The sequence below is a fragment of the Ochotona curzoniae genome, unplaced genomic scaffold (genome assembly GCF_017591425.1).
Source record: "Ochotona curzoniae isolate NIBS_2020 unplaced genomic scaffold, NIBS_Ocur_1.0 contig_4751, whole genome shotgun sequence".
Classification (NCBI taxonomy): Eukaryota; Metazoa; Chordata; class Mammalia; order Lagomorpha; family Ochotonidae; genus Ochotona; species Ochotona curzoniae.
Genome location: NW_024466377.1, coordinates 134318 through 201119, shown reverse-complemented (window position 1 = coordinate 201119; position 66802 = coordinate 134318). Strand labels below are relative to the sequence as shown.

The window sequence follows — 66802 nt, the reverse complement described above, 5'->3', positions numbered from 1 at the left end:
TCCCTTCTCAGTGTTCTGTGTCCTGACTCCACTTCCAACCCAGAGTCTGCCCCGTGCATACCATGGGAGGCAGCACCTGATATAGCAGGACACCTGGACTTAGTTCTGGGCTCTGGGCTTTGTCCCTCTCCCAGCTGCGTGAACATTTAGAAAGTGAGCCTGGGGAAGTGGGAGCACTCTCCTTTTCATAAAAATGAAAACATATCCAAATAAATAAAAATAATGATTTGACCCTTCCTGCATCTTGTGGTGCTCTTTGCTCATGGGCCTGGGGTTCCCAGGGTGGGTAACAGCAGGGTTGACCGCGGGGCTCTCAGAAAATGCAGGTGCTATTTACCATTGCTCTGCTAGGTCCACATGTGAACACTGGGAGCTGAAACATCACAAACTGAGACTGTTGTGACTGCCCCTCCCCCCGACATCCCAACTAAACAGGAGGGTGCCCAGCAGTGAGTGTGGGGCCTCCTTGGAGATCATACAGCTGACTTGGACTTGACACTCCCTGCCCTATCCAGCACCTTGTTACAGTCCTGCCCAGCACAGCAGCCTGGGGACAGTCAGAGGGGGAGCTCTGGCTCAGAACTGGGTGCCTATATTTCCCACCTCGTGAGCCTAGAGCATCATAAGTAAAACTGCTGTTAGCTGGGTCACCTGCACTCAGGTTTCTGCCAGAGTGCCCCCTTATCATGTGCAGCCAGGGCCCAGGTGTGCTCACGTGACCATCCTTCAGGGGAGGCTAAGGCCTGGGTGGGCGTTGTCTCCCCTCCTATGGCCAGAATGTGACCTGGGGCGGTAGTGTCAGCACCCACCTGAGCCATATGCAGATGTTCTGCCCACTCTAGACTGTCCCAACCCTCCCTGTGCCCAAGGGCTCCCCTAGCACATCTGTGGTCCTTGGTTCCCACAGTGACCCTAGCGCTGCAACTGCTCAAGCTGTGGGCTCGGTTCCCCCACTTAGCCCTGCTGGTCCAGGGCTCAATCCTGCACCCTCTCACCATTGCCACTTACTTCCTGGGTGCCCTATCTCCATTCCAGACTGCAAAGGTGGTCCATGTGGAGCTACGTCTCCACTTGTCTCCAGCTCAGAGACTTACCCTCATCCCCCGACTCATGGTCAAAGCCAGCCCCACAGTGTCACTTCTCACTGACATCCTGGCTCCCCCTGCTCCTGCACTGAATGCCTGGGCAACCTCCTTGGGATCTACCCTCCCATGTCAACCCTCTCTCACCCATCCCCACTGCCACAGCCTGAAGCCCTGGGTGTCCTCCTTGCCCCCTCCTTCTCATTCCCTTGATGCCGTCCAGGGGAAGTGCTGTGCATCCATCTCCAGAAGGATCCAGAACCTCTTCTCTCCCACCCTGCCCATGCCCAAACCCATAACAGTGACTGGCATCCCTGCCTGGACACAGCAGGAGCCCCTAGAGCTTTGTCCCCCACCTTGTAGTCTCTCAGTCCCGTCCTGACACAGCAGCCAGGGTGGTCCCTGGACAGTAGATGGTGCACACATCCCTTCTCTGCTCAGAGCTGTCTCATGATCCCACCTCATTCAGAGTCAGGGCTGAGCATTACAGTTAAGTGGATGGCAGTGTCCTGACCAGCCTTCCTGATGGCTCCCTGCTCTGTGTGCAGCCTAGCTCCTGCCCAGGGCATTTGCACTGGCCGTCCCATTCCCACACAGCACCTGCCCAGACACCTTTGCTGGTGACTCATTTTGTCCTTCCAACCTTCCTCAGGATCACCCCCTTAGGGCAGTGTACGCTGACCATGGTGGTGAGACAGCCACTGCCCCAGCCCTCACAACCACTATGGACCAACTTGCCCAGCACTGGGTCTGGCCCACAGTAATGAGAGTTTAGTGATGAGTGTGTAGCACCTGCCCCTTCTAGAACTGGTGGCTTCATTAGTGTAGCTGAGACAGAGGCTACTTGTGTCTGCTGCAGAGTGCTGTTCTCTCCTGCTGGTGTCCAAGAGGCCTGTGCTTTCTCACAAGTGTCTACTGCCCTCCTGCCTCTCTCCCTCCCACACTGCCTCCTGCACACACAGAGGTGAAGGCCACCAGAGCTCACACAGAGGAAGAGCAGGTGCAATCAGCCAACAACACTAAGGAACAGAATGAATACAGGAAGACAGGAGCAAGTGCTGAATGTAAGCCTGAGTTTTGACTGTCCTGGCCTCGTGCAGCATCCACATACTTGGTTCCATGAGATAGGACAGCATGGCCACAGCTGGGTCCTGTGATGGCAGGTGTTGGTGGGCACATTCTACCAGAGAGACCAGGACACTGAGGCAGTTGAGCCAGGTTGGCAGTGACCACAACAAAGACTGTTGGGCTTGGGATACCGGGGCAAAAACCTGTCCTCACCCAGAGCCTCCCAGCCTCTCCTGTCTGACCTGCAGGTGATCAACACAGCAAACACATGGCTTGTAGCAGGTTCTTGGTACTTCTGTTTATTTTCTCTGTCCAATTTTTGAAATTTTTGAAATATCCTTTTAATTTTCTCATGAACCACTCATGACTGGAGTTGGATAAAATTGTTTGATGTTCAGATTTGCACAAGGAAGAATGAAGCTGCAGCAGGGGCACCTGCCTTGAGACAGAGATGGAGGTGCCCACGCTGCCCTGGGAGGGCCAGGCTCCCACCTCACACTGTGCCCACAGGAACACACTCAGATGTCTTTACAGGAAGGGAGGGCAGGGCTTTTTGAAGACACCAGGATGAGGACTTGAGCAAGATTCTATCCCTCTGTCCCAAACAAGGCAATTTTCTCACACTACAGAAACAAGGTGACAAATTCAGGTCACTACACATGGATCAGGAACAGCACAGCACACATGAAAATGTGCAAATGCAAGGAATTCCCCAGGACCTCTGTGTCTCCTCACCCTGCCCCCCTCCCTTCCAGGTTTCACCTTTCAAGCTGTGAGAGAGCAGTCAGAGCCCCGGGCACTGTATCAACCTGGGAGAACCAATCAGGACTTGGTGAGACCCCTGGTGATATGGCTGAGGGAGGAGCTACAGGGTGGGTGGGGCAGCTTCCCCATGCGTATCTGGCTATGGCAAGGGTCTTGGGGACTCCCACACCCCCAAACACACCCCAGTGCTTACCTGCAGCCCTAGTGTAATTCCCTCCTTCCCCACCTGGGAGAGAAAACAAGTAGTGAGAGTCAGGGAGAAAGCAGGGCCTGAGGACCTGCCTAGAGGGAGCCCAGAGGATACTAGCATGTGGCTACAGACCCAGGAAAGGATCAGAAGGCACCTCTCCTGGAGGTGTGTCCTCAGCTGGGACCTCCCCCTGGCCTGGGGCTGCTGGAGCTCAGGTTCTCATGAGCAGAGTCATCCCTGTGGAGTGTTCATGGTGCACCTTCATTTGGGCATCACACCAGAACCAGTGTGAGCACTTGGGGCCCAGCTGGGGATGTAGGTGTGTGTGCATGTTGCTTCCCAGGAACGGGGTAGGGGGACCTTCTCCTTAGGGAACAGCAGACTCAGACCCAGCCCTCACCCTGCCCTACCTGAGCGCTTCCTCTTTATCATCACAACAGTGACCACAGCTCCAATGAGCACAGCTGCCACGAGGACCAGGCCAGCGATGACTCCCCACATGGGCACAGTGGGCTGAGGAGGCTCTGAGAGGGGAAGAGAGGGTGAGGGGCTCTGACCCCAGGTCTCAGCCCCGCCCCTGCTGAAGACTCCATCCGTCCCTCCCTCCTTACCCCATCTCAGGGTGAGGGGCTCAGGCAGCCCCTCATGCTCTATGTGGCATGTGTATCTCTGTTCTTCTCCAGAAGGCACCAGCACAGCTGCCCACTTCTGGAAGTTTCCATCCCCTGCAGGCCTGGTCTCCACCAGCTCCATGTCCTGGGTCAGGTCCTCCCCATCTCGCTGCCAGGTCAGTGTGATGTCCTTGGGGTAGAAGCCCAGGGCCCAGCACCTCAGGGTGGCCTTCTGGTCATAGACTGGGTGCTGTGTTACATGTACTGTGGGTGGGTCTGAGGGAAAATTTGGACAATTCAGGCCTTTCATGTTTTTCACCAGACACCAAAGCTGCACTCAGTGACCCTCCTGAGAGTGGACAGGAGGACAGGGATGGGGGAGCAGTGCTAACTCAGACCTGGCCTGGATAAAGACAATGGGATCATCTGTTGTTGCAAAGATGTAGATAAAGAATCAGGTATGGTTCAGGCTGGGAGGACCCGGGTCTTTGACAGGATGGAAAGGATTTGGTGTTGTCCTGAGTGGAGGCTGAGAGACTGAGAAACCCTGGCGTGAATCTTCCCAGTGCATTGGCCTGAGGCTGAGGACAGGCCTGGGAGGGGTCACAGCTCACAGGACCAGTGGGAGTCCAGGGCACCAAGAGGATTCCTTTCAGAACCGTCTACGCCTGTACAACCCAGGTCCCTCTTCTATACTGAGGGAAGGGAGGACATCCATGCTGTGATCATGAGGAGAGGGGGACACAGTCTTGGGTTCCACTTTCCTCCCATCCTGCACACCCCCAGCCCTAAGCTTAGGAGGTGGATGAGGGCTACCCCTACCTGCCCTGCACACCTGTGCGCTGTAGTTTCTCCTTTCCCAACTCCAGGAATCTGCTCAGCCACTTCACACAGTGCCCCTCCATGTATGCTCTGTGCTGCTCAGCCGCAGCTGCTTCTTCCCACTTGCGCTTGGTGATCTGAGCTTCCTTGTCAGCAGCAGTCCAGGTGTGCAGGTCCTCATTCAGGACGATGTAGTCCTTGCCATCATAGGCAAACTTCCTGTACCCGCGGAGGAAGAGCCCATCTGCCCCGACCTCGCAGCCGAAGAGATGCTGGAGCGTGTGAGAGACTGTCCCCGCCCGCGGTCAGCCCTGGCCAGGCAGCTGCGCCCCCGCCCTCACCGACCCGCGAGGATTTCAGCGGAAACCGAAAACAAAACCCGCGGGCTCCTCCCGCCGAGGGTCTCCGCGGGGCGCGCAGTCTCGGGGTGGGGGACCTCGGCCCCAGGGACCCGGAGCGCCCAGGGCGCACGTGTGGAGGGCTCGGGTCACTCACCGGCCTCGCTCTGGTTGTAGTAGCTACGCAGGTCACTCATGTAGCCGCGGAAATCCTGTGTGTGCTTCTCAGCGAGCTGTGTGAGGCTGTCCACGTACTCCTGCTCCACCTGCTGCATCCACGGTAGTTCTACCCTCGGGTTCTCGGCGTCGCTGTCGAAGCGTCCGAACTGCGTGTCGTCCACGTAGCCCACGGCGAAGAAGCGGGGCTCCCCGAGGCCGGGCCGGGACACTCCGGTGATGAAATACATCAGGGAGTGGGAGCCTGGGGGAGAGAGGGGCTGAGACCAGGGCCGAGCCCTGCCCTGAGTCGTATGCCGAGTTCGCAGTTCCCTGGAGTGGCCAGGGAGGAATGATCCGTGGGGTTACGAGACGGATGGACAAGGGGAAGGGTCTGGGTGTTTGTGGGCAGGACGCCAGGCGCGATGTGAGGAAGTCTGCTCCGGGTCGGGGAGTCCGGCGTCCGCGGTTCCTGTGTCCCTTCCACGCGCTCCCCTCGCTCCTGCCCCGCAGAGCCCGTCTCCCTCCCGACCCGCACTCACCCGCCCGGGTCTCGGTCAGGGCCAGGGCCCCCGCCAGCAGCAGGAGGAGGGTCCAGGGCGCCATGGACTCCATCCTGGGAGTCTGGGGAGACACGGATCCCTGACGCGCCCGGTAGACTTTATACCCGGGAAGGCTCTGCGCTGACTTATCCTCCCGGAAGCCGGCTGCCCTAGGGGAGTGCGACCTAGGTTTGTGCCTCTAGTCCCGTCGGAGGTTATCAGCCACTTCTTATGTTTTTCGGAATTAGTGATGACCCCAAAGAGAAAAGGAACTTGGGCTAAATGTACCAATAACCTCAAATGAATGAAAACTTTAAATGAATACCGTTTTTAAGAGAAATAACTATTTCGAAAATAAACAGGATAGTGAGAATTCATTTTCACACTGTCTCTTTGCAGCTCCTTTTGTCTGTTTAGGTAGAAGATTACTGGATTTTCACTTTTGCTCTACATTTAACCTCTACCTCCCCGTTGTAGTATATGAAGAAAGAAACTCAGCATCAAACATGTAGGAAGAATACCTTAATAATGTATTCAAATAATTGTGACTATTCATCTTTGATCATACACTAAAGTGATCAAGTGCCAGCTTTTAAGGTTATTTGTAAGGGAGAAGCTGAAGCCCTACTGTGGGATATTTGATTTTCTGGTGTGTTAAAACTCACGGGTTCATCCTGCACACTGAATGGGTTTTACTAATGCATGACTTCAGAAAGTACTGTAACACACTGTGTGATCATATTACTTAGGTTTTCTCCTGTTGACACTTAATTTGAAAATTAGTTATGTTTTGTAATATCACAAATTCTAAGAGAAAAGGTTGCAAGTATTTGGAAACTGTAAAATTTATGATGGTGGATACAAGTTTTCAAAACTTCTGTTTTCCTTTTTTAGAGCTTACATGGTATATTTGAAAAAAAAAACAGAAAAAACAGTGAGTTACACTGTGGAGAGATACTCAGCATTGTGTACATTTCAAAGTGCCTTGTTTCTGCACTTGCTCAGACACAGTTAGATACTACTCTGGTATTTTCTCACTTCACTTTCTTTTTTCTTCTCTCCTTTGTTTCTTTGGAGACAGGGCAGGGGGAGGCATGCCAGCCAGCTGGGCTGGGGGTGGCAGTGAGCCCTACTCCATGGACTGGGGTCTGAGGTTGCTGCCTGGCTCTGCTGTGTGGCCTGGATCAGCTGTGAGCTGTGGCTGTGGGACGAAGCTGGGGTGTTGCTGCCCGTGTTCTCTCCATGATCAAGAGGCTGTTCACATGATCAAGAGGCCTCTTTAGCATTGTACCTGATCTCACAGATGGCCTTGGCATTGACAAGCAAACGGTGATTTCACATTCTGATGGTTCAAAGACGCATCAGGGCCTCAGATGTCAGGGACCAGAGCTGGTGGCTGCTTGTCCTGGTCGTGACTCACTTGTACCCTGTTAGGCTGCTCCCTTTTCTGACTTAACACAAACAAAAGGACCAAAAAAAAAAAAAGGGGGGGGGGCGGGGGCAGAACAAAGCTGGATCTGGGGAAAGGTTAGGCTGGGCAGGTCTACAACACCCATAGGTCTGCATGTGAACTGGGTTAGGAGGAGAGTCAGGCTGGGCTAAGCAACCACATTCGTTGGTACATGTATGAGGCAGAGTAAGTGCAGGCTGATTGGGCTTTAAGGCAGCATCAGCTGGCAAGTACTGGGACTGGGGGTAAGTCCTGTCAGGCTATACTGCAGAACTACCTGGAAAGTTCAAGATCCAAGGCTGAGAGTGGGCCTAGCAGGGAAACTGTGGGCACCGTTCTGATGGATTGTAGCTCCCACCAGTGAGCATGAGAATGAGGTCTGGGGGTGGGTCTGACTGGACAAGCAGTAGCACCTGACAGTGTTAGTATGGGCTGGTAGCAGGGTCGACCTGGCTGAAGAAGGCTGCAACACCCATGGCTGTGTATGAGAACTGAATGGGATGTGGGTGGGATGACTGGACCAGTCTGGTACACATACCAGCATGCACAGGAATCAGGGCAGGGGGTGGACATGGTCAGAGTTATAGGGGTCACTCTGATTAGGCTGCAGTTCCTGATGATATGTGTGAGGGCTGAGTGTGTGTTGAGCAAGTTTAGTTGGGGTCATAGCATCCATTGGCTCCTATATGAGATGGGGCTGCAGAAAGAATTGATTGGGTAACTGCAACCACCAGTGTATGTGTTCATGCTGATGTGGGTGACAGACTGAGCCAGATCCCCATACCTATGACTTTGGAATTTCTCAAGTAATATCCTACAGAAGCTGAAGAATCTGTTCTTTCCTAACTTTGGATTTGCAATTTCCAAGCATCACTTTGCTCTTTTTTGTTCAGTTTAGCAGCCATATGAACACCATCCATCTATAAGACAGCATTATTCTCAAAGGTATGATTCAAATTAGGAAGTGGTTGTACCAAAAAATGGGCAAAATAACTGATGGTTGATATTTAAGATAGAAATTTGTTCAATGTGAAAAACATGCATTTATTGTGAAATCAAAACTGTGAAGTGAATTTACTAGTCATTCAAAAAAAATCCCTAAGAATTACATATTCTGATGAGATGCAAGATGAGAAAATGACAGAAAAGAAGTCATTGGGTTGAACCGGCACATTTCATTTTCTCACCAAGTTGCGCATACAGTTATTTGCAAAAATGACCATCACAGCAAAGGAACAACACAACAACACAAAATAAAACCCCTCTTAAAAAAAGGACCTAAAAACATCCTTCCAAAGAGACCAAAATCGACATGCATATGTGTGTATAAATTGTTACCATTCAATACAAATGCTATCCTGTAGAAGGATTAAAATACAGAGGTCAAAGAAAACCAAAACAAAACAAAAACTGTGCAACATTTTAAGCCATTAAAGCACCAAAACAAACACACAAACTAACAACTCCATCCAAAATCACTACTTTGAACAACATACACAAAAAACATTGATCAAACTCAAGATGTAAAACATCTGGACTAATACATTGTTCTCTGCTTGGCAGACTTTTTCTTCAACTTAAATGTCTCTTCTTATCCCTAAAAAGAAAAATCTTCAAGTGTTAACTATAAAGCAGGCACATTCTTCAAGCAATTTGCTGTTAAGGAAGCCAATCTCTATAGGACTGAACAAGGAACTAAAAATGAAGTCAAATAGGGAGATAGCTGCAGAGATAAAACTGACAAACTGCAGTTGGACAAAGTAATGAAACTGCTACCCTAGCTCCGTGGTCTTTTATTGTTTTACAGGCAGAAGCCAATACACCGAGGCATTTGCTGCTTTAGCACTCCCTTTGATATGCTAAAATTGACATAGCCAGCAACAGGCATACATAGAATTCCAAGGGAAAAAAGAAACACTTAGAAATCGACACTGGACGCTAGTTAAAGCAATCTTTTAAAAAGTGTCTACCACTATCAGTGAATCATTTTTAAAATGGTTATAAAATATAATCATTCTTGTAAGCTAAGCACTGAAACTTTGTCCAAAGTTTAGTTACTCCTGTCCTTTAGCTGCTTTTGCAAGGAAGTCTATATTCACCAAGTGGTGACTGACGTGTTTACTATAATCTTTTTCCTTTCTTAAAGAATAATCACAAAAGATACAAAATTTCCCCAGATCCTTTGGTGGCCAAAGCTTCCTTCATGTCATTTTTTTTTTCCCAGTGTGTAAAGTAAAATTTATTTGAGAGAGAGTGGTCTCCTGTCATAGTGACAGTAGGATTTATGTATTTATTGGAAAGGCTAGAAGATAGAAACATCTTCTGTCCACTGGTTCACTCCCCAAGTAACTGCAATGGCCAGAGCTGAGCCAATTCAAAGCCAGGAGCCAGGAGCTTCTTCCAGGTCTCCCATGTGGGTGCAGGGTCCCCAAGGCTTTGGGCCATCTCTGCTGCTTTCCCAGGTCACAGGCAGGCAGCTGCTGGAAGTGGAGCAGCTGGAATAAAAACCTACAACCATATTGGATGCCAAGCTTACAGGTAGAGAATCAGCCCGTTGAGCCACCATGCTTGCCCCGACAATTAGGGCTATTTTGATTTAACCCTTATGTATCATATACGGTAAGGATCAAGCTTCATTCTGAGAAATCTCAGAATCAGAATCCCATTGCCAGCTACAATATAATCTGCTTCTGTGACTCTTACTTTGTTTGGCTAAAGAAACTGAGCTTGCAAGCTAAAAGTCTAAGTAACCTTTAGCCTCAATTCTCATGAATCAAGGTCCAAGTCTGGTTATCTCACAGAAGGCTCCAAGTAATTAAGCAGGTAGTTACCTTAATTGCTGGACCGGAAAAGAGCCAGGCATGGGCTGTCCAGCCGAGATTGGTAGGGAATGTGTGGCACATCCCCCCTCACCTTGTAGGATATTATGGATTGAGTTGTTGCTGTCATTGCTGATCCAGGTACAACAATTTCTATTTCAGGATGTACTGAAAACTGTCTTTTCTCCATTGAATTATCTTGAAACTTTTACCAAAAGCTGATTGAAAAAGAAGTGTGGCGCCATAGCGGGATTCTCTTCTGCTAGAGCAATCTATGTATCTAACCTTAAACTACCATCGTGTTCTACTGATTAGTTCCTTGATAATAGGTTTTGAAATAAGTCTTCCGATTTTGTTCTACTTTCTTCAAAACTATCTATTCTTGGTCTTATATTTTTTTCTGAAAATATAGAAGTCAACGTGTCAATTAAAAATTGAGCCACAGGGCCCCGGAGCAGTGGCGCAAGTGGTTAAGGTCCTCACCTTGCATGCCCAGGATCCCATATGGGCGCTGGTTCTATCCCAGCAGCCCCGCTTCCCTTCCAGCTCCCTGCCTGTGGCCTGGGAAAGCAGTTGAGGACGGCCCAAAGCTTTGGGACCCTGCACCCACGCGGGAGGCCCGGAAGAGGCTCCTGGCTTCAGACCGGCATAGTATCGATCTTGGGGAGTGAATCATCGGATGGAAGATCTTCCTCTCTGTCTCTCCTCTCTGTATATCCGCCTTTCCAATAAAAACATAATAAAAATAAATCTTTAAAAAAAATTGAGCCACAAAAGGTTTCATTTGGATTACATTAAATTTAGAGATGATTTTCATTATAATGAATTTTCCGATTCATACATGATACAATCCCCAGTGTTTGTCTTTTGTTACTTCTTTTTGCACCATTTTGTAGTTTTGAGGATAGATTTGCGCCTTTTTTATTGAAGAGAAACAATTTAAAAAAATTTTTGTTTTTGATAAATTTTATTTAGATAATTAGGATGCAAAGGGTCAAGGGCTATAGGAAAATGGGGAGAACATTGTTTCCACATTCTCTTTTTTTTTCCTTCCTGCCACTGGGGGAATGGAGGCACAAGGGGAGAAGCCACATCCAGCCTCCCAAATGCCTCTGTATGCTGGGATGGAGGACAGCCACCTGACACCATCCCAGAATCCCTGCTGTCGGGTGAGCTCAAAGGGTCCAGCTCAAGAAGTTTTGATAGTTCCACAATTCTGAATTATTGGTGATCTTGCCACTCCAAGCACGACGAAATCTTTCCAGAATCCATTGATTGACACAGAGTCTCCATTTGCCCAGATATTTACAGCCAACATTTGGTTGTGGTAGTTGACCAATTTGTTCTGTCCTCTGTCCTCTGTTATGGTATCCCATGTCCTCTGCAGGCTCCAATGTGCTGCCATATTTCCAGTGTGCACCTGAATATGCCGTCCACTGCTCTAAGCTACTGAGGAAATCCAGCTATGACACATGCACTCCATGGTCAGACCATGGAACCTGCAATTCTTTCCATGATTGGGGTTCTGAGTCCAGCGATTTAGTTTGAGGGATCCCCAAATAAACTTCATCTGAGGTGATCCCAGACCTGATTCTTGTGTGTGCTTGCCAATACAAGGTTCGGCAAAGTCTGTTGCACATACTAGTAGTTGCAATTGCTGGGTCAGTTCTGTCTCCAGCCCTATCTTCTATGCAAATCAATGAGTGTTGGAGCCCTTCCAGACCCTGCCCAACACACACATCCAGTCCTCACGCAAACCAGTGGGACCTGCAGCCTAGTCAGGGCAACCCACAATAATCCCCACCAGGACTGCCCCCTCTCTTGGTTCCCATGTTGGCAGTATGTACAGCAGACTGGTCCAGTCTGTCCCACATCCTGTTTAGTTCTCACACATGTCAATAGGCACTAAAGCCCAGTTCAACCCAACAAGCACCACTATCCAGTCCACACATTTGCTGGTGGGTGCCACTCTTTCTCTAGCCATGCCTGTGCCAGTCCTGGTTCTCATGCTCACCAGTTGGAGTAGCAACCCAAGAGGGAGGTGCCACTATCTCCCTACTGGGCCCACTCCCACTCCAGGATCTTGTACTCTCCGAGTGGTTCTGCAGTTTAACAGAATGTGTGCCCCCACCCACTCCTGGGATAGCATCTGGCAGCTGTTGCTGTGGCAAAGCCCAACCAACCCACACCCACTCTAGCTTGTGTATATGCACCAGCAGAACAGTCAACCCAACCTGGCTTTCCCCTGATCCAGCTCAGATGCAGGCCAACAGGTGTTGTGGTCCTGCCCGGTCTACTCTGCCCCCATCCCAGCTCTCACACTCTCTAGTGGGAGCAGTGGTCCAGCAGGGGAGCCCCATGCAGGACCCTACTGGGCTCTCCCTCTCCCTCCCTGGTGTCAATGTGCTGGTTTGCCAGTAGGTGCTATTGCGTGGCTAGGCCCAGTCCTCCCCCAATTCCAGCTCATGCTGGTGGGGGCTATAACCTAGCCCAGTACAACCAGCCCCCATCCTGGCCCTCACAAGGGCTCCAACCCATGTGAACTGGGTTGTGTTGTGGCCCAACTTGGCATGACTAACACTCCATTCTGGGCTCAGATTTGCCAGTGAGTGGTATGAACTAGCCCAACCCTATTCACCACCGACCTGTGCCAAATGTATGTTGGTAGGTTCATTACCTGGCCTGGTCTGGGCTGCTCCCTATAATGGTTCTTGCACTCACCTACAGGGACTGTGTCTTGACAGAGGAGTTCCCTAAGCTCCTCCAGTAGAATCCCTCCCAATGTCCAATCTCGGGCAGACCAGTGGGTCTCTGGGCCAGTCCTACTTAGTCCACCTCCTGTCCCAGCAGAAATAGTGAGTGACCTTTCCGGTTTTTACTATTGGGTATATTGGCCTAGCCAAACCTTGTGCACAATCAGACACAGCACACACACAGCTCAGTAGGGGCAGACACCTAGCTTAGCCTTCTTATACTTGATTTTCACGAACACCAGTGGGTGCTGTTGTCTGCCTAGTCTGGCGCACCCCAGTCCACACTTATGCTAAGGGACACTGCTGCCAGCAGCCCCAACTTTGGCCTTCACACTTACCCAGTGGGAACAACAACCCAGTCAGGGCATCCTTTAGCTCCCCAACCAGGCCTGTTTCCAGCCATTGATCTTGTGTCAGTGGTTTCTCTGACCCAGCTGAAGCAATCCCTCACCTGTCTTGGCCTTTGCTGCAGCCTGGCCTGACCCGTTCCGGTGTGGCCACAGTCCCAGTGAGTGCTGGCATCTGGCCTTACTCAATCTGTTCCCATCCTTGGCTCACGCAAACTGGCAGGTGTGACAGACTAGTCAAGCATGTGACCTGTATTCCAGCCTGGTTTCTGCACTCGCCAATGGGCTAAGGTTTGCTTGGCCCTGCCTCGATGCTCCCTTCTAAAACCAACCCACACACTTGTCAACAGATGGAGCTACCTTGCCCAACTTGCCTAACTTGCCTGACCACCAGGTCTGAGCCAAGTGCTCACCAGTGGGAGCTATGATCCCGCAGGGGAGTTTTCCTGGTTCTCCCACTCAGCTCACTCCCAGACCCAGCTCTCACATACGCCAGCAGGTGCCAAGCATTTGCCCTGAATAGCCTGCCCTTCCATCTTGGCCTTTGTATGAGCTAGTAGATGTTGTGGCCTGGCCCATCCTGCCCCACACCCTGTTTTAGGATGCACATGTGGGTGCTGTAGCCTGGATCTGCCCACCCTATTCTCAGCCCCAGTACCCATGAATGTTGGCAAGTTCCATGATCATACCTAGTTCAGCCCATCACCACCAACCCTTGAGCTAACCAGCAGGACTTGCATTTCCACAAGGTTTGGCCCACTTTCCCCCCACAGAATCTACCCCTGGTCCAGGTTCTCTCACTTACTGGTTAGTGCCATGGTCCTGCCTAATGTGACCTGTCCCCTGTTCCCACAATCATCAGGTACTGGGATCTAGCTCTGCTAGACAGGCCCCCAGCCCTATCTTTCCTGTGAGCTGGAGTGTGCGGCGGTCAGCGGTGTTCTGCACTAACAAGTCCATCTCAGGACTCCCATGTGGGCTGGTGCATCAGTGTGATCCATACAGATCTTCCAGTCCCTTTCCTCCAAATCACCAGTTCCAGTTCCCTTACTTACCTGCAAGTACAGTGGCCCTGTTGTTGGGAGTCCCTCAGGATTCATTCCTCACCTACATGCACAGTGGCCTTATGCATGGATGTCCCAATGCAGTGAATTCCTCAACCCCAAGTCCCTAGAGCTTGTCAGTGGGTGGGCAGTGGATGGAGCCCAGCACCCATAGATGCACTGGCTGCAGGAGCTAAGATGGAGCCGGTTGCTTAAGTGGTTGAGTCAGGCTGCGCCCCCTTGCCCATTAGCCAGAAGCGGTTGATGGAGCAGAGGTTCTGCTTTGCATGCCTGGCCTGAGGTAAGATGGAGCTAGCTGCTTTTTAAGCTGTTGGGTCAGGCTGTGTTCCCAGCCCATCAGCCCAATTTGCACCTTTTTAATCAAATCAAATTCATTTCTAAGCATTTTTTTTTTTACTTTTAAGTTAGTTCTTTTGAAATAAGTTTTGATTTATAGGAAGTTGTAAATGTAGTACAAAGGGTTCCATTTATTCTTAAGTGTTCTCTAATTTTTAGCATCTTATGTAACCAATGAATACTATAACTAAGAAATATCATTTATGTAACTGAATAAACTACACAATTTATTTGTATTTCACTAGTTTTTCCACCAATAACTTCTTTACACCAGGACTAAATCCGGAATACATATTGCTTTTAAGCTAAAAAATGTCAATATTATTGTACATGGATGTTATGGAATTATTTCCTAATTTTTTGGTGCTAGAATATAACAATAAAATTGAATATTGGCATATTAACCTGAATCCAGTGGCCCTGCTAAATTGATTTATTAATTCTAATAACTTTTGGAAGTACTGAAAAATTTCTATTTTTATGCTTTCTGTATATCAGGGCAGGTTCAATTCATTTTCTATGATAAGTTTCCATTTGATTTTTGTACCTTTTGCATTGGTTGAACACCAAGAACAAGACTGAATAAAATGATTAACTCAGATGTCTGGTTTGTTGCTGATTCTAGGAAGAAAACTTTTAGCCTTTCATCCATTAGTAACACACTAGCAGTAGATGTTTACTTTATTTAGCCAAGTTGAAATTATTCCTTGTTATTCTTAGTTTGCTAAATTTCATCATGAAACCATATTGACTTTGCACACATTTTTTTCTGCATGTTGTAATAAACATACACCTTTTGTCCTTCATTCTACTAATTTCATGAATAAGTTTTATAAATGTTTACCCAAATTTGATTTCCATGATATAATAAAATTAATGTGCAAAGGTGCATACTTATTGTAAGTATTCAAAATTCAGTTTCTTAATATTTTGTATCTATCCCTGAGATGTGCTTGTCTATTTTCCTTCCTGGGATGCTTTTCCTTGTTATGTTTTTGGAATCAGGATGATGGTTTTCTGGTGTGCCTTTCTCGTTGCTTCTTCTCCTTTGCCATCTGTAGTTCTGAGCCCAGCACATATTCCTATTCCTTCTCCAAAGTCAGAGGTCTTTCTAATTCCCATAAACTCTTCCTCATCTCTGTCGCAAGACATGGCAGCCACCTCACCAAGAAATGCCTGTCCACTTGTAGGGAACTAGACACCAGTGTTCTCACAGCACTTTTAAGATTTATTTTTTTTTTAAGATTTATTTTTAATGAGATATACAGAGAGGAGGAGAGACAGAGAGGAAGGTTTTCTGTCTAATGATTCACTCCCCAGGTGATTGCAACAGCTGGTGTTGAGCTGATCTGAAGCCAGGAGCCAGGAACTTCCTCCAGGTCTCCCACGAGGGTGCAGGGTCCCAAGGCTTTGGGCTGTCCTTGACTGCTTTCCCAGGCCACAAGCAGGGAGCTGGATGGGAAGTGGAGCTGCCGGGATTAGAACCGGCGCCCATATGGGATCCCAGTGCATTCAAGGTGAGGACTTTAGCTGCTAGGCCACCAGGCTGGGCTCTTAAGCTTTATGTGAACATCACCTGAGGCAAATGCTATCTAATCTATCATAATGGGGCTGTGAAGATCAACTAGCTTGTAATTTTTCTTTACCCAAATAACTACAAGGGTTAATATTTTATCCCTCGAAACATTAAAAACTTAAAAGGAATTAAACCCATGGCAACATGGACAGATCTCAGAGAAAAGCAAGTTATAGAACTGAAAGTGTGTTTTGGAATATGTGAACAACACATTGAATAGGAGAGAAGTGGGTCTTGGAATGGAGAGCAAATCTCTCTGTTGTAACAGCTAGGGTTAGGCTGGAGTCAGGAACCAGGAACTCCATCTGGCTCTGCGGTACAGGTGGCAACGACCCAAGTACTTGAACCATCACCTGTTGCTATCCAGGTACAAAGCAGGGAGCTGGATTGGGAGCTGGGTAGATAGGACCGAAACCAGCACTCTGGTGTGAGATGCAGGACCAAGCTGCCCTCCCTGTTAAGCATTTTTCTGTATCTACTGAAGTCTCTTTTTAAGGTAGTAGATTACATTAACTGATATCTAATTAATGAAGTGATAATTACGTGGTTTTATCCTTAAGCATATTGCAAAGTTTTGTGTCCTGATATTTTTCTTAGGAATTTGCTCTTAAAATGTCCAGTTACTAGGGCCTGACACAATAGCCTAGTGGCTCAATCCTCACCTTGCCTGTGCCAGGATCCCATATGAATGCTGGTTATATCCTGGCTGCTTCCAGTTCCGACTGTGGTCTGGGAAAGCAGTAAAGGATGGTGTAAAGTTTTGGGACCCTGAATCCATGTGGGAGACCCAGTTGAAGCTTCTGGCTTCTGGCTTTGGATTGGCTCAGCTCTGCCAGTTGCAGCCACTTGAGGAGTGAACCAGGCAATGGAAGATCATACTCCCAGTCTCTCCTCTCTGTAAATATGCTTTTCCATGAGTCCAGGCACGGTAGCGTAGTGATTAAAGTCGTCATCTTGAATGCATCGGGATCTCATTATATGGGTGCCGGTTCTTATCCTGGCAGCCCCGCTTCCATCCAGGTCCTTGCTTGTGGCCTGGGAAAGCAAAGGAAGGCCAAAAGCCTAAGGACCCTGCACCTACGTGGGAGACCCAGCAGAGGCTTCTGGCTTCGGATTGGCTCAGTTCCAGCCATTATGGCCGCTTGGGGAATGAATCATCAGACGGAAAGCCTGAGCTTATCCGAAGCCAGGAGCCAGGAGCTTCCTCCGGATCTTCATGTGGGTGCAGGATCCCAAGGCTTTGGATCATCTTCCACTGCTGTCCTACGCCACAAACAGGGAGCTAGATGGGAAATGGAGCAGTCAGGATATGAACTGGTGCCCTTATGGGATCCTGGTGCATGCAAGGCGAGGACTTAGCCACTAGGTTATTGTGCCGGGGCTGGCATCTGGATTCTTAACCCATAAAAGTTGTTCTCTTGCATCCTACAATATACTGAACCTGCACTGTTAAACACTTAAAATGTACTAGTTACAATTGCTCTGTTATGTGAAAAATGTGGTTGTAAATTGCTTCAACCCTGCAATATCAAACATTGGAGCATACTGTGTTGGCAGTATACTTCTACTTCCTTATACTGATAGAGATTTTGATTTGTTTGGTTTTACTTTTCAATAAAACATCCATTTACAACTGCATTATTAGAGTGTACTTCTCCAAGTTATGGTTTGATTATGTTCTTCAAAAGTTCATGCATTGAAAATTAATCCTCTGATTCATATGTTAGTAATATCAGGAGGTGGGATCTTTTGGAGCGAATTAGGATTAAAAGAGGCCTTAGAGTGATGATCCCAACATGCCATTAATGGTTTTAAAATCAGAGGAAGGGAGCAGTATGGATTTGGTCTAGCAGTTAAGATCCTACTTGGGGCTCAGTGTGGTAACTTAAAGGCTAAGGTACTTGCCTTGCACATGTGGGGATCCCATATGAATGCCGGTTCATGTCCCGGCAGCCCTGCTTCTTGTCCAGCTCCCTGCTTGTGGCCTGGGAAAGCAATAGAGGACAGCCCAAAGTCTTGAGACCTGGCACTAGCATGGGAGACCCAGATGAACCTCCTGGCTCTTGCTTTTGGACTGGCTCAGCTTCAGCCATTATGGCCACTTAGGGAATGAATCAACGGATGGATGAGCTTTCTCTCTGTTTCTCTTCCTCTCCGTATATCTGATTTTCCAATAAAAATAAATGAAGCTTAAAAAAAAGAGACCCTACTTGGGATGCCTGCATCCTATAATTGGTGTGCCTAGGTTTGAGTTCCAGTTTTCTGCTAATATGTATTTGAGAGGTAGCAAGTGAGGGCTTAAGTGCCTGGCTCCTAGCTTGGCAGAATCCAACCTCTGCTGTTGTAAGCATCTGGGAGAGTGAACCAAATCATCAGAAATCTCTGCCTCTCAGATGTTGTAGTCAACTACAATTAGTGGCAGGAGTTGCAAATCTAAAACCAGTATTTCTCATCAATTGTTTCTGTGGCAGATGAAGACAGGGGCTAAATCAAAGAGGCAAAGGAAACAAATTAATAGAAGCATATATTTTAATAAATATGTAAATGAAATTATAACCTTTTCATTATAGATAAAGGAAATTAAGTATTATCATTCCCACTTTAGGGACAAAAACAGACAGGACATGAGACTCATGCCTCTATCACACTGCTCTAGTCAGCCTAGGATATTAAGAAACCTGTCAGGGTGATCTAGTCAAGATCAAAAGTTAGGAATGATGTAGGGGAACAAGGGAAAGAAAAAAGAAGAGAAAGGGGGAACAAAATGAAAAGGTCATGTCTTAGGGTCTCAGTGTAAGTCTGGATCTCATGCAGTTAAGCCACAGAAAAGGAAAAATTTTCCCAGAGAAGGAAGTTGAGAATTCATAGATGACTTCTTGTGACCTAGCATTGGTAAAGGTTACCTTCCCTCCATCATAATCCAGAGCGACTCCAATCTGCCTCGGGCAGTAGGACAGAATCTGGAAAGGATCAGAGCCAGTACACACAGAGACCCCAGCTGGAGACAGCTGCAGAGTCCAGAATCCTTCCTCAGGGCTGAAGTGGAGAAATCCTCTTCTTACCACCGACTCTCTTGCCACCCCTACTACGCAGAATTTGAGCCATATTCCGTTTCCCTGAGGCCACTTCTGCTCCAACTCTTCACGCTCATTTCTATAGCCAGGAGCACCATATGCCTCATTGACGCCTAAGAATCCACTAAAATAGCTATTGCTGACCATGTCCCTGACCCCGCCTCTGCACCTCGTTGCTTCTTCCTCCTCCTCTGCCCCCCACCAGATTCTATCCACTTCGACTTCCCAGTACACTTTGCCCCACGTGAAGCCACTGCTGCCCAGCACACCAGGCTCAGGATCAAAGCGCTGGCCATGCTGGCATTTGTTCATCCACGAGCCAGTAAATATCATACTCTTCCCATTTGGAGACACTGACAGGTAACCATTGGCTGTCTGAGAATTCAGGACGATCTTCACTGTAGGGATAAGGGGATAAAAGTGTGGTATAAAATATGTAAAGGACATTTGACCCGCGTGCTCTGGGGCCTTTCTAACAGTGAGGAGAGCCTCCCACTGGGGACCAAGACAAAGAATGCTTTAGACCTTGTGCTCATACTACTGGTGGTTCCCATATCTAGAAAATGGAGAGAACGTGGGAAGGAAATACAGAGGCACAGGCAACACGATGACATCCAGGAAGAGAAGGAGAGAGGAACTGGAATCATTAAATCTGGGGAAAGCACCCCAAAAGTTTCTGGTTTTGAAAGCTGAGGGTTCATAACAGAGAGGTATGACACAGACCTTGCTGTTTAGGGAAATGATAAGGAGCTTAGTGAAGAAATGGAAATTTCACTTTGAGGGGAAAAAAAGTCTACCCTTATTTCCGCATACTCACTTGTTTTGTATTCCAGATCCTTCATCAACTTTCCTAGAGTGAATGGAGAAAAATACAGTGAAAGATTCTACCACCGCATATTACTAGGGCAAATTTTCTTGGTGTCAGCTAACCTAATTTTAAAAGCAGACATTAGGTAGTCTTCTTATGCCTGGCTTACTTTATTTATTAAGTATCCTCAAGGTTTACCCATGTTGGAGCACATCTGGTTTCCCCTCCCTTTTGAGGTGAAACAAGATTCTGCTTCATGGTTATACTGTATTTCCCTTATCCATTCACCTACAGATGGATGCTTATGCCTGTAGGCTATTGGATAACAATGTGGGTATATGAAAATCTTATTAGCATTCTGCCTTCAACTCTTTGGGGTACATATCCAGAAATGTGGTGAACAGATCATATTCTATTTTCAGATTTTTGCGGGGAACTGCCATGCCGTTTTCTCAGCCTCTAAATATATGTATTCTTTACTTTTATATATGAATTTTGGTTTTTTTTAAACCAGCTCTGGGGGCCCAGTGTGATAGCGTAATGGTTAAGGTCCTCGCCTTGAATGCACCAGGATTCCATATGGGCACCGGTTTTAATCCCAGAGACCCTGCTTCCCATCCAGCTCCCTGCTTCTGGCCTGGGAAAGCAGAGGACAGCCCAAAGCCTTGGGACCCTGCACCCGCGTGGGAGACCTGAAGGAAAGTTCCTGGCTCCTGGCTCTGGATTGACGCAGCACTAGCCATCGCAATCACTTGGGGAGTGAATCATCGGATGAAAGCTCTTCCTCTCTGTCTCTCTTCCTCTCTGTATATCTGCCTTTCCAATAAAATAAACAAATCTTAAAACAAAAAACAAACCAAACCAAACAAAAAAACAGCTCTTCCTTAGTCTTGGCAGCATTTTTCGGCTGTTGCGTGGAAAGACTCCCTGGCTTGCACTGACTGTGATTCCCTTCCCAGCGCTCTGACTGGCCTGAGTGACTTTGCACGACAGCAAAGGCAGAATCAAAATCAAAGGGAATATCAGAAAACAGAACCCCCAGGCTCGGACCCCTCCCTTCATCCATTCCTTTACCATGGAAGACTCTGAGTCCTTTCTCTAAAGAAAGAAGTTTGTCTGAAAATTCTTCAGCCTGTTTTTTGATTGCAGGATTGATCGGCTTTTCAATCCAGAACTTCTTCCTGGGATACCTAGAGAAAGTACAGCCACAGTGGGAATTGCTAGCAGAAAAACATGCATTTGTACTGTCCCCGCATGTGCGGGGGAACCACCCTGCCACACCCACCACAGGCCCCAGGGGCAGAGAGTAAGCACAAAGCTTCCAAACGTCAGTTCCAGTATCAAGGAGTAAGTAGGCAGCTCTGAGATAGGGCCACTTATACCCCACTATGCCATTTATATAAAATGTTTAAAACAAAGGGTCATCTTTCTTTTCTTTCTTTCTTTCTTTCTTTCTTTCTTTCTTTCTTTCTTTCTTTCTTTCTTTCTTTCTTTCTTTTCTTTTCTTTTTGCTTTAGAAGTACTTCAAAACATGCTACTAATGTTATGATTTTTAAAGAAATTATTTGAAGATGAATAGCAAATAAATGAAAATTAAGATGAAAAGATGAAACTTTGAATTTATTTTTTAAGATTTTAAAAAAGATTTTTTTTTTAATTGGAAAGGCAGATATACAGAGTGGAGGAGTCAGAGAGGAAGATCTTCCATCCAATGATTCACTCCCCAAGCAGCCGCAACGGCCAGAGCAGAGCCAATCTGAAGCCAGGAGCCAAGAGCTTCTTCCGGGTCTCCCACACGGGTACAGGGTCCCAAGGCTTTGGGCCAGCCTCCACTGCTTTCCCAGGCCAGAAGCAGGGAGCTGGATGGGAAGCAGGGTCTCTGGGATTAGAACCGGTGCCCATTTGGGATCCTGGCACGTGCAAGGCGAGGACTTTAACCACTGTGCTATCGCGCAGGGCCCTGAATTTAATTTTTAAAAGAAGTTTTCAATTTTAAAATTGAGATTAAAGCTGGGAAGAAACAAATAGGCTAAATACAAAATAAAATAAATCTGAGGTCTTGATCTTATTGTCACATGGGTTTGAATGCAAAGAAGAAAAACATTCAAACAATATAGGGTAATTTATGTTATCTAAAATGTTATAATCTATAACTAAGATATAATTCTCAAAGATCAGGCAGGAGAAAAAAGCAAACCTACAATTTGGAACACATTTCTATACGGGTCTGTAACTGACCTCTCTGAGAGGATCATTAAACCGTCTAGGACATACTAAACAGTCAAAAGGCAAGTATGAAAACCAAACAAAATTACAAAGGAAAAAATCTTGGAGATAGACTATGAAATTCTATTTCAAGAAAACAGTGGCTGCATTTATTTTCTTTCTTTTTTTAAATTTTGTTGATTTTTATTGGAAAACCAAGAAAGAGACAGGGAAAGACAGAAAGATCTTCCATGTGCTGGTTCACTCGGCAAGTGGTCGCAGTGGCCAGAGCTGAGCCCATTCAAATCCAGGAGCTAGGAGCTTCTTTTAGGTCTCCCTTGTGGGTACAGGATCCCAAGGTCCTGGGCCAACCTCTACTGTCTTCTCAGGCCACAGTGATGGAGCTGGAAGGGAAGGGGAACAGCTGGAACATGAAATTTAGTGGCGAGGACTTTAGCCACTAGGCTACCATACTAGACCCTGCACCTTTTTCAAGTGTTTGAAACAATCATAAAAATTTATAACATGGAAATTTTGCAGATTTTTAACAACAGATGAAAGCAACACTTTAATTGCAAGATTTTAAAACTATCAAAACAAAAGCTATATTGAAAAGCAGCATTGATGACAATTATTTCCTTAAATCCCATGTTAAACAACAAATGAAATTCAAAAGTTCAAAATAGGGGCCAGTATGGTGGTGCATTGAGCTAATCCTCTGCTTGCAGAGCTAGCGTCCCCTATGAGCCCCCGGTTCATGTCCTCACTGATTCACTTCCTTTCCAGCTCTCTGCTAATATACCTGGGAAAGCAGCAGAGAATGCCTCAAGTTCTTAGAGCCCTGCACCCATGTGGGAGACCTGGACGAAGCTCCTGGCCTCTGGCTTCTGGCTTCAGATCAACTCAGCTCTGGCCATTGTGGCCATTTGGGGAGCAAACCAGAGGGTGAAAGACTTTGCTCTCTCGCTGTCTCTCCTCTTTCTGTAACTCTGCCTTTCACGTAAATAAATTCTAAAAAACAAAGAAACAAAAAATGGCAGAAAGCAAATGATATAAAAGTAGAAATTCACAAAATAAAAAGTATTTATACATAAGAAAAATTCACACATTTAGGTATATAATTTTGCCTATGCAAAAAACTTTAAAAATGCAGGTGAAATGGCAATTTTCTAAAAGATATACATACTAAATATTCCTATTAAATAAAAGCCATCAGAATGTATTTACTAAAAACAAAACAAATTGTTTATGAGAGACATAGAAAATACAGATTCAGAAATAAAGAATAGAAAGAGAACTACAGTAACTTTATCAGACAAAATAGGTCAGGCAAGAAGTATTACTCATTCTGTGTTGGCCTCATTCCTTAATTGCTCATCTGTGACATGGCTGCCCAGTGTCCCCAGTCAGGATCTGGTAAGGCAGCTCATTCCTTTCCTTTCTACCCATTTGCTTCCACAGACCAAATGCTTCAAGAGCCCGGGATGTCTCCAAAGATGAAGGGTGGATAATCAAAACTCCTGTCTTTTGACACTGGCACTGCTCCATTTTCCATCCAGCTCCTTGCTTGGGAAAGCAGCAGAGGATGGCCCAAGTCCCTTGGCCTCTGCACCCATGTGGGAACCTCTGAAACAAAATCCTGGCTTCAAATCTGCTCTGCGCTGGACATTGAAGCCATCTGGGGAGTGAATCAGCAGATGGAAGGTTTTCTCTCTCTCTCTCTCCTTCTTTGTAATTCTGCCTTTCAGTTAAAATAAATACATCTTTTTTAAAAAAAAGCCTGACTTTTTGAATGTGTCCAAAGCTCCTGAATATCATGTGGCTGTAAGCTTGAAAACTGCTCATGTTAAGTGTTAACATATATTTCCTCAGACCCAGTACCAGAGACTTCATGAATCCTGTGCCCTGTACGTGTGTGTGTGTGTGTGTGTGTGTGTTTCCGCCCTGTGAGCAGGCAGAGCACAGGAAATCATCACTGCTGAGCACGGAGGACAATCTGATAATATAATGTGCTTAACAGAGGAAACTGTGGTCAGAAGCACCTGGGAACCCTAAGGGAAAGGATAGTATGAAAGGAAACCGGTTTCAGAGTTTTACATTTTTTCCAATACTCTTTTACAATCTGCCATTTCATTTCTCTTAACTCACTGCCATCCTCACATAAATTTCATGAAAACTTTTCCCAGCACCCTACCCATATTTCACGAAATGCCTTTTCAACTATCCTACCAGGAACCCCTTTTCCAGTTCTTGTCAAACGTAAAAAATAAAGAGAGAGAAAACAAGGGGATATCATAAGTATTTTTTAAAAAATGTAAGATGCATTTACCTGCTTGATATGTCACTTGGGTCCTGAAAGAAGAGGACAGACTGTCAAAACAATCAGGTTCTCAGGAGGGAGCCCTCACCAGTCCCTGATGGGCTCAGCAGCAAGCGGTCACAGACTGCAGAGGACGCTGTTCTGACGGAGCCTGCTCTGCTGTGCCCCATAGGACCAGCTTGCAAGGGACCATGCCCCTCCCTCCTACCCTCTCCTGAGCACTAGATCCCTAGGAAACCTCGTCAGTTACACACAATCTGCTAAGAATCTCCCTCTGTCTAGCAAGTCAAGACTGAAATCTCAGGCAGCCTTGGAAGGCTTCTGTTCCACTGAGTCCCATTCGAGCTCTGGCATCTTCCCGGTAACTCGTTCTACCAGAGAGGTAGCTCCTTTCACCCTGCTCACATGGCTCCTTCCTGTATTCCTACCACCTTTCCGTCCCTAGCTTTCTTTGTACCCACATCCCCCTGCCCACATCCACCCAGTTTATCATCACGTTCATTTACCTCATTCTAACCAATCCATTTCCCTCTTTCTTTCTGATTCAACTTCCTTTCTGTTCAGCTCTTCCTTTCTGATAATCCAAATCCATACATTTTCTTCAAGGCTAACATGAAGAGCTTATTCTTGTGTTAAAATTTTCTTGATTAAATTCTAACTTTCCTAGAATTCCCGTGGCTTCCAGTCAGGTCACAAGATTTAGCATTCAATTATTCATACATACCTTGATGCTTTAGTATATGGTTACATGTTATAGTCCCTTGCCCACTGCAAGGGCTTCAAGTCTATTGGCTGGCTGATGGATTTGTTAAAGAACTCAGAAAACGAGAATAAAATTTTGTCTCTCTTGAGAAAACACTACAGCTTGGAGCAAAAGGGTTCAGATGCGGTTTGGCTAATGCCTCACCTGCAGAAGTTCGAGGGCTGGCTGCCGAGCCTTCTTCTCCAACTCAGAGATCAGAGTCCCGAGCCGGACCACTTCCTCTAAGCCTTTGGTGACACAGCTGTCCCTCCCTTCAGTGAGCTCTTGCTCCAGTCTCACCAGCCACTCCAGGAGACACTGCTCCTTTTCTCTCAAGAACTGATGGCTCAGTTCAAACACTGTAGCAATGTCTTGCTTGTAGTTCTGGAATTTTGTCTACAGTAAATTCGGAAAGAGAAAAAGACAATACTTTTTTTTTTCTGGAAAGTTAGCAAGCACCAGAGAGTTGAGATTTTCTGGGGATATGTTTAGAATAAGAATTTTATCCATTACCCTCCTTCCCCCAGCCTCAGCACACACACACCCTGACCCCACTCCCATGCACACACAACATTCTCTCTAAACTCAAAACTCACCAGCAGGGCTTGAATTTCATCCTGTCCTGTAGATTGAAAATTCTGAATTCTATCCCTGTCTCCCTTCAGTACCTTCAGATGGCTTAGAATTTTACCCTATGGAAATATACATAAATAATTTCAAACTCAAGGTAGAAATGACCTCAATAAAAAAGGGCACACGAAGAGACTCCAGGATGAAACTAGACAATGTTTAACCTTATAGTGTATAGCAAAAATTACAATTTCCCTTCTAATTAATGATGAAGAAACAAAATGAGAGATGCACTGGCTTAGAGCAATTGTCTAGAAGTGAGATAAAATAGTAATAATGTATTATTACTCAACCATTGAGACTTATGCTATAGTTCTTATGAGAATACTTTAAAAAATTGTGGAAAATAGAATGTAAAAACAAGTTATTTTGGTGTAAAAGTTCTCAGAAATTCATATGTCATATTTTTATAATATACACTTCCCATAAATTTTTTGAGTATCCCCAAACACACATATGTATTTACTAATATTTTCCTTTTTCATCAAAATTATACTTTAAAAGTCAATATGAAAAGAGAAGACTAATCCTGAATTGCTGAAAGAATGACTAAATCTGCTTTAAGACTTTTGTCAGTCAAGGAGAAAAGGGACATGTTAATGCAATTCTTATTAGAAAATAGGAGAAAACATTCTAGGGCCCAGCATGGTAGTCTGGTGGCTAAAGTCCTTGCCTTGCATGCACCAGGATCCCATATGGGTGCCAGTTCTCTCTATCTCATTCTCTCTGTATAACTGCTTTTCCAATAAAAATAAATAAATCTTTAAAAATATAACTTTACAAAAAAGACCTGTCTAGTATCCCCAGAGAATGTAACATTTCTCTTATTATTAGGTTATTAAAGAAAATTAATAATGGAGATTTTATAAAAGATATGATATACTCAAAAATATTTCTACAAAAGTTATTCACAGGAGAAGGCACAATTTCCATCAAGAAGGGTCCTCAAAAAATACATAGAAGACACATATTTATGGAACCAGCATTGTGGCATGGTGAGTAAAACCGCCTATGATACAAGTATCCCAGATGGGTCTCAGTTCATGTCTTGGCTTCTCCAACTTCTACTGTAGCTTCCTGCTAATGGCCTGGGAAGAACAGTGGAAGACAGCCCTAGATTTTGGGCTGCTGCCACCAATGTGGGAGACCCAAATGAAGCTCCTGGCTCCTGGCCATATAGCTTGGCCGAGCACTGGCCATGTGACCATCTGAAGAGTGAACTAGCTGGTGGAAAATCTCTCTTCTTTACTTCTGACTTTAAAATAAATAAATAAATATTCTTTAAAACAAAAGCAATTAAAATATACATTTATGAGAAGAAAGTGCATAGGTTTCAAAGGTTTCCCTTCCACAACAAAAATAAACTTTTCGAGTTTTAGTTTGTGGACTGGCATTGTGGTCCAGCAGACTAAGTTACCACCTTCAATGTCAGGATTCCGTGAGTGGCTCTTTGAGTCTGGCTGCTCCGCTTCCCATCTTGCTCCCTGCTTATGCGCCTTGGAAAACTGCAGCAGATAACCCAAGTATTTGGTCCTCATCATGCGTTTGGAAGATTCAGTGTTCCTAGCTCCTGGCTTTGGTCTGTCTCAGCCCCCCAGTGTTATGGCCACTTGGGAAGTGAACCAGTAAATGAAAGATCTCTCCCTTTCTGTGTAATTCTGCCTTTTAGTTAAACAAGTACATCTTCAAGAAAAAAAAAAATCAAAACTTTCACAATCTTTTTTAAGTACTCTGTCAATGCTGAGAAACAGCAGTAATACTGGTATCCTCTTTTGCTGGTTGAGTTTTGGTCTGAATGCCTTGGAAATCAAAATGGCAAGGCAATGGGACTGCCATAAACTGATACAGAAACAAATCATGTTTTTGTTTTTTTAAACGAAAGTCAGAGTGGCAGTTTACCGCGAACTTTCATATTAAAGCATCTGGCCCATCAACTCATCCCTGTTGTGATGTTTACACTTACAAATTAAAACAGCACAAGTGAGGTGAGGATGCAGACAGGAAACCTTGATGCACAGTTGGACAGCTGGTGGGAACACAAACTGAGGATCCTTACAAAAACAAAACAGAGGCTCCTCAAAAAATTAAAAATGTAATTACTGTATGATCCAGAAATTCTATTTCTGAGCATTTATTCAAAAGTAATTTGGGATCTCAAAGAGAGATCTACATGCCATGTTCAGTGCAACATTTTTCTCGTAACAAACCTGTGGAAACAAGCTAAATGTCCAGCAATGGATCAATGAATAAATAAAATGTGGTCTACACAAATAGTGAAATATTATCCACCCTTTAAAGGAAGGGAATCCTGTCATTTTGACCATGCAGATGAACCTAGAAGACAGTACTTAGTGAAATAAGACAGACACATACTGTATGATCTGACTTGCACGAGGTTCTGAAATAGTGGAGCTTCTATGACAGAGTGGTGGATGCCAGAGGCTACTGAGTAGAGAAACAGGGAGGTGAAAGAGGGACCAGAGTTTCCGTTATACAGGTCAGTTCTGGAAATCTACTCTAAAGCACTATACCTATGATTAATATTTCTATATTGCAGACTGAACATTTGCAAAAAGGGCATCTTAAGTGCTGCTACCATACACACATGGAAAGAAATCATACAAAAAAGGGTGTGAGAGGAGACTCTGGGTCATGATGGATACATGTATGGCTTTGACAGTGGTGATGGTTTCACAGGTATATTCTACCCCCAACTTAAAAAGTCATATTCTGGACCCAGTATGATAATCTAATGGTTAAATATTTGCCTTGCATGCTCAAGATCCCATATGGATACCAGTTCATATCCCAGCTGCTCCACTTTCCATCTAGCTTCCTGCTTGTAGCCTGTGAAAGCACTGAAGGATGGTCCAAAGCCTTGGGACCTTGCACCCGTGTGGGAGACCTGGAAGAAGCTCCTGGCGTTGGATCAGCTTAGCTCTGGGCGCTGTGGTCACTTGGGGAGTGAAATAAGGAGATAGAAGATCTTTCTATATCTCCTTCTCTATATATCTGCCTTTCTAGTAAAAATAAATAAATCTTTTAAAAATTATATATGAAAATTGCACCTTTAAAAAAATTGACCTTATTCTGAAAATTCAGAGCTTTTCAGGGTTACAAGGGCAGAGCAGGGGATCCTCACCCGAAAAGGTTGTGCAGCTTTCTCCAAGAGAATGGCAGTGTGGTGCCTGTGCTCCCAGGACTCGCGGCACAACACGCATAGGATCTGCTTGTCGTCCTTGCAGTAGTAATGCAGCTTCTCCAGATGTCGCCTGCACAGCTTTTCTGCTTGCTGCTCTGGGGGTCTTTCTTCTTGGGTGTTTTGCTCCTCATCTATCTTCATTCTCCAGATGTTCTCCACCAGGCTGGCCATCTGCCACACGTGGCGGATGTTCTCTTTCTTAAAAGCTAACTTGCAGAGAGAACAATGTAGTGCGTGCTTTGAAGACTCACAGACCTTAATGATGCAGAGGTAGCAGAAGACGTGACCACAGTCGATGGTCACTGGATCCTTCAAGAAGTCTAGGCAGATGGAGCACAACATCTCATCCTCCAGGTTCCTCAGCAGGGAGGCAGCAGCCATGATCATCCAGCTTGGGGTCTGCAGAACTCCCCTGCACAGTGAGACTCACTTGCTAGGAAGACATAAAGAGAAAAAGGAAGTTGTGAATTTCACAAATGTCTACACGGGACTAGGAGAAAAAGAGTGTTATGTTCAGACTATTCTAACTTTTCCCTCAAAAATTTAGTTTCATTCTAGGGCACTAATCAGAAAAGGTTCCTTGCCTACAGGATTAGATGGGTGTTAATATCAAGCAGCTAGTTCTGCTAAAAACGTTTCAAAGTGAAACCATAGCTCGAAGTGAGCTCAGAGATCTAATTAAGTGGAGGTACTTACTCAGGTTATGAAAGAATAAATTTGCAAAATGGTCCAAAGAGCATATTGCTGAGCTCTTAATTCAGCTCAATAAAAAAAAAAAGTTTCAGTTCTTGTTCTGGCTACTTCATTTCTCATCCAGCTCCCTGCTTATGGCCTGGGTAAACAATGGAAGGTGACCCAAAGCCTTGGGACCCTACACCATGTGGGAGACCTGGAAGAGGCTCCTGACTCCTGATCTGCTCAGCTCTGGCTGTTGTGGCCATTTGGGGAGTGAACCAGTGGATGGAAGATATTTCTCTATTTCTCCTTCGTTCTGTAAATCTGCCTTTCCAATTGTGTATATATATTTAAGTTTCCTGCAATGGAAAATAAGAATTACAACATTTATAGCTGCATTCTAAAATTCATCTAATAACAAAAGAATTATGCATTAGAAATATCTGTGGTCAACCACAGGTATACTATTCATTCTGAGACATCTCATTATCACAGTTTAAACTATTTTTTAAACATTGTTGAAACTTCTCAGTAAGAGATTCATTCACATCTCAGTCTCTTTTGTACACACAAACATACAGAAAAATGACTACTATTTACTCTTCATTATTTGTATCATGTTCTGATTTCAAAATTATTATCCACTTTTAAGATGTTAGAATTAAAGAAAAATGTGATATTATCATACAAGGCACAGTAACCTGCACTTTGGAAAACAATTGGTCTCAATCACTACAACTTTGTCACTAACCCTCACACTGCCATCTCCACATCTGGTCAATGAGATGAATAATATAATATTTGAGAAAACATTTTTACTGTGTTATCTCAAAAGCAGAAAGGAGATAAAAGAGAAGAGATACATGAAACTTAAAGCTCATGTAATAAGAATTATCCAATCTAAGGGTATAAAGCAGGAAAAAAACCCCACAAAAACAAAAGCAGGGACCTGGTGGCTTCTGGAACAATCTCAAGAAGTCCAACATGCACAGCTTAGAGTGCCAGGAAAGGAGAAAGAAGCTGTTGAATGAATATTAATGAATGGTCAATGGCCTCCCAAATAGGGCAAAAGACAGATTTATGCCAAGATATTAATACCAAACAAAGTAACTTCAAGGAAAACCACATCAGATATATCAAACTCAATTCACTACAGACTAATACAGACTGAAACAGAAAACAGAAATGTTGAAGGCAGAAAGAAGAAAACAGCGTTTCACATCAAGGGCATAATAACTGAAATTCTGATAGATCTCTCAGCTGGAAACCACAGAGGCCACAAGATAGTAGGAAAATAAGCATTAAACTAAATTGAAAGTCTAGTTAAAACTTACACAAAGAAAACTACAGGCCCATGTCTTTACTAGTGAATTCTACTGGGCATTTAAAAGTAAATGCTAACTTTGTACAAATATTGTTCCCCTGTGCCTTTATGCGCAGTCACAAAGGAACTTGTCTCACATGCATTCATCTTTTTTCTTGCTCTTCCTCTCCAAGGAGCCAGAAGAACAGAAGGGATGCTCATTCTCTGGGGCCTTGAGGCACCCTTCCAGCCCCAGGCTTGGTGGGCTCACTATTCCCCGTGACACCCAGGTTCAGCAGACAGACAGACAGACACAGAAAACTATTGTAAGGAAAGGAACTTTTATTACAAACTCTGGTGTATTAAAAAAATATTTTATTTTTATTTGAAATGCGGAGGTTAAGAAGGAAAGACAGACAGATCTTCCATCTGCTGGCTCACTCCCCAAATGGCCACAGTCACCAGAGCTGAGTTGGTACAAAACTAGGAGCCAGGAGCTTCTTCCATGTCTCCCACATGTGTGCTAGAGTCCAAAAACTTGAGTTATCCCTGCTACTTTCCCAGGGTACAAGCAGGGAACTGGATGGGAAATGCAGTAGTCAGGACTCAACTTGGCACTCTTATGAGATGCCAGTGCTACAGGCAAAGGCTTAGCACCAGTGACTCTGTTGTATTAACAACAATCTTAAATCAGCCCAACCATCCCATCCACATGTTCATTCCATCTTTCCTCCCCACCTCTTCCTGTTCAAAGGAGTCTGTTAGAACTGCTGCTATTGGGTGGGTTTGCACTTGATTCTTCCAAAACATTGGAGACAACCTGTCTTGCAAGCAGTAGGTTTCTACAGAAATGTGATGTCAGAATGATGGAGCGCTATCAGAAATATTTTAATCCATAGTCAGTTATCTTGTATAGGAAGTAAGCTAGTTCACAAACGTGTACCACGAAACAATAGCCTTTAACTTCTCTAAAACCAAATTTCCTATGGGAGCTAGAGGTTTTCTTCTTTTTTTTTCTTTTCTTTTAGTCCATCATCATTTTCTTGCCCCCTATCCCCTCATCTGTCAAAATTTTTCCTTGATGCAGAGCATTTACTCATAAACTGAGAAAGATTTGAGCTTTAACTCCGGCTTAGCTGGTGAGAATCAAAATTTCCTCAAACTACAATTCATCCTGAAGGATAAAGGTTGTATTCCTTGGTAAGTGCCCACTTCAAGTCACTAGGGCAATGTTAGGGGCTCACCCCTCACAAGGGAGTCCTCCCAGATTAAAACAGCTTCTACTTTCAGGGAGGGGAGCTTCCTGGCTGCCATTTTGGCTGCAAGATCTGCGGATCGATTGCCCTCACCCATTTCTCCTTTCCCCTTTCGATGTCCCTTGTGGTGTATCCTGGCTGCTTCCCTGAGAAGAGACACTGAATGGTAACAATTGATCTCTGATGATATCTGATAAGGGACCTACCTATGGTGAAGAAGTGTTTCTGCTTCCAAATGCGCACATGGGTATGAAGGGCTAGACAAGCACATTTAGAAATGGTATAAATACTTGCCCTTATATCCTTGCTTGGCTTGAGGGCTCTCATCGGCTCTGCCTGCTGGGCACCTGCACCCTTGGGAAGAAGTCATCTTTGCATATGCTGCTCTGGAGGCCCCTTGTCTCAAGGCTTGCTACTTCATTTCAATCATCCATCCTCATTTTACACAGCATTCACCTTCCACAAAATATCTACAACACATTTACCTCATTTTTTCTTTCTATCCAGAAGGTTATTTCCAACAATATCCTCTTTCTTTACCTTCCATCACCAAGAGTACAGTCTCATGCTTGTACCCTTCTCCACAACTTTCTTCCTATCTACTGGTTCCTGTGGCCATACTTAACCGAGGGCTAGCAGAGTTGGGTCTTGGAGTGTGGAACATTGGTGCCCCTGTCCTTTGGGAAGCTGAGAACAGCATCACCACCTTCTTGTCATATCTCCTCAGTGAGAGCATGAAGGAGAATATCATCCACAGCAAAATGTTTGGCTCTCATCTGAAACATCATCCAGTTCAGTCACCTTCAAGCTATCAGAGCAGCTCCAGTGAGGCAAGAGCAACCAGCATGGGCTTAAACAATTGATGAAAAACAAAAATACAGACCCAAGACAGAACACAAACTCACATACCTAGGAAAACACTCCCCTTGTCTGATCTTCAACAAAAGTCCACATGGAGTCGATAGCTCCAACAGAATGGTGGGCTCAAGAGTTATACCAGTGCTAGAAAAATGGCAGAGTTGATACGGCATCAAAATCATCCCACAGGGGCAGCACAGTGACAAAACAGGTTAAGCTATAGATGGAACATTCTCTTTTTCCCTCTTTATAACTGCCTTTCTAATAAACAAAATGTTTAAAAATGCAAAGGCTAGGGGTTGTAGCCAGATCTCAGATCGGGCATGTCCCTTCCCGCAAGTCCATCTCAACCCTGGGTTAACTACTCACAAAGTTTGCCTGGATTTAGGGTACCCAGGGAGGATGACCTCCACGTTTTGTTCCTCCTTAATTCTCTCATCCCCACATTCAACTTCATTTCTTTGGTTTTCTTTCCATTGTTGGGTACACTTCTAAGGTACATCTCTCTTAAATGTTACATAGCACCATAGGTGACTGAACTTTAAAAGCCTGGTGTGGAGGTGTCCTCAGGTAACACTATCAGCTAGCACTGAATTCACTGGGTGACTCCCAAGGACCCTTGGGCCCTTCCCAATAAACCAGGAGAAGTAACATGTAGGCCATAGAAGGGTTGCTCTTACGACAACTTGTGAAGACAGCAATACCCAAGGCCCTAAGATATACTCAACAGCAGACCTGAAGGAATTCCCAGGTTGGCATAGGCACTTGCTGACTTTTTTTTTTAAGGATTCATTTATTTTTATTGGAAAGTCAGATATACAAATAGGAGGAGAGACAGAGAGGAAGATCTTCCTCCACTGATTCACTCCCCAAGTGGATGCAACGGCTTGGAGCCTCTTCCAGGTCTCCTGCATGGGTGCAGGATCCCAAGGCTTTGGGCAATCCTGGACTGTTTTCCCAGGCCACAAGCAGGGAGCTGGATGGGAAGCAGGACTGCTGAAATTAGAACCAGTGCTCATACGGGATCCTGGCGCATGCAAGGCGAGGACTTCAGTCATTAGGTTACTGTGCCAGTCCCAACATTTGGCTTTAATTCATCTCTGATTTCCCCACAGCTCGCCAAACCCCAATAAAGGGTGGTGACAACAATAACACTAATAATCATCCCCCAAATTCCAGTGGACTGTAGAAAGGATTAAATGTAATCAGGTAAATTTATGAAAAACTACTCTCACAAAGCTAAATGTCCTAGAGAATACTGGTTATTATTTGCACACCATACAATCAGGACTCCTGTTCTTGTTTTAGTCATTATCTGTGACCCCAGGCATTCAAGGCTGCCCTCTTGTCTCTTTCTGTCCTGTGTCAGCTCCTGGCACTTCCAAAATGCTTGGCCAGGCCCCGCACTCCTCTCCGATGCGTCCCTACCGGTCTGATGACTGGCGACCCAGCTCTGCAGCACTGAGCCATGCAGCAACTGTGGCTGCGCCAGTATCCCCTCATCAATCCCGCTGTCCTCTGCGCCTCCAGCATCCAGGCCGCCCGTCTCACCTTGGGACACCTCCCCAAACCCGTCTCACCTTGGGACCCCTCCGGGAATCCTGTATGCAGGCAGTCCAAGGCCAGCAGCCGTTGCCCTGCGTGCCACCTGCAAGTCTACCTTCTGACTGCTCCCGCCCAGGTCACCACCACCAGCAGTTGTGCCAGGTGGATGGGGGGGGGGGGGGCTACGAATGCTTTTATAATAATTTTCTGTTTGTTCCGTGCTGCAAGGTTCAACATTTCTGGGAGGAAGTTCTCAAAGGCGCTGTAGTCCCATTTTACAAGTCAGTTGAGCACAAAGCCATCAGGCAGGCAAAGACAACTGCCTAAGATGGCGGCCTCCAACCGTGCAGTCCCTGGGGGCCTGCTGGGAAGCTCAGCCTAGTTGCCTGGCAACCCAGAGCCATGTTCCCAGCAGGACCACAGATTCCTGTGACGCAAAGGGGAGGATGTCTGGCCCTTGGCCATCTAGATGAGTAGGTGCTTCTGAAATTCACACCATCTATTGCAGTTTATATTTAAGATCCCTAGTTCACTCCCATAGCACTTTTGGAGATGTCTTACAGGCATTTGTTGTGAACCCCTCAGATTCTCAGAACTGCTCAAAGCTATTTAACATCCAATATGGGAGGACTTAGAGGGATACACAGTGAAGGCTATAGGAGCTGTAGCCGAACTTGTAATGTAAGACTCAGGGGGCATAAATGAGGTATCAGGGCGGGAGAGCAAGGTGAATGAACTGGGACACATGCCCAGCCATGTGCTAAAACTGGTTGACAGCCATATCCGTTAGTATGCTAGAATTCTTGCCATGTATTTTTTTTCCCCCAAAGAATATGTGAGACATTAATAACCTTTTTTGGGCCAGACTGCCCCTCTGTATATCTGACTTTCCAATAAAAATAAATAAATCGTTAAAAAAAAAATCTCAGACTACCAATGTCTGATGACAACATGCAGCCAATTAGTGGGGACAAAAGTGAAGTTTTCCAATATCAAATATGTGGTCAAAGATGGAACACAAGGAAATGCTGAAAACTTCATGGAAAATGAAATTTAAAAAGTAACAAAATCAAGTTTAAAATACTTTTTTGTTTTTTTGTAAAATTTGAGTGGTAGAGGAGAGAGAGCATGCCTATACAGTGGTTCATTCTCAAACACCCTCACGAGAGCAGAAGCCTGGAACTCAACCCAGGTCTTCAAGAAGGTGTAAGACCCAAATACTTGAGCCATGAGCTGTTGCCTCCCAGGGTTTGCACTGGCAGAAAGTTAGAATCAGGAGCTGAAGCTGGGAATCAAATCGAATTGCTAGACTAAATGCCTACTCTTCTAACTGTAAATTTTAAAGCACTAAAAATTTAAAAATAAAAAGGAGAATCCTGGGGCCCACCCACTATCAGAGTGCTGGAGGGGTCCTCACCTCTAACACTCCTCTGCTTCCAATTCTAGCTTCCAGCTAATGCCATTAGGAGAACTGAGTTGAGGGTCAAGCTCCTGGGGGGTAGGGTTTAAGAGAAGGAACTTGGTTTAGTGGATCGAAGATTGCTTTCTGTCGCTGTCCCTCTGTCTTTCAAATCAAAATAATGCTTAAACAAAGATTGGACCACAAACAAAATGGCTAGTATAAAAACAATAGAGAAAAAATCAATGTAATCAAAACAGTTCTTTGAAAAGATGAACAAGATTGATAAGCCTTAAGCCAAACTGGCAAAAAAAAAAAAAAAAAAAATTAAAAGACACAACTGTGGTCCAAAGTGAAAATGGGGACATTACTAGCTATCTATCTTGCAAGAGTGGTTTAATGGCTGCCTGCACAGTAACCTAACGGCTAGAGTCCTTGCCTTGCATGTGCCATGATCTCACATGGGTGCTGGTTCTAATTCCAGCAGCCAGCTCCCCATCCAGCTCCCTGCTTGTGGCCTGGAAAACAGTCCAGGATTGCCCAAAGCCTTGGGATCCTGCACCCATGCAGGAGATCTGGAGGAAGTTCCTGGCTCCTCGCTTTGGATGGTGCATCTCCAGCCCTTGCAGCTGCTTGGGGAATGAATCAGAGGACAGAACATCTTCCTCTCTGTCTCTCCTCCTATTTGCATATCTGACTTTCCAATAAAAAAAATCTTTTATAAAAATAGTGATTTTATGTCAAAAAGCTAGGTAATCTAGAAGACATCAAGAAATTCCTCCTCTTAGAATTATCAAGTTCATTTGAAAAAGAAATAAAAATGTCACCAGACCTGTCACAAAGCGATTGAATCAATGATCAAAAATGAGTCATAAAAAAATCTTCATGGGTAAACTTGATCAAACATTCAAAGAAGAATGGATATTAATTCCTCTCAAATTTTTTCAAAATGTTGAAGAGAATATGTATTTTAGGCTGTCTTTCTTTGTCTCTCAAGTTAAAAAACAAATGGTGGTTACTACATCTATTTTTTCATGTGTGAAGATTTGTGTGTATATTTCCCTCTTCTTATTTTGTATTTTTATTATTATTTTACGATACAGTTCCATGTGCTCTTCAATTTCCTCTACCCCCTAAGCCCCTCCCTCTTCCAGTAATTTCTCCCATAAACAGTATCATTCCTCACAAACAGTCATAAGTCCACCATTGTGGGCATGGGAATTGAAAGAATCCATCATTACTATTGTCAAAATATATTTGTTTCAGTGGAAGTCCATTTTTGATCTGGAAGTAGAGATGCATACTGCATTGTATCCTCACATCTGAATATAATAGTCTCCATTACACAGTTACTATACATTCCCTGAAATAAAAAAATCACAAAATAGTCAACAATCAAAAACTGATCATTGTTGGTGAAGTGTGTCTCCTTGTAAGCAACAGATAGATGGGTTTTGTTTTTTGATCCAATCTAAGTTATGGTGTTTGATTGATGTGTTTAAGCCATTTACATTCAGGGTTAATATGAATGGGTGGTAATTTTGTCCTGTCATTTTACCAATGATTTGTTCATTGTTTGATATAGCCTTCTGCTGTTATTTTACTGGGATGTTCTTCACATTTGCCTTTGGTTTCGGTGGGTGCTATTCCTTTTCTCTGTCAAGAAAACATCTTTAAGTATCATTTGTAGGACAGGTCTGGAAGAGGCATATTCTTGGAGCCTTTTCTTTACTGTGAAAGAATTTTATTTCGTTTTCAAAGACAAAAGAAAGCTTTGCTGGGAATATTATTCTCAGCTGATAATTTTTTCCTTTTAGAATCTGGAATATGTCGCACCATTCTCTTCTGACCCATAGAGTTTCCTGTGAAAGAGGTCAGCTGTGAGTCTGATTGCTGTTCCTCTCTATGTCAATAGGTTTTTATAATGTGCACATTTAAGGATCTTTTCCTTATGTTCGAAAGAAGAGGGTTTGACTGTCATGTGTCATGGTGAAGATTGCTTCTGGTCAATTCTGTTGGAAGTTCTGTGCCCTTCCTGAATGTTGTTTCCCAATTCTTTCTCCAGATTAGGGAAGTTTTCTTTTATTATTTCATTGACTATATTTTTTGTAAATATTTATTTATTTATATTGGAAAATCAGATATACAGAGAGGAAGAGATACAGACAGGAGGAGAGACAAGAAGATCTTCTCTCCAATGGTTCACTCCCCAAGCAGCCACAATAGCTAGAGCCGAGCCGATCTGAAGCCAGGAGCCAGGAGCTTCTTCCTGGTCTCCCACACAGGTTCAGGGTCACAAGGCTTTGGGCCATCTTCGACTGTTTTCCCAGACCACAGGCAGGAATCTGGATGGGAAGTGGGGTTGCTGGGACATGAACCGGCACCAATATGGGATCCCAGTATGTGCTAGATGAAGACTTTAGTTACTAGACTATCATGCTGGGCCCCAGTGAATATATTTTAAAACTCAGGTTCTCTTTCTGTGCCTTCTGGAACTCCCATAACTCTTGCATTTTTCCTCTAAATAGTATCTCTTCATTCTTGAACACCTTTTTTTCACTTGACCCAGCTCTGCTTCCAGCTTCTTGTTTCCCCATTGCGATGAGAAATATCTTCCAATTCTGAGATTCTTTCTTCCGCCTCGTGTACTTTCTTATTGTGATTTTACACTGATTTTTATGTTTTCTCTATTGCATCCTTAATTTCCAATAATTTGGTTTGATTTGTTTCAGTGCTGCTATTTCCTGTGTGACATATTCCTTAATTCTTTGAACTCATTCCTGTATGTGCTTCTCATTGTTGATAAGAAGCTTTATAACAAGTTTTCTGAATTCTGTATCCCCTATTTCTCGATGTACTCAGTTAACTCTGAGGTTGGCAAAGGCTTTTGCTCCTTTGCAGGGGAGTCCTCAATAATATTCATTGTGCCTCTGTCTCTTCTTTTGCTTTTGGTCATTGTACTTCTGAACTCTGAACTCTGTCACCTACAAGTCTACAGTTCGATTTCACTTATTGCGGTTGGTACCCAATTCTTTGTAGTCACTTGTGCCACTCCCTCCAGCATGTTTCAGGTCTGGGCTCTTGTGACAGACTCCCAACACAGTGTTATTTTCCCTGTGGGCCAGTGCAATGTCCTAACCTGGAAGTGAGTTTGCTCCCTACAAACCCATGTGCAGCGCACTGTTGTCCTTGAAGTCTCATAACCTTTGCCATCCTGTACAAAATGGTGCCCGATGTGCCACTTGTGGAGTTCTGGATCTGCTAGCCATTAGTTTTGGGCTACCTGGACCTATTTTGTGTGAAACCTGTAGGATGCCATGTCAGTGCAATTTACTGAGCCAGAAATGAGTTTTCTCCTAGCTTAGTACATGCAGAGTCCTGTCCCATATTGCCTCCCTACACAAAATGACATACCCCATGGTGGCTCTAGTGAATGTCTGGGCTATGAAACCCATATTGTTCCCACACTGCCTATTAGGATCTGCTGCTCTGTCTCTGCTACTGTCAAATTAAGCTAATCTGCAAAACAGGCAGTTCTTTGCCTGGATTCACCTGCTGCACTCCTGATGAACCCCTGTTTCCACCTGGTTGCTGGTGGCACTCTGGCCACCAGTGGATCTGATCACTGCTCTCTGAGTGCCACTGAGATGTCTGGTCACTGCAGCACCACACCATTGTGTCCACTACTTTCCCATGTTTGTTAGCCTCCAGGTGCCCTTCTACCAATGGCCTCTTCCTGGAATGTGCCCTCTCTGCTACATGCTGGCTAATGATTCTGTCTGTTTAAACATGTCCTTACCCTATTCTGCCATCTTGATTCTCCATGCTTTAATTGTAATCTTCACACAGAAGTCTAAAAAACTCAAATCTACCATGTTCTATTTAGCAATAATTTCTTGGATATAAAAGTATAGGCAATGGAAGAAAATAATAGATAAATTATATTACTAAGTTAAGAGCTTTTGTGCATCAAATAATACTGAGAAAGCAAAATGACAATGTGCATATGGGAAAAATTGTAAGTAATATAACTGGAAATGTCTTAATATCTGGAATGTGTAAAGAACTCCTTTGACTCAGCAACAAGAACATAATTCAAACAGGAGCAAAGACTTAAATAGACATTTCTCCAAAGAACATATACAAATGACTGATAAGTACATGAAAAGGTGTTCACCACCATTAGCTACTAAGGAAATAAAATCAGAACTACAGTGAAATACCACTTCACAGCTATTAGAATGGTTACAGGGTGCTGGCATGGCTGCAGAACAGGCTAACGTTTTCATCAAGAGCGCCAGCATCCCTTATGAACACTGGTTCAATTTCTGTATGCTCCACTTCTGATCCAGCTCTCTGCATAAAGCATAGGAAATCAGCAGAAGAGGGCCCAGATGCCTGGTCCCCTGCACGCAATTGGGAGGCCCAGAAGAAGCTCCCTGCTCCCTGCTTTGGATCAGCTTAGCTCCAGTCATTGAGGCCATGTCGAGAGTGAACCAGCAAATGGAAGCTCTCTCTTTGTCTCTGTCTCTCCTTCCATCTCTGTAACTTTGTCTTTCCAATAAAGAGAAATGAATAAATTTTTAAAAAGATAATGGTTACAATATTTTTAAATGGAAAATAAACAGTGTTGACAAAGATGTGAAGTTGGAAACTTTGTGTATTGCTGGTGAGCATGTAGAATGGTACAGCCACCATGGGAAATACCTTGGTAGTTCTCCAAAAGTTAAACACGGGGGATGATTGTTGTGGTGCAGTGTAAACCCAAGCTGTTGTTTAGAATATCCAAATTAGAGAGGCAGAGCATTCTATTTCAGAGTGGCAGTTTGAGTTCTGATTCTAATCCAACTCTGCCGAAATATCTTGCCAGGCAGCTCAAGCACTTGAACCCCTGCCATTCACAGAGGACACCTAGAAGGAGTTCTTGGCTTTGACTTCAACCACTCTTGGCTGTGACAGGAATCTAAGTGTGTCAGAAGATGAAAGATTCTGTTGCAGGAGATCAGTCTCTTTATATGTTGCCAGGGAAGTTGTTTGGATTTCACACCTAGTCCTTAACTATTGATGAATTATCTTAGCCTTTCCCTAAAAATAACGAAAGCTCCCACACACAGCCATCCATTTCCATTAAAAAATAATTCCTATTTCTCCACATTTTCAAGTGATTCATACATTGTCTTCACCAGTACATTTCCTCCCACTGTACTTTAACCCAGTTCTCCAGCCCTGGAAATTTTAACAGTTGCACTCCTACCTGTGTGGGTGGTATCAATGTTTCTCCTGCCACTAGTAATGAGGAAAGCCAACAAGCAAGTTATAGACCTCTAAAATTCTAGCTTAAAGGCCACTTTCTCAGATCCCACTTCCAGTAGCTTCTATCCCAGATTGAATTTCCTAAGTAGCAGATCCTGAAACAAGGATTATTGTGAAGGAAGTTGTTAGAGAGTACTATCAGAATCAATATCTGGAAGAAGTGAAGGAAGTATTGGGCACACAGAAAAGCTGGACCGTGATACAGTCACAGCCAAACCATCAGCAATCTGAGCAGCTGTGGAGCAGAGATGGTGCAGCAGAGTCACCCCACTGTGGGGCAAAGGCAGTAGCTGTTTATAATCCCACATTGGCTAGTCATGAGTGGTAGGCTGCCCTGGGAAGGGGCTGTGACCTTGAGCAAGGCAGTTCTCATTGGCAGAGGGCACTCTTTGGAAAAACTGTGAACTCTTAGCCACCACGACTCTCAGCAGCTGAGGAAATAGTGTGGAGTTCTAGAGGAGATGGTAGGTCAGAGATTCTGTGAAGTAACTGTCACTATTCATCTTGTGGCTGTATGAATCATTCTGTGGCCTAATCAATGGCCATGAACACCATGGGGGAATGGTTCAATTCAAGTGCACTTCTGCATCCCAACAAGATGGCCTAGTGGTTAAACCATTTCCTTGCATTTTTTTGGATACCAGTTGTGTCCCGGGTGCTCCACTTCCCATCTGGCTCCCTGCTTGTGGCCTGAGAAGGCAGGGGAGGATGGCTCAGGGTAATGTATTTGGGAAGGCAGTAGATAATGATTCAAGTACTTGGTCCCTTGTCATGCATGTGGGAGACCCAAAGGAGTTCTGGCTTCTGGCTTCAACCTGGTTTGACAGCTCCTGGCTGATCCCAAGACAGCATGGGTTGGTGTTTGACAGCTGCAGCTGAGCCGGGATCTGACAGCTTCAGCACAGCTGCTGCTGGACAGCTCCCTGGTGGACCCTGAGGTGGCGGTAATTGCCATGGCCGACTGAACCGTGTGGAAAGCTCTTCTGACACCTTTAGTGGTTGGTAATTGGCAGCTTCTGACAATTTATGTTTCCCTGGCTCCATCTAACTCACTTACCTGCCATGGGTCAGCTGCAATTGGCCCATAGGATAGCACAAGCCAGACTACCACCCTTCCTGCCCTTCTGTGCATGGTGCAAGCCCATCTCCCATGCACCAGCAAGTCTCCAGAAACCACAAGTTCCACAATGGTGGGATCTTGCAACCAGCATTAGATGGAAAAAGCCGAACATGTCTGCAGATGTGTTCACCCACCTTAAGACTGTAGGATTGTTCTGATGACACTATAATAAAATTATATTATAGCAGATGGAAGAATCTCTTATCTCTTTCTCTTGCCCTCTCCCTGTTTCTGTAGTTTTTCCTTTCAAATAAATAAGCATTTTTTTAAAAATTAAGTTTTTATGGTTACTGAGCCACATGGTGGATGCTGTCAGATAGGTGTGGCTTTGAGTCTATGTCTCTGCTGGAGGGGGAGGTGGGCTACCAGAAATGAGACAGATACTCTTGCTCTCATGGGAAGGACTGGAATAAGAGTGCTCTGTGAGGTGACATGAGATTCTTTCCTGGAAAGACAAAAAAAAAAAAAAAAAAAAAAAAAGGAGAGTTGCCAGGAGCTGGACTCCCTGTAGATCCCCTTCTCATGCGAAAATGTGTGGCTGGCTTGTGACTTGAGGTGCTGGCAGGTAGAAACTGTAGCAGAGACATAAGATGCTAGTGGACCTACATGACAGGGAATGGAAAACACATGTAAGGGCAGGGGGAAAAGAGTGCTCTGTGAGCTTCTGGGGTGATTAGAAGGGGAAATGGACTTGAGGAGGTTCCCGGTGGAGTCCTCCTTGCAGATCAGGATGGTGGTGTCTGGCTCTAAAAGCTTGTCCTCCAGGGTTCTATAGCTCCCACCCAAATCCTTAGTGGAGCCCTCCGAGAACAGCGCTGAGGGAATAGGACCCCAACTCCAGTCGATACAGTTTTGGGAGAGTCACTGTAGGCTTGGCTCTGAGTTCTGGGGTTCCCCTGCATCCTAAACTGAGATCTTTCACAAGAAAAGGGGAAAAGAGCTGGGCTGTATCCCTGGTGACTCTAGGAGATTGCCAACTGGAAGTGCCAGATTATGAGCTGGACAGGCGAGAGGTAGCAAGGCATTCTTGGATCTACCAGAGAGAACAGTTGAGTTATTCACTGTGTCCTGGGTCAGGGAATCACCTTTTCAGAGTCAGCGACTGCTGCTAGCCACAGCCAAGAGGAAGAGTCACAGTCGTTGTGGGACATCTGGCCCCTTGTGATTGTCTTCTGCAGATAGTGTAATTAGTGCTTTCAGGTGTTTAAATCTGGAAGCTGGAAACATGCTGGCTAGACAAGGCTTTGGCGCCCCCGTCTGGTAGTTACTGGTAACTATTTCTTGGGATCTTTGCCAGAGTCAGTCTGCACTCGCTGGCTTCCCATCTTTCCTTCCCCTTTCCCTCCCTCAGCAAGGTGAAACACAGTTATTTTCATTCGGTAATTAAAGCAGGCGAAATGCTACACAACTCTGACCACAGCGCACCTGGAGACGAGGTCTCTGGTGCTCGCCGTCCCGTTGGGCACTGTGGAGGTCCTTACAGGGAGGTGGCTACTGTTACTCCTACACATCCAGCTCTGCTGCCAGTGAGTGGACCAACAGCTGCTACTGCCAGTGCGTGGGATGCAGCTGGGCCTGTTGCTAAAACCTACCTTTCTAGAGTTCTCTCAACACGATCAGCCCCCCCTTTAAAGGCTCCCCTAAACATATTTTTAAAAATATTTATTTATTGAAAGCCAAGTTACAGAGAGAAAAAAAGAGGAAGGGAGGGAGAAAGAGAGAGATGGAGGGAGAGAGGGAAGGAAGAAGGGAGAGAGAGAAAGCGAGACCTTCCACCTGCTAGTTCACTCCCCAAATTGCCACACATTCACCCAGGGCTGAACTAGGCTGAAGCCAGGAACCCAGAACTCCATGGGTCTCCTATGTGGGCACAGGGACCCAACACTCAGACCATCTTTTGCTGCTTTCTCAGGCTCACTATAGTGGAACTCAAATGGGATGCTGATGTTGGACATACTGGCTTAACCTGATGCACCACAACACTGGCCGCTTCTCATTATTTAGCAAGTAATAATAGTTGAGGGCACTTCCAAACATTTACAGAAAATGCCACTAAGAGATAAGCTCATGGAAAATGTGTATTATGAAAAAATACATGATTTTCAAAAATGTTGCACCAAAACCAATGTATCTTTTGATTCTGTTATGTGTATACTTCGATTGATCTAGTCAAACACTCAATTTATCCAGGTACAATTTATCCAGGTGCTTGAATTTTCTCCACTCTTTCGTAAGACACATTGCAGTGAATATGCTTGTACATAATATTACCCTGTAGGAAAAGGAATTGTGGGGTGGGGGTTATGCAGGTACAACTCTGACAAGTGTGACCCAATTACCCCTCCATAACCTAACTGTGCTCCTAGCATCAGTAAATGAAAACTGCTTGTTCCCTGCCATCAGAGAGCACTGTCCAAGTTTTGGCTTGTCTCAATCTGATGAAATCTTGTGTAGTTAGCTTCTTAATGGAGTTGAGTATTTTTCTGGAATATTTAAAGCCAACCGTCGTTTCTTTTCCCAAGATTCTTTTGAATTCTCTGGACACTGCGAACTGTCTGTAGATCTGGCTCATCTTTTTCTAGGATTCTTAGCCTCATCTTAATTTTCAGTTGCTTTTGCTAGGGAGATCATTTCTTTATTGTCATATGCAATGAAAATATCATTAGGTTGCCATTTACAAAATTTTCTTATGATATTCCTTGCTATTGGGAATTCCCTTTTAATTCTTATATTTTGAGTTTATTAATATTCTCTCATGAATTTTTGGGATTTTGAGTCGCAGAAAGACTTCATTCTTCTGAAATTAAAATACTTTCTTTGACTGAAAACTCTGACCTATCTAGAATTTACCAAGCTGAGTAGTGGGAGTTATGGTGACTATTTTCCATGTAGCCATCTGACTATCCCCAAACCAGTAGCTAAACAGTCATTTATTTATCTTTTCCACTGATTTGAGACCCCACTCTTTTTTTCCTTTTAAAGCTTTGTTTTTATTGGAAAGTCAGATTTCCAGAGAGAAAGAGGGACAGAGAGAAAGATCTTCCATTTGCTGGTTCGCCTCCCAAGTGGCCACAATGGTCAGATCTGTGCCGATCCAAAGCTAGGAGCCAGGAGTTTCTTCCAGGTCTCCCAAGCGGGTGCAGGGTCCCAAGACTTTGGGCTATCCTCTACTGCTTTCCCAGGCTATGGGTTAGGAACTGTGAGATCCCAGTCTTATCATTCTATGGATTACTATATACTACAGTCCATTTCCGGACTTTGTTTACACTTAATTTGCTTATTTATATTTCCGCATAGTTTTGTTTTTATTTTGGAGGCTTCATAATGTTTTCATATCTAGCAAGCTTAGTTCAGTTCAACTACTCTTATATAAAATTTCTTTGCTAGCCTTCATTTATTTTTCATGTAATTTTTGAATCAGCTTTAGTTAAAAAGAACTGGCTTTTTAAAAATTATTTATGAGTTAAGGTATTAATCATAGGAATGGCAATTCTATGGTATACATATTCAAAAACTAGTTTGTAAGATATTTTATTTTTTAGAATTTAAAAAAATATTATTTGAAGTGCAGATTTACAGACAGAGAACAGACACATACAGAAAGAGAAGGTCTTCCACCCAGTGGTTCACGCCACAAATGGCCACAATGGCCAGAGCTGAGCAGATCTGAAGATATTACAAGTCTCTGTAAATCTGACTCTTCAATAGTAAACACATCTTTAAAAAAGAGATAGCAAATCATAGAAACAAAGACAAGCCACAAAGAACAAATAGAGGATGGTTCCATGTATATGAAATTTTAATATGAGCAAAATGAAAGCAATACCCTGCTTGGAGATACACACACATATAAAAGAAGTGTGAAGAACAGCTATAAAATGATTACCACAGAAATGCAGGTTAACACCTTTAACTAAAGAGGTGGGGCAGTGAAACACACTGCTTTGATTAGCTAGCAAAGTGACTACAAAAATGATGTCTATTATCTTTAGTAATACTTTAAAGTGTATATATTTCAATGTGTTCTTTTTAACCTATTATGTGTTTTATACTTTGGGGTAAAGAAAAAACGAAAGGAAACAAAGTACAGAAAATATTTTCAAATATAAATGGAAAGCAGAGGAATGGAGGAGTAGCTGGATAAAAAAAAATCTTAAAAAATTTATATCAAAGACTTCAGTTTTTCCCTTGGGAGACATTTTAACACATTTGCCTGCTCTTGACTGTAGTTCACTGAGGAGGAATGTAATTGCTGAGGCAGGAGAGCAGATATTTATAGATGTGGAGAAGTGTTAGGGAAAACTAGAGGGGTCGGAACCTAACCTTTTTTTTTTTACATTCTTTTATTAAGGTAATCTATACATAGTTGATCAGGGCACAAAGGGTCAAGAGCTACAGGAAAGTGGGTAAGACCATTGTTTCCGCATAAATATTATTTTGTTTTCTGTATCCGGAGTAAGGGAAGAAATAAAGGGAAAAGCCCCACCCAGCCTCCCACCCATTCCAGGTCCCCAATGTGGGGCATGCTCCGAGGGTCCCACTCATGCAGTTTTGATAGTTCAACAACTCTGAGTTGCTGCCAATCTCACCACTCCAAGCACAATGAAATCTCTTCAGAATCCACTGGCTGACATATTCTCTTCATGGTTGGGATTCTGAGATCAGCAGCTGTAGGTAATGGCCTAGGTTGCATTGTAACTAGAAAAGTGTTACACTCCTGGGAGAAAAGCAGTGAATAGGTGGCAGACATCCTGGGTCTGGTTAATGCCAAATTTGTGTTAATTATACCAGTGTGCCAACATAGTTACTTATTCTAATTTTTTTAAAGATATGCTGGGGGGCAGACAACAGCATTCCAGTAAACAGGTTCTGGGGACCCCATGTGTAGTCTCTGGGTGGGCAGGCATGGCACCAGGCTGGAATGGCACACAGGCAGAGCACTGGGCATGCATGTCTGTGGATTGCTCAGGTAAACGGGTCTGTAGGTGTGTTGGATGGAGGACTGCTGAGGGAGGACGTGACAGATGAGGAGTGACTTCTGGAGGACCAACCTGACTACTGCACTTGCAGGTAAATGAGGGGACTGAGACTAGATGGTTTAGAGGAGGGAAACTAAAGGACCTTTTGGTGTCAGACCAATACACCCACCCACACGGGAGATCTGAGTTGGGATTGTTGGTACCAACCACTGCCTACTGGCAACACACAAAAGCAATGACTGAGGGCCCTGCCTGGCAGGGCTTGACCACATTACTTACCAGTGAGTTTTGGCGCAGGGAATGGACCATGTTGGACTGGGCTATGACACTAATAAGTTCACAAGAGAACTGGGTCTGGAGAAGATTCTATGGGGGATAGTGGGCTCCCACCTGGTTTGCTCAAGGGCTGGGGGTGTGACTAGGATGAGCTAGGCATAACCATGGAACTCAACAACACTTATGGGTTACAGGGGCTGGGAACAGGCCAGGCTGATTTAGGCTGTAGCACCCACATGCACACCCAAGAATTGGGTATCGGGCAGGCCAGACAACAACATCCACTAGCACACACAAAGGCCATGACTGGGGGGTGCATACTGCCAGATAAGGACTTAGCACCCACTTGTACTCGTGAGATCTGGGTCAGGGAATGGGTCTGGTGGGGGAACTTGGGAAATTCTCCTGGTTGGCTGTTGCTCCAATTGTTGAGCATGTGAATCAGGGCTGGGTGTTGATCAGGACAGGGCTACTTCATTTGCTGGCAGATGTGCGGATTGTTTCTTAAGGAGCAGACCAGGCAAGACCAGGTCAAACCATAGCACACTGCCATGTGCAGGAGCCAGAATGGGGGGCGGGTGCAGGGCATGCTGGGCTAGGCTAGGCTATCACCCCAGCTGATTTGCACGAAAGCCATGGATAGAGACAGGGTGAGTAGGGTTATGCTGTAGCACCCACCAGTGAGAGTTGGAACTGGGGACAGACAAGACCAGGGCAGGCTGCAGGATCTGATAGCAAAGTCTAAACTTTGGGTTATGCCGGGCTGGGGTGAAGCAACCACTAGCATGCACAAGATCTGTGGCTAGGAACAGGTCTGATTGGGGAGCTAAGGGGATGCCACTGCTTGGCTCTGGTTCCTACTAGTAAGCGGATAACTGGGTTAGACATGGATGTAGCATCCTTCGGCATGGGTATGGACAGGCTCTGGGGATATATCAGACTGGGCTAGGCTCCAGAATCCTCTGGTGTTCATAAGAGCCAGGCAAAGAGTAAGACAGGCTGAGCTAGATCTCTGAACCCGCTGAACCACACAAGAGCTAGGTTTGGGGGTGGGTCAGCAGTGCCAGGGCAGTAGCGCCCAAAGAGCCGGAATTGGGTGTGGGTTGATCATGCCAGGCTGCTGTTCCTTCTAGGATAAGAGGTAGATCAAGTCAGGCTGGGCCAAGCACCCACCAGTGTGCACATGAGATCTGGCACTGGAGGTGGCTTGACAGAGGAGCGTGGGGACTCCTTTGTTAGGATGCTGTTCCTGATGATGAGTCCAAGAACCAAGGCAAGAAGCAGCCCAGATCAGGCCAGGTTACATTACCTGTTTACCTGTGGGTCAGGTATGGGTTGGGCCATCCTGAGCCAGCTCACAGCACCCCTTGCCAGATCTGAGAACCAGGATGGGGTGCAATACAGGCTGGGTTGCCCCACAATAGCAGCCAATCCACATTAGGGCCAGGAATTGTGTGGTTGGCTGGGTTGGTCTAGGCTATATGACCTGCCATCATGAGCTGGGAGCTGGGGCAGGCCAGACTGAACCAGGCTACAGCAGCCCCTGCTGGATGCTAAAGTGAGGAAAGCTGGGGTACAGCTCCAACCAGCACATGCAAGGTCTGGGTTGGGGGCAAGCCCAGAGGAGAACTGTGGGGGCTCCCTGATGGGGCACTGCTTATGCTGGTGAAAGCTGGGTCAGGGGGCAGACAAGACTATGCAGGGATACAACACCTGCTAGCTTGCATTTGAGCTAAGTTAAAAGGAGAGTCAGGCTGGACTAAGTGACCACTGGTGCATGCATGAGTCAGGGTATGTGCAGGTTGGTTGGCCTTTGCTGCAGCATCAGCTGGTAAGTGCCAGGACTGGAGGCACATCCTGTCAGACTAGATCATAGAACTACCTATAAAGTACAAGATCTGGGGCTGGGAGTGGGCCTAGTACAGAAACTGTGGGTACCTTTCTGATGAGATGGGTAGTGGGGTTGGTTGGGTTGAGCTAGGCTCCAATGCCCATTGATGTGTTTAAGAGCTTAAAGGGATGTGGGACAGACTGGATCAGTCTGCAGCTCACACTGGCATGCACAGGAGCTGGGGCTGGGGGTGGGCCTAGTGGGGGTAATTGGGAGTCACTCCAACTATGCTGCAGTTCCCATTGGTGTACATGAAGACATAGTCTGTGGTGGGCAAGGTTAGAGTGTAATGTAGCATCCCTTGGTTTGTGTAAGAGATGGGGCTAGGGACAAAACTGACCAGGTGACTGCAATTATCAGTATGTGTGTGCAGGCTGATGTAGGTGATGGACTGAGCTGGACCCACACATGGCAGACAGGAGCCATGTTGGGGTCACTTCTGATGAGATTTCTTTTGGGACCCCCCAACTGGATCATTAGACTCAGAACTCCAACCATGGTGAAAATTACAGGTTATGTGGTCTGACTGTGGAGTGCATGTTTCAGAAGTGGATCTTTACAGTTGCTGAGGCCTCTGCAGTTAACGGCATGCCTAGATGCTCATGGGGAACATGACAACCAGTACATTAAGGCCTGCAGAGGACATCTAGTACCATGGAGGGCAGAACAAAGAGGAAAGCTCTCCTAGCCAAGCTTTGATATTGAGTACCTGGGTGAATGGAGACTCTAAGGTGGACTATGTCAAGCAATGGACCTTGGAAGAATTTCCGCAAGCTTGTAGCAACAAAACCAACAGCATCTCAGAACTATCAAACCACTTAAGCAGTACCCTTGGAACATGCTCCACATAGGGGACCCTGAGAAAACATAGGGTAACTGTTCTCTATCTCTGGGTACTGATGCAGTTACCATGCTGGGTGGGACTTCTCTCCTTCTCTCTCCAGTTTCCCCGGATACCAGAAGAGAAAATGAGATTGGAGGCAGTTGTCTCATCCACTTTCTTCCACTCCTCGACCCTCCTCATTGGTGGTCCATATGGGCATGAATCCATGAATCCTTCTCAACTATGTAAACATTATCAAAATAAGATGATTTTATTATTAAAAAAGAAAAAAATATATATATATCATTTAGCCTAAAGTAGCCTTTCCTTCCTTCTTTCTGTCCTTCTTCCTTCCTTCTTCCCTCTCTTCTTTGCTTTTTCTTTTTCTTTTATTCTCTTTCTTTCTTTCCTCCTTTCTCTTTCTCTTCTCTTTTCTCTTCTATGCTTTTCTTTCTAGCTTAGCTAGCCAGCCCTCAGTCCTGGCCCTAATGTGAACTAGCTGCCAATGTGGCCCAACTCTGGCTGTCCCACACCCCTTCCTGGTTCTCAGATTTGCCAGTGAGTGTTATGAACTGGTCCAACCTGACCCCTCCCCAGTCCTGACTCTCAAGTATGCTGATGGGTACTATAGTCTGGCCTGGGCTGGGCTGCTCCCTGCCTCAGTTCTTGTGCTCACCATCATGGACTGCATTCTGACAGAGGAGTTCCCCAAGCTCCTCTATCAGGCCACCACCAGTGCCAGATCCCATGTGCACACTGGTGGGTGCTTGGCCCAACCTGACTTGATCTACCTCTTATCCTGGCATTCTCTGCCAGGCACAGTGGCCTTACCCAACTGCCCCACACACATTCTGGCTCTTACCTTTGGGTGCCATAGCCAAGCCTAGCCATGCCTGACCCACCCTCAAACCCAGCTCTCATGTAGTTCAACAGGTGCCAAGACCTAGCCTAACCCATTTACACCCACTTTGGCTTTCTTAAGCAGCACTGACAGGTGCTGGAGCCTAGTTCAACATATTTTCAGGCCTACTCCACATCCATGCCAAAGGATGCTGTAGGCATGCCCAGCCCATTTGTCACCCCATTCCAGCCGTTGCACTCAACAATTGGACCTACAACCCAGCAGACAACCTATTATCACCCCTATAATACCCCTTCCCAGCTACTTATATTGTGTGTGCCAGGGTGGCTCTGACAAAGCCTGGCATGGCCCATCACCCAGCTTAGCCTTTGCTATCAAATGCTGCAGCCTGGCCTAGCCTGGCCCACCCTCAGCTCCAAATCTGGCTGGTGGGTACTGCTGCCTAGCCCTGCCCATTCTGCCTCTATCCCTGGCTCTCAAGCAAACAGGCAGGTACAAAACCTAGCCCACCATGAACCACACCACATCCTGGCTCCCACAAATGCCAGTGTGTGCTATGACTTGTCCTGGGCTTGCCCACTCCACCCCACCATCCAGCCCACACACCTGCTGATAAGTAGGGTAGCCCTGTTGGCTCTAGACCACAGCCAGCTCCTGCTCTTCTGTTCACCTGCAGGAGCTATAACTTAGTAGAAAAATTACCCAAATTTCCCCACCAGACCTGCTCCCAGACCCAGATCTCACACATATCAATGGGTGCTAGGGCCATGCCCAGCATATTCCACCCTCAGCTTTGGCCTTTATGAGTGCTGGTGGATCCTGTATTCCATTCATCCCCACATGCAATTCTTAGTGCACCTGCAGGTGCTTCAGCTTGGGCCAACCCAACCTATCTCAACCCCAGTTCTCATAGTGTTGGTGAGTTCTGTGGTCATGCCTAGCTCAGCTGTCATCCCCAGGTCTAGCACAAACAAGTAGGTATTGCAGTCCCACCAGCGTGAGCCCATACATTCCCCTCAAAATCTGTGTCCAGATCTAGTTCTCTTGCATGCCCAGCCTAAATGGCCTTCACCCAGTCCAGGTCTCCTACATGGGCAGATGTCCTGGTCCAAGAACCAGACTTGTCCTCTTGCTTCCAATCCCCACCTGACCTAGCCCCCTTGTTTACCTGCAATTACAATGGCACTTTTTGTGGAAGTCCCCAAGAAGTCATTCCTCACCTCTAATGCGCTTCTTCAACTGTACCACCTTCCACACATTCCCAACCCCCCATCCCAGGATAATCATAGCCACCAAGTCTGCAGCTGAGTGGGTGCAGGACCCAGGCCTGGTCTGGTGGTACAGTACATGAGGGCACAAGTAAGCCTAGGTAACCCCCCCCACCCTGACACCTGTCTGGGCCTTCATGCACCTTTTTAATTCTTGTTCTTATGGGGCGATGTAGGTGGCTGTTCGCTTATCTGGGTAGTGTGTGGTAGTTAAAAACCTCAGCATCTAAAGCCAGGAGCCTGGACTTCTTTCAGGTCATACGGATGCAGGGGCCCAAGGTCTTTGGCCATCCTTTGCTACTTTCCCAGGCCATATGCAGGGAGCTGGATTGGAAGTGAGCTGCTAGGACACAAAACTGTGCCTGTATGGGATGCCTGTGCTACAGGTGGAGGGTTAGCCTGTAACTCCTCCACGTCAGCCCCTGGAATTGTTTCCTTTGAGAAACATAAAACCAGATTTTTGAGTTCCTTGGATTCCTTGAAATATTCTTAGATGATGCTTCTATTTGAGCCTGGGAAGTTTGCTCTAACTGCACATCAAATAAACAAGTTTTTCAGATCTTCACAGTTTTAGGTCCAGTTGCTTCAGTCCAGAGATCCAGCCAATCACAGCTACCTGGCCCCACATTTTAACCATTAGTGCAAGGAGATAACCGGCCAACAGAAAACAAGGTGAGGAACATTGTTCATTTAGCATGCACCTAATAGTGTCCCTTCCTGGGCAACTGGATACAAGTATGGGAGCCTCCAGCCACTCTGTGTGAACTGAGTGTGGTTACCTCAGTGAAGGAGTTCCCGCCTGACTCTCAGAACCACAAACAGGAGCACAGGATCTCTGGATTGGAGAGATTTCCGGACACACCATGGACCTGTGAGGAGACAAGAGAGTTTCAGATGGTCCTTCAACCCTCTGTGCATTTGCTCAGAATGGAGCCAGGGAAACGGGCAAGGCTGCATTAGATCCCATCTGGGGCACTGAGAAATCTAATGTATCAATCTAAAATACGGGACAGCAGTGCCTTGGAAAAGAAATATTTTATTCCAACCTAGTTTGGAGGACAGTTCAGAATCAGGCAGTCCTATTAATCCAATGTCTGGCAAGGCTGGACATAGCTAGGGGGTGCAGAGGAATGATCATGTAGTGAGTTGGGACACGTGGAGAAAACCTAGGTTGAACTAGGTTTCAATAACTGTTAGAGTGTGGGTAAAATACTATTGCTGGGCAGTGTAAGGTTCCTTTGTGTAGAGAAAACTGCTACTTTGCTAGGCCAGGAAGCGCCTGGAGCTTGGGAGGATTCCGCTTTAGTGATAAATCTGTTCTTTGCTGTCCTGAAACTTTGTGAACCCAGGTGCAGGGAGGCAAGGGCAAAATTCTTCTCCAGTCCCAGGAAGAGGAGGAAGATAAGGGTGTGAGAATGGGATGAGCCATACAGATAATGGGTATGGGAACAGAACAGGCTGCCTGTGCCTGAAGGCCATAAAAATGAACATGTCTAAGGGGGTCTGACTGCCCGGCTTGGCTGGCCTGTGTGCCCCAAGTGCGGTGGGGCCCCAGCATGCTGGTGCAATAAACTCTGCTGTTTGCATTACCAGTGAGACTCTTTGTCGTTCTCTTGGGGTTGACTAGCTCACACCCTGAGGTCTGGGGGGCTTTGGCCCAGACTCTAACATAACCAACCTTCTCTTGAGAACTACCTCCCAGGTTCTTCTGCTTGGACTCTTGTGACATGAGCCCACATCATACTTCCCATGATTTCTAGGTCAATGTTGCCTGCTCCCCATTATAATGTCTGGATTGGACTTCCACTGATCCTAGGATGAGGGCTCATGGGCTCTGGGGCTCTGTCTTTCCTCCTGTTGCTCTCAGGAGCCATGGTGCTGACAGAGACCTGGGCAGGAAGGAGAGGGCTTCAGGAAGGAGAAAAGGAGACACCATGCAGCAGGGGCTCAAGACAGGGGTAAGTAGAGTAGAGCCCAGTTCACGAGGCAGGGAGCAACTCTTTTCTAACTTTAGAACTCAGAACTTTAGAACCTTGATTCATTCCAATGACAGCACCCCAGTGACAGACCTCTCCTTGGGCCCCATACTGCCGAACTAGAGAACAAACTTCCCCCCTAGACACCCTGCACAACACAGCACATCCAACTAGAGCAGGCCCCTCATCTTCCCTCTCTTTCCTGAGTGCTCTTCCCAGTCTACCATCTTTGTGAGAGTCCTCATTAGCCTTCTCATAGAAGCTATAGTCATGGCAGCAATGGTCATTGCTGTCTCAGCTCTCATGTCTCATTGGTCTCATTGTGGGATTTAAGGCCCTGACAGCAGTGTTCCCTACCTCACTTACAGAAAGCACAATCTACACACCTGCTCCCCACCCAGGTCATGTGTATGCCAGCATTTATGCTACTGTGTCCCACATGTGGAAATAAAAGGAAGGAGCTATCACCTTGTTGACCATGGTGACAGGGACCTGAATCAAATCAGCTGAAGGTCTCCACTGAGGACATGCCACTGGTAGGGAAGCTGGCATGCTTCCCACATACCTGCTTTTCTTGAATGTCCTCATCATGGCCCACGTCTGAAGCCTCAGGCCTTATAACCTCACTGGATCCAGAGATTTCTTTCTACAAGGATCCAGGGATTGAGAGTTCCTTAGGGTTTCACAGCACTTACAACTCACCGGCCCCTCAAAGGGTATTTCCTTCTCACAGGTAGAGAAGGGGGCATCTACTCTCAGGCTGCAGGTGAGGGCGAATGGGGTGATCCCTGACACTCTGAGACCCTGTGTACACAGTTCATGGAGGAGCCCACCTACCTCACTATTTGTGACCTCTCTCTGCTGCTTACCGTGTCCCAGCGCAGAGCAGTGACAGTGCCCAGGGCTCTGATGCATCTCTCACAGTTAATACAGGTGGGACCTGGAGGGTCTCAGTGGGAGAGGGGGTGGGACAGAGGGAACACGACTGGGTTACGGTGAGTCTTTGGATTTGGACATTCTGAGTGGTGGGATGCTCAGCTCACCACTTTAGAGAGAAAGCTTTGAATTTTTCATGACTGTTTTCTTTAGTGTGACAGCTGCCTCATATGGAACTTATCTGGGTATGTTCCTTTTCTTTCTACAAGAGTCAGAAAGACAACGGCCTAACAGGGTACATGTAGGCAGAAGCCAGGACACACACCCATGGGATCTGGTACCTGACATCAGAGACCCTGCCGCGTCTTAGAGCCAGCAGGATGTGAAATCACTGTTTGGTTTCCAATGCCAAAGACCATCAGTGAGATCAAGTGTAATGTGACCACCTCTTGATCATGGAGAGGATACAAGGGAACAACACCCCAGCTTCATCCCGTGTCCATGGCTTACAGCTGGTCGATGGCACCCAGAAGAGCCAGAGCAGCCACCTTGATCTCCGGTCCATAGCCTAGGGCTTTCTGTCACCTCATAACCTATGCAATCTTGGCCACACCTTCAAGTGGGTGGCACAAGCTTTGCTCACCTATTCCTAACTGGTTAAGATATCACCAATGGGGAATCATTTCCCTGTACGTTCTCATCTTGGGGGACAGTCTAGTGTAGACCCCCTCAGGAGGGGTGACTCAGGAAGCTTTGAAGGATGCTGAAGGTACACTGCAGATATCAGATGCCAGAGATTCATCAGCTGCTGCCAGAGCAGGTATTGCCAAAGCTGTGCCATTGCTTTGGGAACTGGCAAGCAAAGCACAAGAATCTGAGCCAGTCACTGTTCCTGCAGTAACTCTGGTGCCCCCTGCAGACGAAATAGCAGAACTGGTGGTTTGCAAAAACATTTGAAGGACTTAGAAACAAGTCTGGATATGAGCGGCCTTTATATCTCTAACTGACAGATACAAGGGGAAACTGAGGGATTAGGCTTATAATACCTAAATCTTTCATCATATTTGTCATCAAAGTGGAATGGTAATCAGATACCCCTAAATGTAATGCAGTTGATACACAATATCAAGGAAGTATTTTCACCTTAATACGTTGACCTGTGGCCAGTGTAATGACTCAACTGGCTAATCCTCCCCCCTTTAAGCACTGGGATCTCATATGGACATCAGTTCATGCCCTAGCAGCTCCACTTCCAGTCGAGCTCCCTGCTTGTGGCCTGGGAAAGCAGTCGAGGACGGCCCAAAGTCTTGGAACCCTGTACCTGTGTGGGAACCTGGAACAATTTCCTGGCAGCTATGGCCATTGTGAGCACTTGGTAAGTGAACCAGTGGTTGAAAGATCTTTCCCTTTGTCTCTCCTTCTCTCTGCAAATCTGACTTTCCAATAAAACTAAACCTTTAAACAAAAACATTGCATTCAAACCTGATTAAACCTCTTCATTTAATACTTTTTCTTCATTTAATACATTTAATACTAGTTACAAGACGTTAACAGGACAGAGAACAAATCAACTGACACCACGAGGAAGCAACTGGACATCCTCAGAATGTGGAACTGGTTTCTTCATGAAATTCATGGGAGGAAAATAAAGTGGAGGTGGGTTGCTATATATGAGAAGAGGTTTAAGTGACACAATAATAAAATAGCATGTATTACCAAAGTATAACTTCCCAGAGGATAAAAACAGAATCCCTCCCACACTGCTGTTTGTTCGTTTTGAAATTCTAGTTGAAGTTAGCCCTCATAGTGAGTATGAGTTAGGAAACAACCTGACTGCTGTTTACAAGCAGGGATGTTGGGAGGTGATTGGGTTTAGAGAAAGTCTTCCAGGGGAAATTCACAAGATTAAATTCTGGAGAGAACGACCAGGGGAGACCCACATGGGCTCACTCTGTCCCTTATCACACTATGCCCTGTGCTGCCTTGGGACCCTGCCAGCAGAAGGACCCCAACCAGATGTAGCCTCTCACACCTGGATGAGAACCATGTACCGAAATACATCTTTTAATAATATAACAATAAAACTCACCTGTGTTGTCAAAAACAGAAAGCAAAGGCATTTACCAGTATGGAGTGAGCATGCATCAAAGATGTGTTAGTAAGAGTACCAGTTTAAAGAAACAAAAACACTAAGCAGAAAAGCCTGAGCGAACAGGTGCCCTGGACATGCATCGTTCATTCTCTATTGAACAAGACTTGGTATCTAGTAGTCAAAAAGCATGTGCACTGATATCCCTTCTTTGTAAGTTAATGTCTACCCCTCAAGAGAACTCTAAATATCCTAAAATAGTAACTTGAAGTAAAGCTATCCGAGAAAAGCAGGTAATTTTTCTGCAGCCTGTTAGAAGATATTTTAGGCTCTCAGTTCTCGCCTGAGGAGAAAAAGTCAGATGTATTCTCTTTTTTTGTTTCATTTCATGAAACTTTGCTCAAATTCTTACTTCTTTAAAAAAAAAGTATTCTGGGCCTGGCACAGTAGCCTAGTGTCCAAAGTCCTTGCCTTGTATGCACTGGGATTCCATATGAGTACTGGTTCAGATTCCAGCTGCTTTAATTCCCTTCTAACTCCCTGCTTATGGCCTGGGAAAGCAGTAGAGGATGGCCCAAGGCCTTGGGAACCTGTACCCATGTGGGAGATCTGGAAGAGGCTCCTGGCTCCTGGTTTCAGATTGGCTCAGTTCCAGCAATTGTGGTTGCTTGGGGGGAGTGAACCAGTGGATGGAAGTTCTTTGTTTCCCCTTCTCTCTGTAAAATCTGTCTTTCTAATAAAAATATTTTTAAAGAAGTATTCCAATGTCACACAAAGGGCTTGTAGTCATTATTTTGCCTGTTTGCAAGGTTGTGATTTTTTCCCCTTGTTCATATGAACCTTGCTTGGGGCTAATACAAATCACTCAACTATAAAAAGACATCTTTGATAAGATCAGGGAATTTTAATATGAGCTGGGTATTAAATGATATGATGAAATTAGTGATTATGAATCAAACGTTCCCTAGAAAGCTGGTAATGATTTCAAGACAACTGTGTTTTCCGAAGTGTCTGGACAGAGTTATCATTCTTACACACCAGGGCCATTCAACTTGGGCAATGTGCAAAAGGGTCTGTTTTGTCTTAGCCATTTAGAGTAAACTTATGCATCCTATGTTCTTTATCTGTGTATTTCTTATCTGCCATAAATGTCCTTCTTAGAATTAATCAGTAGTTTTTCATTCTGTAGGCTCTTTTCAGAGATAAAACCACTCCAAAAATAATAAACTCCAACTTGAGGGAAACTCACCCTGGGAACTTAAAAGCTGTTTCCATTGTATTAGGATAAATGAAGAGTTACTACAATGGAACACAGGCATGCTGACTAGAACTTGACCACTTTAGAACACTTCCCGAGACTCAGTAAAAGCCTTAGGGTCCTTGTGGGAGATCACCCTGGATTTCGGCCTGCTTAGCATATGTGGGAGGTCATAGGCACATGGCACACCATGTTCCTGGAGAAATCCCTGGTAATGGTTTCAGCTAACCGAGACCTCTACCTGACCTGTTCACTGGTCATACAGGAGAGAGCGGTGGGCCACACCCCAGTCTCTCTTCTCTATCCTTGGAGGAGCTCTGTCGGGACTTCCTTGATAAGTAACTCTAAGAAGTTCAATGTGACTCACACCTACTTGCCAGCCACATGTGTTGAATGTGACCTGAAGCACAGCTTCTAGCTGTGCGTGCAGAGTATGACCTGTGACTTGGTTGGAGGGTCCAGAGAGCTAGACATGCCTTCTAGACAGTGACAGTATCATTGTTGGGTGGGAGTACTGTCGGGGAACACCCTTCTGCCTTCCCCATTCTTAGCCTATATCAGTCATGCTCACTTTATAATAAATGGGCATGTTCTGGGCCCGGCACGATAACGTAGTGGTTAAAGTCCTCACTTTGCATGTGCCAGGATCCCATATGGGCGCGATTCTAATCCCAGCGGCCCTGCTTCCCATTCAGCTCCCTGCTTGTGGCCTGGGAAGGCAGTCAAGGACAACCCAAAGCCTTGGGACCTTGTACCTGCGTGGGAGACCTGGAAGAGCTCCTGGTTCCTGGCTTTGGATTGGCTCAGTTCCAGCCGTTGTGCTCACTTGGGGAACGAACCATCAGACGGAAGATCTTTCTCTCTGTTTCTCCTCCTCTCTGTATATCTGCCTTTCCAATAAAAATAAATATATATTTTAAAATGGGCATGCTCCAACAGACCATCCCCAGTGGTTCTTGTGGGTGAAGAACACTGTTGCCCCACCCCCTTGGTGGTCTTGGGGGCATGCTGGTAGGAAAGACCCTGAGATGCCCCCTGGGCCTTGGGAACTTATATCCTTTCCTGAATAAACCTTACATTAATCTTTATGCAAAGCCTGCTTTATTCCCATCAACAATTGTATGGTTTTTTCTATCCAGTGAAATAGTCACATGTTAGTATGTGAGAAAATCCCAAGCCAGAGACTGATACTATGGCTCAACGGGCTAACCCTCCACCTTTAAGCACTGATATCACATATAGGTGCCAGTTTGTGTCCTGGCTGCTGCACTTTCAATCCACCTCCCTGTTTGTGGCCTGGGAAAGCAGTGGAGTATGGCTCAATTATTTGGCACCCTGTACCTGCATGGGAGTACCTGGCTCCTGGCTTCTAATCAGCTCAACTCTGGCCACAGTGGTCATTTGGGAAGTGAACCAGTGGATGGAAGATATTTCTCTGTCAATCTTCTTTTCAAATACATCTTTTTTTCAAGTACTCTATCCATTAGAAAAGCACTTCACAAGGTAAATGAAATAGATATAGGATCTTTTTGTTTTCAAGATGTATTTATTTGAAAGAAAGAAGGGGAGAAAGAGAGAGAGATCTTTCAAGTCCTGGCTCACTTCCTATATGACTGCAATGGCCCAAGGAGCTGAGCTGTTCTGAAGCCAGGAGCTGATCTTCTGGGTCTCCCATGTGGGCACAGGGGCCCAAGCACTCAGACCATCCTCCACTGCTCTCCTAGGTACATCAGCTGGTTCTGAAGTGAAGGAGCCAAGACACAAACTGGAGCCTGTATGTGTTTCTGGTGGCCGCTTTACTCACTGTACCACAACACAGGGTCTGGATCCTGGAATTCTTAGGCAAACAATGTGTCACAGGACACACTGTGGGTGAGTCACAGCTACCACAGTGGTTAGCTCTTATTAGCTAAGCTGTGGGTAGGAAAGAGAAGAAGTGTTTGTTAACTGTTACACTGTGTGGGGATACTGGGACAGAGAGGTGGGACATACCAAGGTTCTTAACAAGTAAGCAGTGGCAGGCGGGACTTGAATTAGTGCCCAGATGGGATGCTGGCACTGTGGGTGGCAGCTTTACCTACTATGTCACAGCATTGCCTCAGCATTTTCTTTAAAAGATTTACTTTAAAAAGTGGGAAAGGGAACAGAAAACACAGCACAATGAAAGCAAAATGTTGATCATTGTTGAAGCCAATGGTTTATATTTTCTCTGTTTTTGTGCAGGTTTGAAAATTCCCATAATCTTTTTTTAAATGTCATGATAGTATTCCACTTCACATACTGATTAACCATACCATCACTACATAGGGCCTACAATTCTTAGAAATTTTAATATTAAAAGTAGAATGTGGGACTGGCAGAGTGGCACAGCAAGCTAATCCTCTAAGGTGCTGGTATCCCCTATGGGAATCGGTTTGTGTCCCAGCTGCTCCACTTGTGTGACCCAGCTCCCTGCTAAGGGCCTGGGAAAGCAGCAGAGGATGACCCAAGACTGCCTGTACCTACGTGGAACCCCCAGAAGAAGCTCCTGGTTCCTGACCAGCTCAGCGAGGGCCATTTTTGCCATTTAGAGAGCGAATCAGCAGTGGATAGAGATCTCTTTCTGTCTCTCCTTTTTCTCTGTAACTCTTTCAATAAATAAATCTTTTTAAAATAAAAAATAGACTACATCATCATATATCATATACTTTCACTAAATTTTGAACTAAAATATAGAAGTAATAATTCTGGAATACAAACATGTTAAAAGACAATGCAAATAACAGAGACTGACTCAGCTTGTACAATATTTTCTTTTTAAACCTAGCAATGGATGCTATTAGCATTCAAATGGCTTTCTGTCCTTTTAAAGGGGACACTAAACTTGATATTTTTCAGCCTGTAGCCAATTCCTGGAACAAAATCGTAACACAGAAATGATTAGATTATGTCTCTGTTGGAAAATAGAAATAGAAACTTAGAATTCAGCTTAGTTTATGTAACTTTTAACGTTTACTTTAGACACATTCATATATTATAACCCTAACCACCAAAATATTTTTCACATGAAAGATGCAAACAAATTCTCTGTATCTTCACCAATGTGAAATGTCTATTTTGATTGTTTGGGGGCCACTGTTCAAGGACTCTACCATTGTCAAAATCCTGAAATCCTGAACGTTTTCATGCCATAAGCTTATACTATGCGGAAGGGAGAAAAAAATGATCTTTTCTTTACCCATCCCAAACTTCAGGGCTAACATCCTATAACAAAAGGCAGATTAACCATGCAACAGTGAGGAGCCAAGGAAACTGGAAAGATCATTTTCAAGGACAACCATGCAGAATCGGATGGGAGGGCAAATGGGGACAATCTAACAATCACAAACCTGTAGCAGCTTAGAGAGGCCTCTTTGGGCCACTGCTTCTTGGTGTGCCTGCTGGACATTCCCTAACTGCAGGTGCAGGGCAGGGTGCCTGCTACAGGAGGGTCTGCTAGGGAGGGGTGGGGTGTGAGGTGGTAAACCAGAGAGTGACCTTCTTGCCCCAGGGAAGGAGAGCTTTGGGGACCTCCTGCTTCTGTGGCCCACCTCAAAGGAAGCAAGAGAAGGCCAGGGAAAACCATTCTGTCTCTGCTGCCTTTCAGTTTCTAAGGTGCCTTTTTTGGGGTGATATTTTTTCTTAGAATTTTTTTTTTTTTAGATTTCATTATTTTTATTTGAAAGGCAGAGGTACAGAGAGAAGGTGAGAGATAGAAAGATCTTCCATTTGCTGGTTCCCTCCCCACATGGCTGCAATGGCCAGAGCTAAGCCAATCCTAAGCCAGGAGCCAGGAGATTCCTCCAGGTCTTCCATGTGCATATAGGGGCCCAAAATCTTGGGCCATCCTCCACTGCTCTCCCAGGCCACAAGCAGGGAGCTGAATTGGAAGTGCAGCACCAGGACATGAACAGGCACACATATGAGATGCTGGTGCCACAGGTGGAAGTTTAACTTTTGCCACAGTTCTGGCCCCTTGGGGTAAGTTTTGTCTCATAGAACCAACCAGTGAAGGACAGTTTCCCCAATATATGGTGACAATTTTAAACTCAAGGAAGTTTTCCAAGAAGAGTAGATGAAGGATAGAAGCCGGATGAAGAAAGACAGTTCCTAAATATTTGATTTATTGCAATGTATATATAAGCAGTATAAACAAAAGTAAGCAAAAGAAACATAGGAAAAGATGGGCAAAACTAGGAAAAAGAAAGTGACTCAAGCACAAAGTGCTAGAAACAAGCTCATAACGCATGAGTCTGGCTGATGCCCATAGGTCTGGACAGCAGCAAATGCAGTGAAGTCAAGGATTGGTCATACCAGCAAAGCTGCCAGGAGTCGGGGCCTTTCCAGAGCGAATCCTTGCAGAGTGGAGACAGTGAGGTGGGTCTCAGACAACAGTTTGAGCATCAGTGTTCATTGCCCCGGGAGTTGTGTTACCTTTGCTTCTAGATGTCCACTTGGAGGAAAAGGCTCAGACTGCTTGCATTTCAGTGTACAATTATCAGTGTGGCGCTTCAGTCAGCCAGCATGAAGGAGCAGCTTCCTTACTGTCAATCAGCTACTTGGTGGTCTCAGCTTGTGTTACAATGCAAAAAAGCTCAAATAGTTAGGGCTGTGACAGCACAGCCATACTAATCATCATGAAAGTACCAATTCACTTAAATTCATAAGAACCTCAACACAACAAAACATGTCATAGCAATTTCCTGTACCCCCATCATACATAAATTAACTTTTAGAGGGCAGTCATGAATTCTTGCTTAAACCAAAACTGCTCATCAAGGAATATATCTACCAAAAAAATTTTTTTAAGGGGCTGGTGCTGTGGCAAAATAGACCAAGTCTATACCTATGGCATCAGCGTCCCATATGGGCGTTGGTTGTGTCCCTGCTGCTCTACTTCTGATCCAGCTCCTTGTTTACGGCTTGGAAAAGTAGCAGAGGATGGTCCATGTCCTGAGCTCTTGCACCCATGTGAGAGAGCTGGAAGAAGCTCCTGGCTCTCACTTTGGATTAGCCCAGCTCCAGTTGTGGTAGACATTTGGGGAGTGAAGCAGAGGACGAATGATCTCTCTCTCCTATTCCTCTCTGTAACTCTGCTTTTTAAATAAAAGTTATAAAAATAAAATTTAAAAAGTCTATTTAAAAATGTTTATTTGAAAGTCAGAGTTAGAGACACAGAGGGAGAGACAGATCAGGGGTGGAGAGGGATCTTCCAGCTGCTGTTTCACTCCCTAGATGACTGCAATGGTCAAGGCTGTGCCAGGCCAAATTAGGAGCTGGGGGTTTCATCTGTTTCTCCCCCATGGATGGAAGGGAAGCACTTGGACCATCCTCTGCTGCCTTCCCAGACACACTGCTAGATGGCTGAATCAAAGTGGAACAGCTGGCACTTGAACGGGATTGAACATTCTGCACACATACGGGATGCTGGTGTGGCAAGCAGCAGCTTCACCTGCCTGGATACAGTGCCGGCTCCTAATGACATCCTTAAACAACACCTTAGAAAGTTGTTCCAGGAAGTTCATCTCCCCTGGGTAAACCTGCTACCCTTAGAGTTAACACTTTTTAGAGACACTCCTTCTAATTTAGGACTAAGCTCTTTTGAGAAGCTCTAATGGGAGACCTCTCCCTACTAACAATCTAGTGACAGCCCAAGAACTCTTCCACCTTACTAAATCCGTAGCTGAATTAGCTAAATCCCAAGAAGCTCTTCAACAATTACCTGACAAACTGCCTAGGGTTTTGGGAATTGTTAAATTCAAACCTGAAGACTCCCTGCTAAAAAAAAACTTTCAGTCCCTCTCATGTCCTTCTGAAATCTGGAAAGGCCTGTCACTGTCACCCGGCCACCCTCTCTGCAGATCTAAGGTCACCACGCCTGGATCCATTAGAGCAGAATGTCTAGATCTGCCAAGCTCTGGCAGGCCAGTCTCTGGAAGACAATCCAGGTCTGACCCGAGCAAGGACAAGCCATGAGGTGCCACTGACTGAAGCTGTTGCTTAAGAAGACTCTACCCAGGCCATGTGTTCTCCAGGATGAACCAACCAGAAGCCATCACACCCCAGGCAGTATTCCAGATGAAGCCTCTGAGAAAATCAGCATTCTACCACAGATCCTTAGGTCCATCCTCAAAGGAATGTTTGGATGCTGTTCTGGCTCTGTGCCCTTTGTCAGCACAAGCAGACATTAGAACCCTTTTTATCCCATATTGGGAATAGCAGTCAGGGTCCATTCTTGTGAGGGAGGTGGGCTGTGAGGAGTGAGCCGGGCTAACTGGCAGTTGGGGCAGTTGGACTGTGAGGAGTGAGCTGGGCGAATGGCAGTTGGGTCAGTTAGAATGCGGGGAATCAGAAGGGTTGGTAGGCAGTTAGGTCAGGTCACTGCCCTTAGTTTTACCAGAAGGCTAGCCAGGATGATAATCCTTACTTTTTGATTGGCTGTTTTCTGGTCCTCTCCTGATTGGTTACATCAGGACTGGTTTTTAGAAAGGGGCCAATAGAGAGAGCTACTTTTATAAAGGGCAGGCCTCCATAGGCTTAAAGATCAACTCTGCCCCATAGAGTTCCCCTGGTGATAGATGTGGAGGGAGGTTTCTGGCTTTCAATAAATCTTGCTTTGCTCATTGTCCCTGTCCACGTGGAAATTCTTCCACGTGAGACAAGAACTGAGGCCACCATTTTCCTGCAATGCCAGCAGCCAGGGGGTCAAGTATCCCCATGTGTCAAGCTTAGCCCCTTGGACCTGAGAAGGGTATACAGCGTGTGGAGCAAGAGTGCAAGTCTGGGACTACAACCACGTGTCTCCCCGAGCAGCTGTGCAGCTTTTGCCAGCACACTGAGCACATTCATTCAGCAGACATTTACTGAGTGACAACTACGGCCCAGGAACACAGCTGAAGTTTCAACTCTCAGGTAGCTTATGATGAGGGGGTGGGGCGGGGAACAGAAACATGGCTGGCAAAGAAATAAGCAAATGCTCTGAAATGCCGACGACTGTTAAAGGAAAACCAGGCAGGACGGCCGATTCAGACTGGAGGGTGGGCGTAGGGGTGGTGGTGGATGGGGGAGAGATGCCAGCTGGGGACGTGCGGGGTTGACTACAGGGAGGTGGGGGCAGAGAGGGTCAGTGGGCACAGGGAGGCAGAGGCAGCCAGAGGGAAGTCAGAGGGTCACTGCAGGCCCTTCGGGGGGCTCCAGCGCCCATGTAAATGCGCAGGGAAGGCAGCAGAGAGCTGAAGTGGGGGAGAGGAGGAAAGGAATTAAGTGGGTGAAAAGAACCACAAGGGTTGGTGTGTACCCCGTACCCCCAAAGGGCCTGGAGGTGAAACAAGCCCCTTCTGAGGACCGACCGGCAGAGAACCAATCAGCGGCAGGATAAGTTCAGAATACTTATATATAAAAAAACAACAACTAGCGAGCAGGTTTTAAATCATAAGGAGTGCCAAAGGAGTGAGGCCCATACACCTTCCATCCTCTCCCTAACACACACCAATGACACCACTGGACAAACAGAAGGTATGAGTATGGGGACCAAGGACGTGAGATGTAAAACATGAATGCGAATTTATACAGGATGCGTCATGGCTTCCACTACTACCTACTAACCGAGCCTCGCCGGGGACTCACTCCATGCTTCCCCAGCCGCAGCGAGGAGGGGGGAGGCAGGCAGGCAACGTTTAGAGTTCCCCCGACTTCTGCCCGTCCCAGCTAGGTCTGCACCCTCGGGAACAGGGAGCCGGACGACCCGAGGGCCTTGGCCGCCGCCTCCTCCTCCAGCAGTGAGAGGATGGACGAGACCCCCGACCCCTCCACGCGGGTTCGCGGGACGGCGACGGGATCCGGGGCGGCGCGGCTTCCCGGGCTTCCCAGGGGCACCAGGACCTTCCTGGAAAATCTCCCTTTCCCCCAAAGAACCGGGCAGGGGGGCGCTAAGCGATTTCCTCCCCCAAAATTCAGTCAGTGCCGAGGCGCCGACGGACCCTCAGCCCCTCATTTTCCCCCTTCCGTTAGATGGGGGGCAACGCTTGCCATGTATTTGACTTAAAGCGTTTCAAAGCCGCAGAAATGGTAGCTAAGTTTCGTCAACAGGCCCAGAGGAATCTTTGAGAACATCCTGC

General features: G+C 45.7%; 2 protein-coding genes across 4 annotated transcripts; both read right to left on the bottom strand.

Moving 5' to 3' along the window:
- Window positions 1–2954: 2954 nt before the first annotated feature.
- Window positions 2955–5699, bottom strand: LOC121161227 (patr class I histocompatibility antigen, A-2 alpha chain-like). The gene is made up of 7 exons (XM_040987531.1): window positions 5575–5699; window positions 5034–5297; window positions 4552–4827; window positions 3717–3992; window positions 3516–3629; window positions 3109–3141; window positions 2955–2959 (listed from the first exon to the last, which is right to left on the bottom strand). The coding sequence occupies exons 1-7, from the start codon at window positions 5645–5647 to the stop codon at window positions 2955–2957; spliced, it is 1041 nt and encodes a 346-aa protein (XP_040843465.1). The 5' UTR covers window positions 5648–5699.
- A 12731-nt stretch (window positions 5700–18430) lies between these two features.
- LOC121161226 (tripartite motif-containing protein 26-like) lies at window positions 18431–53325 on the bottom strand. Of its 3 annotated transcripts, none has more exons than XM_040987528.1 (8): window positions 53248–53325; window positions 28841–29333; window positions 25665–25760; window positions 25234–25464; window positions 24336–24358; window positions 20876–20991; window positions 19811–19843; window positions 18431–19391 (listed from the first exon to the last, which is right to left on the bottom strand). In XM_040987528.1, exons 2-8 carry the CDS (start codon window positions 29285–29287, stop codon window positions 18700–18702), a joined length of 1638 nt encoding a protein of 545 aa, XP_040843462.1. In that variant the 5' UTR covers window positions 29288–29333; window positions 53248–53325; the 3' UTR covers window positions 18431–18699. The 3 variants fall into 3 exon arrangements, with proteins under 3 accessions (XP_040843462.1, XP_040843463.1, XP_040843464.1); XM_040987529.1 differs by lacking the exon at window positions 53248–53325 and having other exon boundaries at window positions 28841–29071; window positions 29156–29523; XM_040987530.1 differs by lacking the exons at window positions 25665–25760; window positions 53248–53325 and having other exon boundaries at window positions 28841–29524.
- Window positions 53326–66802: the final 13477 nt, after the last annotated feature.

What these genes read in the sequence shown, in the direction of transcription:
- LOC121161227 (XM_040987531.1), bottom strand. Translation starts at nt 5,647, where the DNA reads ATGGAGTCCATGGCGCCCTGGACCCTCCTCCTGCTGCTGGCGGGGGCC. An exon ending in CTACAACCAGAGCGAGGCCG is followed by an intron (nt 4,828 to 5,033) that starts GTGAGTGACCCG and finishes GGGCGGGGACAG; the next exon opens with TCTCTCACACGCTCCAGCAT. An exon ending in GCCCCTCACCCTGAGATGGG is followed by an intron (nt 3,630 to 3,716) that starts GTAAGGAGGGAG and finishes TTCCCCTCTCAG; the next exon opens with AGCCTCCTCAGCCCACTGTG.
- LOC121161226 (XM_040987528.1), bottom strand. Translation starts at nt 29,287, where the DNA reads ATGATCATGGCTGCTGCCTCCCTGCTGAGGAACCTGGAGGATGAGATG. An exon ending in ATGAAATTCAAGCCCTGCTG is followed by an intron (nt 25,465 to 25,664) that starts GTGAGTTTTGAG and finishes AATTTACTGTAG; the next exon opens with ACAAAATTCCAGAACTACAA. An exon ending in AGGACTCAGAGTCTTCCATG is followed by an intron (nt 19,844 to 20,875) that starts GTAAAGGAATGG and finishes CATTCACTCTAG; the next exon opens with GAAAGTTGATGAAGGATCTG.